Genomic DNA, 72,089 nt, shown 5'->3' with positions numbered 1-72,089 from the left:
TTAATAGTGAATTACACTTACCAAGATCTAGTGGTACTATGGAAAATCTTTATTATACAGGTGCCAATACCAGAGGGGAAACTGGTGTTAGAGAATTACCTAGCACTAGTTGTGCTGAGCAGAGTAATTAAAATTTTTATCTCCCCTCAAAATGAATCTGCAGATAGTGAGTACACATTCTTATCTGAAACATTTTGTAATGAGGAAAGGTTTTAGGTACAGGGGTTTCAAAAGCAGACTTAACTCCAACAAAATCAAAAATGTGCAAGATTCATAGGAATACTCTAACAAGGCTATCAAAACTGAAAGCAAAGCTACATCATGAAATATCAGAACTGAAAGCACTTAAAGATTTATATGACAGCAATATTTTTTCTGTCATAGAATCTAATTTAAACTTTGTTGCCAAATATTTCATAAACAGCCAATTGCGAAATGCTCATCAATCAGCAAATGCAAGGCGATGGACACCCAAGGACAAAGTATTTGCTTTATCCGTATACAAACGAAGTCCCCGCCTATACAAATATTTGTCATTTCATTTTTATCTTCCTTTTGTGAGGTATCTGAAATGTCTGTTGTCTTCTATACCTTTTGAACCAGGATTGAATACTTCGGTCATGAATGTAATGAAAGCAGAAGTTGAAGTAATGAACAACAGTGACAAATATTGTACTTTGTTGTTTGATGAAATGTCTTTAGAAAGAGGGTTGTATTATAATGCAAGCAAACAAGAAATTTCAGGGTTTCAAGATTTAGGACATTTAGGGAGGTCAAATGTTCATGCAAATAATGCATTAGTTTTCATGGTTAGAGGCATACATAAAAGCTGGAAGCAGGTTGTTGCTTATTATTTTACTCACAACTCAGTTTCAAGTATCACTTTAAAAAGTCTTATTACCTATGTCATAAGGCAATTGCAAGAAATAGGACTAAAGTTAGTTCGTACAGTTTGTGACCAGGGTGCAACCAACCAGAGAGCACTGAAGGAACTCTGCTGTGAGAAATCTGCTGAGTCCAGTCCATTTCATTTTGTAGTCAGAGATGAACCTTTTGCAGTCATTTATGATGTCCCACATCTATTAAAAAAACACTAGAAATGCTCTGCTAGGAAATAAAATACAGATTGGGTTTAAAAAAGAGGCCAGTTTGGAATATATTCACAGGGCTTTTCTTCTGGATCAGCAGAAGATTTTTAAGACATTGCCAAAACTACATAGGAATCATTTTGAATTAAAGGATTCTTTTACTAAAATGAAAGTCAAGGTAGCTGTAGCCCAGCTTAGTCGTACAGTTGCAGTTAATGAAACTTATGTGGCATTTAATATCTTACCTGCTGAGGCAATAGACACTACAGAATTTGTTGAAAAGATGGATTGTTTATCTGATTCACTGAACAGTTCCTATTGTTATCCACAAGATGGCAAGTCTTATAAGTGTGCCCTCTCTGCAGTCCCCACATATTGAAATGTGGTACAGTCTGTTAAAGGAAATGGAAAATTGGAAAGCGTTGGAGCTAGGCACAGGGAGAGATAAGACAAATATGTTCAGTTTCATAAGTGGGTGGCAAACTACAATAAGATCACTGATGTTCATTTGGAACAGATTAAAAAAATGGCTTTAATTTTTTAAGCATGATGGCTTTCAATCAAGACCTAGTGAAGAATGTATTTTGTTGTGTGAGGCAGCATGGTGTTGCAAACACCAACCCAACTTGCTTTCAGTTCAAAGCAGCATTGAAAATAGCTATAGTCAATAACATGTCCTTACCTACAAAGTCACTAGGTAATTGTGAGGATGGTAGATGCATGCCATTAAGCAATTTAAGGCAATTTTTGGGAGCTAGTGATGACAACTTTCTTGACTCCACAACAGACCATTCCATTATGGATCAAAGTGCTTTATATTGTGCCCTGATAATGAAGCTGCTGCTGGTAGTGGTGGGTCTGATGTAAGAAATGACAGACAAGCACTAGCATATATAGCTGGTTACATTCTACAAAAGATGGATGTAACACCTGAATCCAACTGTAGTGACTGTAAAACAACTCTGTTCTCACCAACACCCACAGAGCATCATTTATTTACAAGTTTCAAAGAATATGATGCTTTAAACCCAAAATTATTGTATGCTAGTGACAGCTTAATGTCCTTTGTAGCAAATGTTCATAGTCAGTTGTATGCATTCTTAGATAAATGTGGACACCAGGAACAATTGGAGAATACATTCTATTCATTGTTTAAGTTTCCAGAGGAAATAACATTTTGCAAGGCCCATTTTTCTGAACAGTACATTTTAAGAGAATGTGTACCTCTATTGATTTACAAGTATGTGAAAGATTGGAAACACACCATCAGTAATAAAAGACTTGGTATTGTGAAGGACAAATTCAGTAAACGGTTTAAAGCTTTATAACAGTTAAAAGAAAATTTTTCTGGTGTGCTTGAGAAATAAAAAGTAAGTTTTGTTTTCATTTCACTGTTTTTATCCGCCTTTCCTGCTTTTGGTACTTGGTATTGATGTTTTCTTTTTTGTGTTGAAGCATTTACAGTAGTAAGATGTAGGAACCTTTTTAAGAAAGTTTGCTCGGCAGTTACTCAGAACTTATAGTCCTGAAACATAGTTGTAACAAATTTTAGAATTCTTCATTAATTAATACTGTGATAAATATTTCTTAATTGAACCTCTCTAACTGCTGCTTATTCTCTTAATAATAGGCTTTTTTTTTCTCCATTGATCCAGCAGCTTGTATGATGTAAAAATTATGACATTATTCAGAAATATCTGTAGTCCAGTTTAGCTGCTACTTTTTCTTTTGCTTCAGTTATTTACACTACAAGCTAGTTTCGACTTATTCTCAGTTTCAAGTGTTGCATCTAGTTCTTATGAGCCATAAAACATGCTGGAGCTTTTACATGTTGATAGATAACAATATAAGCATGTCGATTTAAAAGTCTATTTTTGACGTTTGCGCCTGACAGTCGCTGCTCATAGCTGTGTTTCAATTATTTTATTACGATGCCAGCCAAAATAATTACATTGCACACCCAGAAAAATAAGGTAATAGAATTAAAAGGAAAATAAAAACCTACAACGTAAATAAACTATGGGGGGTGGGGGATGCAAGCCGCAATGTTTTCATATTTTAGTTCATCTCCATACCACTTGAGGCGATGCTTTCGGTCTGTCACTTTTAATAGGGGAGTTGTGTTTCTCTTTTTTCTTGTTCTGTGGGTAGCACTGCACAATGCAGCACATACGGAGACAGAGCTCTCGTGAAAGATAAGTAATTTAGTTTGTAATTAATTGTAGTTGAACACTTTTAACTAATTAAATACGTTCTTTAGTGTACTCTTCAATCTCACCATTAAAGGTTTTTTCTTTTATTTGCGTAGTGTTCTAGTAATCGCGAAAAGTTCGTTTGTTTACTTACTGCTGCTTAGGCCTAATATTTCGAATGTGCATATTTAGCGTTATACTGCAACTGTAAGTGCATTTGCTGTAGTTTAACTGACTAAATGCGTTCATTAGGGTGCTTTTCAAGCTCACCATTAAACGTTTTTATTTTATTTGCGTATTGTTCCAGTAATTGCGAAAAGTTCGTTTTGTTTATAGCCTATTTCGCGGCTTTGCATTATTTTCCGAGTGTGCATACTTAGCGTTATACCGCAATCTTAAGTACATTTGGTAAAGATTAACTAATTAAATACGTTCATTAGTGTGCTCTTCAAGCTTACCATTAAAGGTTTTTCTTTTATTTGAGATTCTTCGAATAATCGCAAAAAGTTCGTTTTGGTTACATTCGGTTGTTTAGGCCTAATTTTTGATCGTGCATATTTGGCTTTATACCAAAAATTTAAGTGCATTTGGCAATAGTTTACTTACATATCAGTTTCCAAAACATATTTAGTGTCATTTTGCGACTGTATTTAATATATATATTATCGTTATCACTTAGTAAATCTCTTAACTAATTTCTAAACTACGATGGATACTAAGTGTGCGAGGTGCAGTAGGAAAGTTGTGCAGCTGTTGTGACAGGTGGTTTCATTGGGGAAATTGTAGCGACGTGGGAATTTGGGAAGCAAACGAGACTCTTCCATTCTCTTGCAGGGTTTGCTCAAGAGACAGGGTTATAGCTGAACAGGAGGAGAAAATTAGAGCCCTTCAGGCTGATTTGGACAGAGCGAGGGAGGAAGTGAAGTGGTTAAAGGAGGAGGAGGGTAAACAGCGGGAAGTGGTAGCTGGGAACGGGGACCACAGAAAGAAGACATTATCTGACAGCGTCCCAATTGGCACAACCAATAGATTTGCCTTGCTACCACGATCAAGTAAGGAAGAGGCTCCAGTAGAAGCAGATGTAGTTAAGATGCAACAGAATCTCACTAGGAAACCAACTGTTTTAAAAAAAGTAGAAAGTAAGAGAAAAGTTGTGTTGCTAGGTAGCATCCATGGAAGAGGCGTGGGCCAGATTTTGCAGGAAAAATTAGGTGACAGGTACCAGGTCACAAACTTTTTCAAGCCAAGTGCATGTCTTAGAGGTAGTAGAGGATATAGGTTCCTTGTGCAAGGGTTTCTCAAAGCAGGGTCATGTGATGATAGTGGGTGGAGTGGGAAACAGTATTGATAGGGATCAGGGCTACAGTATTGAGTGTGACCTGGTGAAAATAGCCTCTGCAACGATCCATACCACTGTTGGGCTGGTGCCTGCTTTCATGCGGCATGATCAGCCCCAGATGAACTACTCTGTCAGGAGGGTAAATATGGAGTTGGATCAGTTGCATAGGGCGGCCACTCTGTCAGACATTGGATTGGTTTCTGTCGAGGCTATTGATAGGGGGGATTTCACAAGGCACTGCCTACACCTCAATAGGAAAGGGAATGGTAAACTGGCTAGGTTGTTAGCGAAGTCTATGAGGGGGATACTAGTACACACGGATGTACCTCTTCTTTAGACTAATACCAGTGCCCAATGAGAAGTTCAGGCAGGCAGGTGCCTGTTAATGTTACAATATTTAAGCAAAATATTGGTGGATTAAAGAAAAAAGTAGATTCTCACAAAAGTAAAGTAAAAAATAATGTTACCATTTTTCACCAAACTATTCCGGGATTGAAGAATAAAGTAAATGAGCTCCTGGTTTGCTTAGATGACATTGAATCTCATAATGTAATAGATATACTATGCCTGTCTGAACATCACATTGTGTCTGATATGGAAAAGGTAAATATGAGTGGTTATAAACTAGCTGCACATAAGAGTAGAGAGAATAAGGTGAGAGGAGAAGTTGCCATATATGTCAAAAGTTATCACTGTGTAAAAAGCTCAGATACAAAAAAGTTTTGTCTAGAGCAGCATATAGAAGCATGTGTCTGTCAATTAAAACTGAAGGAGGGCTCTTTTATAATTGCAACAGTATATAGGTCCCCTTCAGGAAACTTTCATTTATTCCTGGAAAACTTGGATGCTTTGTTGTGCTATCTGGCAGATAGGGGAAAGCAAATTATTATTTGTAGGGACTTCAGTGTTGATTCACTGAAAGAGGGTAATAGGAGAAATGACCTGGAAGTCTTGCTCGGTTCTTTCAATTTGACATATGTCATTAATTTTCCTACTCGGGTAATAAAGGACAGCAGCACATTGATAGATAACACTTTTATAGACCAAGATAAGTTTAAAAACATAACTTCTTGTCCTGTTGAGAATGGTCTTTTTGATCAGGGTGCACAGCTAGTTACAGTATATGACATAGATCCATTCAGTAATTCAAAACTATTCAGTAATTCAAAACTACCCTCTGAAGTTGTGTGTTCAATTAATAACTCAACAATTAGAAATTTCAGAGAAAATCTTCAGCAGTTAGACTGGAATGAGGTGTACAAGGAACCCAATGCTAATTTAAAATATAACTTATTTCATGATGCACGTGTAAGAGAATTCGAAAACTGTTTCCCCAAGAAAGTAGTTAAATCTAATTATAAGAAACCATGCAAAAAACCTTGGCTACTAAAGGAATAAAAATATTTGTAACCACGAAAGGGAAGTGTATATAACAACAAGAAAGAGTAATGACCCAGAAACAGCCAAATATTATAGAAACTAATGTGCTACATTAAGAAAGGTTATTAAAAGGTCCAGAAGCATGTGCATCATGTCTGAGATTAATACCTCTGATACCAAAATCAAAACAATTTGGAGACAGGGCAACCAAGAGTACAGGATGATGGCATTACCATCAAAGCGAATGGAAACTTGGCAAACAACAAGCCGGAAGTCAAAAATATTTTGAGTAATCATTTTTTAAATGTTGTAGAGAAAATAGGATCTAAATGTTCATTACAATAAGCAAGGCAGTTAATGGAAGAGGCCTTACCCACACCATTTGATACAATTGAAATACCACCCACCTCTTCTTCTGAAATTAGGAAGATAATTAACTCTCTCAAGAATAAAAGCTCACATGGAATTGATGGCATTTCCAACAGGATAATAAAGGTTTTTCAACAGAAAATGCTATATATACTTTCACTAATGAAATATTAAATGTTGAGTAACCTGAAGTCACCTGTTGGGATTTTTTGTGATCTTTCTAAGGCTTTTGATTGTGTAAATCATGGAATAATTTTAGATAAGCTCAAGTACTGTGGTAGGAATGTGACAGCGCTCAAATGGTTTAAATCATACCTAACTGGAAGAGTGTAGAAAGTTGAAATAAGCTATTCACATAATGCCCAAAAAACTGGTGATTTCTCAAACTGGGGAACAATCAAGAATCGGGTGCCGCAAGGTTCGGTCTTGGGTCCTCTGCTGTTCTTAATATATATTATTGACTTGCCATTCTATATTTATGAAGATGCAAAGCTGGTACTTTTTGCCGACAATACAAGTATAGCTATCACACCCAATAGACAAGAATTAACTGGTGAAATTGTAAATGATGTTTTTCAGAAAATCATTAAGTGGTTATCTGTAAATGGGCTCTCATTAGACTTTGACAAAACACAGTGTATACAGTTCCGCACAGTAAATGGAATGACACCATTAATAAATACAGACCTCGATCAGAAATTGGTAGCAAAGGTAGAATATTCATAATTTCTAGGTTTATGCATTGATGAGGGGTTGAACTGAAAAAAACACACTGAAGATCTACTGAAACGTTTGAGTTCAGCTAATTATGCTATTAGGGTCACAGCAAATTTTGGCGATATACATCTCAGTAAATTAGCTTAGCACGCGCATTTTCATTCTCTGTTTTCGTATGGCATCATATTCTGGAGTAACTCATCATTAAGTAAAAGAGTGTTCATTGCACAAAAGCGTGTAATCAGAATAATTGCTGGAGCTCATCCAAGATCATCCTGCAGACACTTATTTAAAGAGCTAGAGATCTTCACTGTAGCCTCACAATGTATATATTCATTGATGAAATTTGTTATTAACAATCTGAAGGAATTCAAAAGTAATAGCAGTGTACATGGCTACAGCTTTGACTCAGAAGGGGGTAAATTATGCTGCCACAAAAGTCTTTGGTCACTTACCTAATAGCATCAAAAGTCAGACAGATAGCCATATAGCATTTAAAAGGAAATTAAAAGAATTTCTTAATGGCAACTCCTTCTACTCATTAGATGAATTTTTGGATGTAGTAAGTGGGTAACTTCTCCAACCCCACAAAAAATTAAAGATATTAAGTGCCATGTAATATTTTGTGTAATGTAATATCTTGTATAGACACCTTTTATTAACCTGACACATTCCACATCATTACAAAGTGTCGTATTCATGATCTATGGAACAAGTACTAATCTAATCTAGTGGTAAAGGTAGGAAGCTGCTACCCTGTATTTTTATATGGCCACGCATGGCGTCGTCTCTCTGGCAGTAGATAATCTCTTTTTTCCTTCCTGTTAGCTTCCGCAGACGAAAACGTAAATGTACCGGAGGATCATAAATTGAAGAGGACTGTATAATGTCCATTCACACTGTAGTGAAACACAAGAGTTAAGATAATCACTTATTATTCATAGCTAAGTTAACAACCAAAACATACATCTTTGCCGTTTACATGGCGCCCTCAGCCACGAGCTAAGGACAGCCGCCCAACCGACAGCCCATTAACCACTGCCAAGTGTTTCCCTCGTCGTGGCGAGTGTACCATTGGGTGCCCTTGGAGGGGTGGCCCACTGACCACTGTCCCTCATGTACAGATACCTCCAGAGAGGGCAGCACTGTCCAGAGACTCAGTCAAATGTAAACACCAAACATTAATTTCTTTCCAGCATAATACAAGTAACACAACTCATGCTAAATCCCAGAAAATAACACAGGTAAATACACACAACATTGCATCCTTCAATCAGGTATTCTGTCCAAAGAGTTTGTAACTGGTATCTGGAAATCACAATCACATAGACATATATATATATATATATATATATATATATATATATATATATATAAATATATAAATATAAAATACACTGAGTCTGCCTCAAGGTACACATAAGACAAAAGGAGAGAAGCACACAAATAAAAAAACACGAATACATTGTTAACTTTTGTATCACACTACTCAGTAAAGGACATAGCTTGCACATTGGTCTCTTGAAAACCCCTTGCAGTGTTCGAATACTGGCCACTCGCACCATTACATCGCTCCCAGAGTGTATTCCTTCAATGACGGCCAGCTTCCAACATAAGGGAGACAGGTTATCTTCTCTCACTGTGACCACTGCACCAGGTTGCACATTCTGACTAGGGACCATCCACTTGGCCCACTACTGGAGATGATGCAGACAGTCAGATGGCCAGTGCTATCAAAAGATCTGGAGGCCTTGCTGCAGTAGTTGCCACCTTGTGAGTAAGCTCAGGTTGGCTGTACCTAGATCTGGCTGAGGAATGGTTGTGATAGTGGTTCCAATCAGGAAATGACTTGGGGTGAGGGCTTGGGGATCAGTAGGGTTGCAAGACAGTGGTGTGCGAGGATGAGAGTTCAGGCAAGACTCAATCTGGAAAGTCAGGGTTGTCAACTCTTCGAAAGTTGGACATATGTCCATATCGGTCGCCGCAAGTGGTTCTTGAAGAATTTCACTCCAGCTTCCCATATTCCGCCAAAGTGTGGTGACACAGGAGGAATGAAGTGCCAGTGGATGCCTTCCTTGTGCATAAAGCTTTTCATCAGTGTTCGCTGATAATGACTGCTCACAGCAGTTTGTTACTCGCGAAGTTCCCGACTAGCTCCAACGCAATTTTTCCCATTGTTGCTGTACAGGTTTTGGCGCCTACCCTGCCATGAAACAAATCTTTTGAGGGCCGACAGGAATGCTTCAGTTGTCATCTTGCCAACTGCTTCCAAATGCACTGCTCGTGTAGCCAACCAAACACACAAACTGGGCAACATAGCACTTTTCCTTTAATTTGGGTCTCCGTGAGCCTGTTTTCACATAGAATGGTCCTATGTAATCAATCCCACAATTGAAGAAAGGCCTCACAGCTTCTACAAGTGGGTGTGGCAGGTCTCCCATGAGCTATTATACAGGATTCGCCTTTAATCGATGACAAGCCAAGCACTGATGCATAACACACAGGACTGCATTTCGTCCATTAGGTATGCAGTATTGCTTTCTGACAGATGTAAGCAACAGTTGACACGCAGCGTGGGAAAGATGATGATGTTTACTTTCCACTGTTAGTCGTGTGAGATGATGGTTATGTGCAGTACGAGTAGATGCTTCTCCTTGTATGACAGATCAGCATTTTGTAGCCTGCCTGCAACCCGTAGCAGTCTCATGTCATTGAGGACCGAATGCAGTGATCTGAGCTTGCTATTTTTTCCACTAGCTTTATGGTCTTCAACGGGTAGATTTCCGTTGCGTATGTATCTTCCTGTGCTATCCTGACACACTATAGCAAAGCGTCCTGCAGTTCACTGCGAGACAATTCAGCAGTTACTCTCATTTCTTTTGCAGTCTTGCAGTTATTAATGAATCTAAGACCGTATGCCATTATTCACTGTAATAGTGACAACTTTGAGAATCGACAGATGATACCATCTTGAATTGCTCTGCTGATGTGGCAGAGGACTTTAACCCTTTCTTCTGGCAGCTCCTGGGCTGCAGAATCACTAGAGATGTCTATCACAGGCCATGTAGCGATGTCTTCCTTAAGCCAAGCTGGTCCTTCCCACCACAGGCTGTTTTGTTGCAGATCTGCAGGAGAAACTCCTCGCCAAGTCAAATCAGCTGGGTTTTCCATTGTAGATACATGGTCCCACACTGCAGCTGCTGTATTTTCCTGTATCCAAGTGACGCGGTTCCCCAGAAACGTCTTCCACCGCATAAGTGGAAGCACGAGCCATGCCAACATGATGGATGAGTCAGTCCACAAGTAAGTTCGTTCTATAATTATACCCAGCAAATGAACAACATTCCGTAGTAGCCGCGACAGCAAGAGAGCACCTCTCTGTATAGTGCATACCACATGCTATTGAACTCTTGAGACAATGGCTCATCATATGTTAACTGAAGCTGCCACAGACACTGCAAAAAGAGTTTGAATGTGATAACATTGGGGCTGATTAATCCCAAAGGATCGAAAATGGATGACGTGACAGCCAGTACAATGCGTTTTGTGAAGCTGTAGACCTTAAGTGCTGGCTTTACATTATTCACAATTTGGAACTGATCAGCAGCTGGGTGCCAGAGTATACCTAAGGTTTTAATATCATCGTCGTTATCAAGACGTAAGGGTACTTGTGTCTCTCTAAACGGGGGGAGGGGGGGGGGGATATTTTCGAGGAGTTCCATACTGTTACTGGGCCAATTCCATAATGAGAAACGACCTTAAACCAAAAGCTTCTTGAAATCTTGCTGGACTTTGATTGCAGCCTCTACTGTATCGCAACCTGAAATACAATCGTCCACATAGAAGTCATTAGCAAGTATGTTTACTGCCTTGTTACATGTGCCCTCCTAATGAGCTAATTGTAACAGACATCGTACCGCAAGAAAAGGTGCACAGGCCATTCCGTGTGTGACTGTCTTCATCTGATATTCCTACAGTGGTGCAGACCTATCACTCCTCCACAGTATTCGTTGGTAGGCGCGATCTTCATTCGGTACCAGAATTTATCGATACATCTTCTCTATGTCAGCTGTGAAGGCAATTCGATGCTTGCAGAAGCGTTATATGAGGGCGTTTGAAAAGTCCGTGTGAAGTCCAAGAAATGGCACCACCCTCACATATCGAGGTCATGTTTAGTTGTTAGCATCTTTGGAAAGAATGCACACCAAGTTTCAGCCATATTGGTATATTTATTTGTGTTTGGCATTGTGTGAATCAAGGAAGTCGAGTGATTGTCAAAAAATGGACGAAACAGAATTCCGTATGGTGATTAAACATTACATTATGAAAGGCAAAACGCCTCAGGAGACTAAAGAAAGCTTGATAAACATTACAGTGACTCTGCACCTTCGATTAGAACAGTTTATGCGTGGTTTCAAAATTTTCGCAGTGACTATATGGGCACAAGTGACGCTGAACGTTCTGGACGCCCTGTAGAGCTTACGACTCCAGAAATCATTGATAAAATTCATGATAGGTGATGGATGACAGGAGAGTTAAGGTGCGTGAGATTGCTACTGCTGTGGGCAACTCGAATGAATGGGTACATAATATTTTGCATAAACATTTGGACATGAGAAAGCTATCTGCAAGATGGGTTCCGCGATTGCTCACGCTTGACCAAAAATGGAATCGTGTGAAGTGTTGCAGGGATGGTTTGCAGCTGTTCAGGAAGAATCTGCAGGACTTTAAGCGTCGCCGGCCGGAGTGGCCGAGCGGTTCTAGGCGCTTCAGTCTGGAACGGCGCGACCCTACGGTCGCAGGTTCGAATCCTGCCTCGGGCATGGATGTGTGTGATGTCCTTAGGTTAGCTAGGTTTAAGTAGTTCTAAGTTCTAGGGGACTGATGACCTCAGATGTTAAGTCCCATAGTGCTCAGAGCCATTTGAACCATTTTTGAACTTTAAGCGTCATTTCGTCACTGTGGATGAAACATGGATGCATTACTATACTCCTGAGACCAAACAGCAATCTAAACAATGGGTTACCAAGGGAGAATCTGCACCAAAAAAAGGCAAAGACCATTCCTTGTGCCGGAAAGGTTATGGCGACTGTCTTTTGGGACTCGCGAGGGATAATCCTGATCGACTGTCTGGAAAAGGGTAAAACTATTACAGGTGCATATTATTCATCGTTATTGGACCGTTTGAAAACCGAGCTGCAAGAAAAACGCCGGCGATTGGACCACAAAAAAGTCCTTTTCCATGACGACAATGCACCAGCACACACCTCAGCAGTTGTGGTCGCAAAATTAATGGAAATAGGATTCCAACTCGTTTCACATCCCCCCTATTCTCCAGACTTGGCTCCCTCAGACTACTATTTGTTCCCCAATTTGAAGAAATGGCTGGCAGGACAAAGATTTTATTCAAACGAGGACGTGATTGCAACAACTAATAGCTATTTTCTGTCTTGGAAAATTCCTGTTATTCTGAAGGGATCAACAAATTAGAACAGCGTTGGACGAAGTGTATAAGTCTAAAAGGGGACTATGTCGAAAAATAATAAAGGTTTACCCCAAACACATAAGTAGTTTTTATTTCTGCACAGACTTTTCAAACGCCCCTCGTATTATGGAGCACAAATCTTGTTGAATCGTTGGTCCGATCATTAACAAGCTGTTTAACGTCAAATTAGAGCTCGTTTTGGTCGAAGAATCAAAAACTACCCGTGGCTTCCTTAAGAACAGCATGATGTGGCAGGTAGTATGAAATGGCAGGAGATGAAGCTACTGGTTCCATACGTCCTAAGTCTTCATATTCCCTCATAAACTGTGTGTAGGTTTCTTTAAGCTTCGGGTGTCTTGCTGCTCAATCTGAGATAAGCGTTTTCCTGCAGTGTTGAAAGATTCGCCTAATTTACTTAGCTCTTTGTGAAACGTAAGATGGACAACGAATCTGCCTGTGGAATCTGTCATTGTGTGTTGCACGAAGTGTGCTTCGCATTGTTCCTCTTCTTTCGTCATTACATCACGATTTAAATCTTCTATCTCCCAGAAATTCTTCAAGAGTGTTTGATCATCAGTGTTCGTTTCTACAAAGCACGACACGACCGGCTGCCATGACGAAATGTTGTGCTCTGTCCTTTGATACTGACCAGATATGACTCAACCGAGTTCTGTCTCTTGAAGCACAGGATGATCAGTTCCTAAGGAGATAGTCCCTGATTTGTGAATGTAAGGACAAAATTCTGCTCCTAGCAACATGTCGATCTTTCCAGGTGACAAGAACTTTGGATCAGTGAGCTGTACATTTGGCATGTGCCACTTACTGGGATCAATTATTTGTTCAGCCAAGGTGTCAATTATCTCTGGTAAAACTAAGCATTCGACTGATGACATAAAGTTGCTTACATAGGAGCCCGTTAGTATAGAGACACGGTGTTTTGTTTCTGAGCGGGTTACACTTATTCCTTGAATCAGTACTCTGCTGTGCTACCTTTGACGTCTGAGGCGTTGTGCACATGTTTCTGATATGAAGCCTGACTGCGACCCAGAATCTAACGGAGCACTAGAAGTCTGCCATTTTCCATTGATATCTTGCAACCTTATTCTCGCTGTCGCAAGGAGTACTCGTTTGCCTGGACGAATCTTCAGTGAACAATAGCTCGATGCTTTTGCCTGATGTTTGCCATTGTGTTCGTGTTGCATGTCACCTACACACTCCATCCTTGGTGCATCTTGTGTCCATTGTGATTCTGCATGTAATAACGTGTGTTGTCGTTTACCACAGGTATGACAGGCAATGGAGTTGCGTTGAGAAGCCCTGTGATCACTCTTCAGATGGTTGTAGCACAAGTTGTTGTGCATCACAGTAGCCTCGCGTTCACTACACGTGGCTTGTTTGAATTTGCTGCACTTGTGCAGTGCGTGAGGCTGATAGCACATGACACATGCAGTACCTTTAGCAACATATGTCTGTTTCGAATGCCCAAACTGCTTGGTGTTGGGCGCATTCTGATGTTTATTAACATTTGTGCCATGAGGTTGTGGTGCTATAGTCTTGGCTATTTCTAAAGATTTACATTTATTCTCGAGAAAGGCACAAATTTCTTTAAATGATGGAAAGCTACTCGAACTCAGGGTGGTTTCAAACTCGGTTCTTATAGAGTGTTGAACTCTTTTCTATAAGGAGCTGTGATGTAATTATGTCTTACAAAGAGACATCTAGCTGTAAGGCCATCAGCGCATGCACATTGCTTAAAGCTTCGTTTAGTAGTGCACGAAGTTGGCTTGAACATGGCTTTGCCATTGCCAGTAGTGTTAGCAGGTTCTTTGAGTGTGCTGATGCAATCAGTCGAGGGTATCTATTACAGACCAAAACAAAGGCTACTTTAAAGTTAGTATTAGTGACAGGGAGATGGGCAATTAAATTGTATGCTTCCCCTGTTAATGAACTCAATAAATGGTGGTACTTAGCAATGTCCTCTAGTTCCTCAATGTTTATGATGAGACCCACAAATGTGTCGTGAAAATGCTGGAATTCGTTACATTACCGTTAAATGATGGCAGTTTTATGGTGGGCAGCTTGATGCTAAGTTTTGATACCCTCAAGGCAGACCCGGCACCTGACGATACCTTGTCAACTGCGTTTATGTGATTCATCTGAATCTCTCTCATTTTTTTTCGAAGCCTCGTAAGTTTCTCTGTCCTCAGCATGACTCTCTACACCTTCAAACAACTGGAGCTGTGACTGTGCGTCTTCATACTTCTCCATGATCTTTGGCAACTGTTCTAGACTGACAGTAATGTCAAAAGTGTCCGATTTGCCTGTTTAACAACCGTGTGAGGCTTGCTTTCGCCACCAAGCGTGTGGTTACAAGTTTCTTTCTTAATACTTTGTCCATCATGAAAATCTAGCGGTGGCAGCCAACAGCAAAAGCAGCAGCTACAATGAGCAGGAATTACAGGAAGCAGGATAGCCAGACCAGGTACCTAACTTTCAGACACGTCGTCTTGGTACTGCAGACTGCGTCTCCGTGTTGCTCCCTCGACACACGTCGCTGCCTTTCCGCCGGTGGATGGCTGTTGCTGCACTTTACTTCTTCGAATCCATCACAATCCGGCCCAGAGAAACAAAATTTTAGCCTCCGCAGACGAAAACGTAAATTTACCGGAGGGCCATGAATTAAACAGGACTGTTTCGAATCCATTCAGATTGTAATCAAACACGAGAGTTGAGATAATGACTTATTATTCATAGGTAAGTTAACAACCAAAATATACATCTTTTGCTGTTTACATGGCGCGCACAGCCACGAGCTAAGGACAGCCGTCAACCGACAGCCCATTCACCACTGTCAAATAGCCCCCTCGTCATGGTGAGTGTCCCGTTAGGTGCCCTTGGATGGGTGGCCCACTCACCATTGTCCCTCATGTACAAATATCTCCAGAGAGGGCAGCACTGTCCAGAGACTCAGTCAAATGTAACAACCGAACATACTGGCCACCAAAGAAATATTAATTTCTTTCCAGTAACAAAAATCATGCTAAATCATAGAAAATAACACAAGTAAATACACACTTTCAATTAATATCCTTTACAGTAAGTTCATTTCTACAGAAAAGACAAAAATTTGTACAAAGTCATCATTACAGTGCAAGATAAGTCATTCAAATTCTGTCTCCATCACAGAATAATCAGGTTCATTAGTGAATGTGCAGGTAAATCTACACACATCAAAAAAAGTTCTGCATCACCACAGTTCCCAAAACTCCTGAAGATAAACGTTGACCGTGGATATTGTGTCACAGACACAAGCCATTTGAGATGTCACTAAATCTGCCCAAAGATGTAAACAACCATGCGTGAGCAGTGCCTATTAGATGGAGGGGGTCCGACAGCCGATCAGTCCAGTCATTTCACCAGGAAGGAGGTACATGGCTCCATGCTTAGACGGTCAATACCGCGGTTAGATCGCGCCCACATTGTTACTTTGTGCCAGAAAGGGCTCTCAGCAAAGGAAATGTCCAGGCGTCTCGGAGTGAACCAAAGCGATGTTGTTTGGACATGGAGGAGACCCAGAGAGACAGGAACTGTCGATGACATGCCTCGCTCAGGCCACCCAAGGGCTACTACTTCAGTGGATGACCGCTACCTACAGATTATGGTTCGGAGGAACCCTGACAGCAACGCCACCATGTTGAATAATGCTTTTTGTGCAGCCACAGAACGTCGTGTTACGAATCAAACTGTGCGCAATAGGCTGCATGATGCGCAACGTCACTCCCAACGTCCATGGTGAGGTCCGTCTTTGCAACCACTACATCATGCAGCGCACTACAGATGAGTCCAACAACATGCCGAATGGACCGCTCAGGATTGGCATCACGTTTTCTTCATCGATGAGTGTCGCATATGGCTTCAACTCGACAATCGTCCGAGACGTGTTTGGAGGCAACCCGGTCAGGCTGAACGCCTTAGACAGACTGTCCAGCGAGTGCAGCAAGGTGGAGGTTATCTGCAGTTTTGGGGTGGCATTATGTGGGGCCGACGTACTCCGCTGGTGGTCATGCAAGGCGCCATAACGGCTGTATGACACGTGAATGCCATGCTCCTATCGATAGTGCAACCATATCGCCAGCACGTTGGCAAGGCATTCGTCTTCATGGACGGCAATTCGCGCCCCCATCGTGTGCATCTTGTGTATGACTTCCTTCAGGATAATGACATCGCTCGACTAGAGTGGCCAGCATGTTCTCTAGACATGAACCCTATCGAACGTGTCTGGGTAGATTGAAAAGAGCTGTTTATGGACGATGTCACCCACCAACCACTCTGACAGATCTACACCCTATCGCCGTTAAGGAGTGGGACAATCTGGACCAACAGTGACTTTATGAACTTGTGGATAGTATGCCATGACGAATACGGGCATGCATCAATGCAAAAGGACGTGCTACTGGGTGAGGTACCAGTATGTACAGCAATTGAGACCACCACCTCTGAAGGCCTCATTGTATGGTGGTACACCAAGCAATGTGTGGTTTTCATGAGCAATAAAAAGGGCGGAAATGATGTTTATGTTGATTTCTATTCCAGTTTTATGTACAGGTTCCGGAACTCTCGGAACTGAGAGTTTGGAAATTTGCGGTAAGTTCCTAGAGGACCAAACTGTGAAGGTCATCGATCCCTAGGCTTACGCACTACTTAATCAAACTTAAACTAATCTACGCTAAGAACAACACACACACCCATGCCCCAGGTAGGACTCGAACCTCCGACGGGGAGAGCCGCGCGATCTGCGGCAAGGTGCCTGAGACCTCACGGCTACCCGCGCAGCAGAACTGAGGTGATGCAAAACTTTTTTTTGGTGTGTGTTCTTTAATTGAAAAGTACCGATACCTACAAAATTTAATTTAAAAAATTATCGTAATTTTGTAAAAACTATACACAATGGCGTCAAAGGAAATGGCCATTGTTGGCAACAGTTGAAGGTAATCCGCCAACTCGTGAACTGGCCAATGGCAACCAAAACAACGAGGTTGGCGTCCCATTGTCAAAAAATGATGATACTGGTAATATAACTAATCATGATGTCACTTTTATGACGCTCGATGAGACTATTTCTCAGTTCTCACCAGGAAACATTTCTTCAAATAGTGAAACTGAAGGGTGTGACAGCGTAAAGTCCTTTACTTGCTCACGACATTGCAAACCCTAGAACAAGAAACAGTTGGTAAAAATAATGTAAATACTAGTGAGACACACAATTTGATATAACTCATGCAAGAAATAGCACAACAGTTTACAAAACAATAGCAATTTCAGAAAAGTGTAGCACAACAACTTCACATCGGGAAAATACAGGGCAACAGTTTACACACCAAAATCAGGCGTTTAACTATTTCAAGAATAATACTAGTCAACAGTTCAGTGCGGTGAGCAAACCTACACGCACCGAATTATCTGACGAACTATCGGGGAGGTTGACAGAGCTAGGTAAACAACTAAAACAAGAAATAATTACCGACACGTCCCGCAACGTAAATACGTTCACGGAAAATGTGTCATCCGTAGACGATAAACAGTAACAGGAACAGCTTGCAGGTGAAGCCGGGTTCACACACGCAACGAAAGTATCGCCACAAGTCAAGTCATTCTGGAGTGGCGCTGTGAGCTACCGTTCACACAGGACGCCACAAATTCTTCGTAATTGCGCAGTTTGCAAAATGGCGTCACCTGTCTCAGCTGAAATGATTCGGGCCTGCGATAATGTTGTAGCGCAAATTGTGGCATTAAAACTGAGCGAAGAGTTAACAACAAAGAAATGGAAACGCAAATGGATCCGTAAAAGGTACAGAACTTTACTTGGGGGCAAGATTTTCAGTCTCATCGCAACAGGGAATGATTCACAGCACACACTACGACCTGATTTCCTATACAGATTAAACGGCTGTACATATTACTAAATAAGATGTTTTGGAAACATAAAAAATGTAAAATATTACTTACCAAAGTGTTTCTCGTCTCTCTTGTGTCGACTACATGTTTTAAGAACCGGTCTGCAGCTTCAAACCAAGCAAGGCTGGGATTATAAATACCGTCTGTAGTCGCACCATTCTTAATTGATTTCACTACATTTTTATGTTCATTCATGTAAGCATTTCGAATGCTTCGAATTTTTGATTTTGTTGTAGCTACATCAATTCCAGGTACATATTCACGCATACTGTTTACTATTTCAATTAATGCAGCACCTCTCAAATTTCTGTCTTTGTATGATTCGCTTTTGTGGTTACAAAGGCATTCTCGTTCTTGATACACCTGCAAGAATCTCATAATTGTCGCTGTTAACCACTTTTTCGACATATTAGTAACAAACGCACAAACAAAAGCACTATCTGCGAACGAATATGCACTAGAAAGGTTTGAATCCAGCCGCGAGGTAGCAATCGAATGACGTTATTCGATTGTGGAGAAGGCAAAATGGCGCAACAAAGTAGAACCAAGTTCAACTTTTTGTGGCATGACAAAAGTTGCGCTTCTTAAATGGCGCCACCGAAAACTAGGAGTTCACATATGCAACTACAAAGCAACTGCAGTTCGCCATTGGCAGTGGCGATACTTTTGTTTCCTGCGTGAACCCAGCTTGAGTCACAAGACCTTAGTGAAGCCATAGATACTCAAATTCATCCCAAGTGGATGCGTCTGTAAAAATTGTGATGGATGCAGTCAACGAGCTGCAAGACATATGCAAAAACTTACCTACAGAAGTGCAAAAGTTAAGCATAAGAGTAGAACAGTCGAGTTTAGAGTCAAAATTTGCCAGAAAACAGAGAGATAAGGTATGTGCAGATGTAAAGGAAACTGGGATGCTGGATAAGTGCAGCACCCTTGCTGAAAAGGTAGTGTCAGAGTGCAAAATTTATGTAGATACAGTAGAAGAAGCTCTAGAATAGAAAGAAAGTCAATTTCTAGCCAAAATAGTGTCAGGTTTAAAGGAAGCAGATGAAAGGTTATGAGGCAGTATTGCTAAAACTACCGACATTCCAAAACAACATTTGACAGAAAACAAACCCATGCTTTTAGAGAAGTTAGATAATTTCCCTGGTTACCCACAATACGTGGGTTGCCTGTCGAAGGAAAATAGCGAAGGCTGCACAGTGCAACAACACTTGCCGGCAACTGTACTTGTCGAGCAAGCGCAATTGCCACGCACTACGCCACAAGCGATCACAAACACGCCTGTCACTGACAGCGCGTCGTGTTTGTCAACGTTACTTCCAGATGAAGTATTACTTAGGCATCAACAGTTTCCGGCATTTACCTCCGAAGGGAAAAGAACAAACCCTGTGGTATTTTTATCAGAGCATTTCGAAACGTTTTACCTCTTTCCTGGACCGAAGCCCAGAAAATTAGATTTGTTGTTGGATACACACAGCGCTGACGTTGTGCTATGGGCTACGGACATAGCGGAACGTTGCTACTGCTATGAACAGTTTGAGAGAGCCTTTCTGGATAAATATAGGTCTGAGGCCGTGCAAGAGAGGCTCAAACGTGAAGTATTCAACCCAGCTCCATTCAATAGCAAACATGGAAGATTAAAGGGCTATTTTGAAAAATATTTGAATAAAACCAGATACTGGACGAACTCGGTATCTCAAGCAGACGTGCTAAAAATTTTAATGAGCCGTCTTCCTGCCTGCATTAGGGAATAACTCATTGCCATTCTGGAACACGAAACTGGATACTTTCTATCTGTACTGGACTCAATATATTTGATGTACAAAGAGAGACCAGTAGAACCCAAGCCTGTTAATACGCAAATAGTGACACAGGGATTTACAGATCAACAAGGGAACAATGGATTCGTAGTACAACACGGATGGCAACGTTACCCCACACAGACATACAATAACAGTAACGGTAATCACAACGGCAATGGAGAAATCCGTAAATCCAAGGACGGATCTAAAAGAAATGGGCAAAAATTTAACAAAACAACTGCCACAGGCAAGTACCGTATGGCCATCCTGTACAATATGTACATACACAAGCTACCAGCAGTAATCAGCCCATCGATTGGAAAACACAAAACAATACCAGACAGCCGAATAATCCACAGACAGCGGAATTCGGCCAGCAAAGTGACGCACATATGCCGAATAAGATGCAAAAAGAAAGAGAATTTCAGTCGAGAGCCTCACAGGATACTAACTGGCGTAATCAAACACCAACAGTCCATATAGTAGAAGTTACGCCTAACCCAGAGACCGATGCCACCGTGACGCTGGAAAACTTGAACCGGTCACAGTATGCCCCCGTTCTGTGACCTGGGAGGAGAGTGGGAGCATCAGCTTGGTCGACATTTGCTTTATCAGATTCGATCATGGTAGCGACATGAGAGATTATTTGTATCAAGGTAATGAGGGTACACAGGAAAACTTGACAAAGGATGAGGTACAAGCTACTATTAAAGTTAAAATATTTTACCTCTGTGTACCCAACATGCTTGACACAGGTGTTACGACTAATTTGAAGTCACAAATATTCTGTCAAGAACTGAAGAAACGGGGACGTATAGCCACACTCCCACAGCAAAATTACAAGGTACAAGCTGCCACTTGTCAGAAATCGGAAAGAGTCAAAATACAGGCCTTCATTCCCATCGAATCAGGACAATTTTCTGAATGATGCAATTTTTTGATAGTAGAGAAATTAATAGTTGATTGTTTAATCACTGTGGATAGATTTAGGACATACCAAATAGAAATTGATATAGGAAAGGGCCAATATCATTTCACTGTAAATAACCATTTATTTGCAATAGACCTAATCAGAGGAAGTACTAATAGTTGTAAAACTGAAATTACTCACAACTTTGAGTTTCAGTTGGTAAGTCCCATATTATGTTTGTCAACACATGCAATAACAAACAGTCTGCAGCAGAAGAGGTAAACGTCGGCACAATAAAGACAAAGGTAAGTGAATCAAGGTGCTTGTCTCAAGAACAGCAAGCCGAACTCAAGCACTCCGTCTTCAGGCCACAAGTGGCCCATCGGGACCATCCGACCGCCGTGTCATCCTCAGTGAAGGATGTGTATATGAGGGACGTGTGGTCAGCACACCGCTCTCCTGGTCGTTATGATGGTTTTCTTTGACCGGAGCCGCTACTATTCGTTCGAGTAGCTCCTTAGTTGGCACCAATAGGCTGAGTGCACCCCAAAAAATGGCAACAGCACATGGCAGCTGGATGGTCACCCATCCAAGTGCCGGCCATGCCTGACAGTGCTTAACTTCGGTGATCTCACGGGAACCGGTGTATCCACTGCGGCAAGGCTGTTGCCCAAGCCGAAATTAGGAAACTGTTTTTTGCTTATAAACATGAAATTGAAAAAAAAGGAATAATTAAGGATTTTGTGTACAAAATGGAATTATATCATTACGAAATTTTTTGTTTTACTTCATACCTGATACCCTGGACAAAGAGGGAAGCAGTCAGAAAAGACATTAACAGGATGCTTGAATGGGCCATAATATAACCATCATTTTCCCCTTATTGTAGTCCTATTTTGGCCAGGAGGAAGCCAGATAGCAAGGTAAGCTTGGTCCTCATTGCACATAACATTAATAAGATTATTGTACCAGTCCAAACACGTCCAGGCAATTTAGAGGAACAGCTTATGAAATTTGATGATGCAAAATTTCTTACTATAACTGATCAATGGTCCTCATATTGGCAAATAAAACTACATGAAAAAGTCAGAAGTATACTGCCTTCGTATCTGGAGGCAGGAGCTTCGAATTTCAAGTATTACCATTTGGATTGAACATAAGAGCAGGTGTATTTATCTCTTCACTGGACAAAGTGCTAGGGCCTGAACTTTTGAGTAAGGTAGCAGTATATGTGGACGACTCTATAGTCGCTACACCCACTTGGGTAGAACACTTAAGATCAACTGAACGAGTATTGAGCCGCTTTCCCTAATATGGTGTAACAGCAAATTTCAAGAAATCTAATTTCAGACAAGAAAGGCTAAAATTTTTAGGACACATGATCTCTTCGTTAGGCAAACTGCCAGAACCTAAAAAACTTGATACCATTAGGAACTGCCCTGTACTTCAAAGCAAGAGGCAGTTAAAAGGCATACTTAGGCCTAGTCTCATTTCTTAGGAAATTCATCCCTAAACAACTTACAAACAGTGATGCTTTAATCAATCTTCTCTGGAAAACAGTTTTTGGTTATGGGACAAGCAATGTCAAACCGATTTCGAGAACATCAAGCAATCCTTATTAAATCCTAATATTTTATCTCAACCCGACATGAAGAAGGATTTTTCTTTATGCACAGACGCATCTTCTCAAGGTTTGGATGCATGCCTTTTCCAAATGGTTGAAGAAGAGGGAAATTTCAACCCTAAAGTAATTAGCTTCATCAGCCACACCTTATCTGAAGCTGAATGTTCATATTCAGTTACAGTGCAGGGTTCGAGAGTTTGGCTGTAATTTGGTCCTTTAAAAAGTTTGAATATTTCTTTCGAGCTAAACACACAAAAATATATGCGACCATCAGGCCCTATCGTTCTTGTTAACTTGTAAATTGCTACACCACTCCAAGCATTCACCATGGGACACAAAGATATTGAGCATCTTTGGTCAGAATTTAAAGGTATTGTCTACCACACACTAGAGAAGTATGTGCCTAGGAAAAATATAGGGGACAGAAAGGATCCACCTTGGTACAACAAACATTGCACAGTCGTTTTAAACGTAGTCACTGCCCTCCTGACAAACAGAAATTATGCGAAATGAAAGCAGCTGTCAAAAGGTCAATGAGAGATTCTTTTAATGAATTTGAAAGTAATATTTTATCTGTAGATTCTCAAAATAATCCCAAAACAATTTGGTTGTACATAAAATCGATGAACGCTACAAATAATTCAATACCTTATCTTTCTGACAGTATGGGTAATGCAATGAATGATGATAAACAGAAGTCCGAAATTCTAAACCCAGCTTCCAAGAATTCGTTTACGGTAGAGGACTGCAGCACTATTCCCCCTTTCATTCATCGAACAAATGCAAGGATGGTTGACATAGTGTTTAGTGTATCTGGGATTGTAAAGCAGTTAAGATCCTTGAACGCCAGGAAGGCATCTGGCCCAGGCTGTATCCCCGCAAGGTTATATGTTGACTATGCTACAAATATAGCACCATTCTTATCCATCATCTATCAAAGATCATTGGAACAGCAGAAAGTCCCACGGGACTGGAAGAAGGCCCAGGTCATAGCAATCTATAAAAAGGGTAAAAAATCGGATGCAAATAATTACTGGCCAATTTCACTGACATCTATTTATTGTAGAATCATGGAACATATTTTGTGTTCAGACATAATGACCTTTCTAGACTCTGAGAAGCTCATCTGCAGAAACCAGCATGGTTTTAGGAAACAGTGGTCATGCGACACACAGCCGGCTCTCTTTGTGCATGATATACAACAGGCTGTAGACACGAGCTCCCAGGTTGATGCCATATTTCTCGACTTTCGAAAGGTGTCCGACTCAGTTCCGCACTGTCGCTTGCTCTAAAAAGTGAGCGCTTACGGTCTATCTGATGACATAAGCGGTTGGACAGAAAGTTTTCTAACAGACAGGGAGCAGTATGTCGTCCTGAATGGGGAGACTTCAACAGAAACAAGCGTAACTTCAGGTGTGCCCTAGGGCAGCGTAATAGGTCCGCTGCTTTTTACGATTTACGTCAACGATCTGGTTGATGGTATTGACAGCGGCATTAGACTGTTTGCCAATGATGCTGTAGTCTACAGGAAAGTAATATCACACGAAAGTTGTGAACAAATCAATGAGGATTTGCAGAAAATAAATGCGTGGTGTAATGACTGGCAGTTATCTCTCAATATTAATGAGTGTAAGCTACTGTGTATAACAAGGCGAAAATCCCCATTAATGTATGAGTATAAAATAAATGCCCAGTTTTTGGAAGCGGTAACATGCGTCAAGTTTCTGGGTGTGACTGTTCGAAATCATCTCAAATGGAATTATCAGACTGCACAAGTAATGGACAAGGATGAGTGAAAAAGCATAAGCACTCTTTGATACTTGAAATTTCCTCAAACGGTGTTGAATGGTCCCTAGTGGTTCCAGCCTGTACACAAAAGTAAAAATTGTGGTTGTGCTGCACTCCAAATGAGTCAGATCACGTTTCATGAGAAGGGAGCCCTGCAATGTCCTTAGAGAAGAGTTGAAACGTCTGAGGGTCTCAGAGGTCGACAAGAACATCTTCCTGTTCCTCATCGCACTGCGAACTATCGTTTTGAACCGCGAGATGAGTGGGAATCAACGCCCCAGGGAGGTCCTTTAAGCCGTCCCTGAGATCTTTTCTCGTCGGTTCTGAATGGCAACGTGTCTGAAATGCTTTCCTATGTCACCCATAAGAAAACCGCGTGATTTCAAAGCTGGGTGTCATGGTTCTAACCTCCATCGCAAAGGCATAAAACAAAAAAAAAAGGTTGAAATTTGGGTAAGAGGGGCTGTGACGAACTTCCCATCGTTTGACACGTCCTCGGCGGCAAGGGGCAGAATTGTGGTTTTATTTGGTGCCAGTGTGACATCATTAACCCACCTTACACGTCATATGAATTTCTGAGCTGTGCCCTTTTGTACACATATGCCGACGCGTTGCTATTTGAAGCTTCGTCGAACCCAAGAGCAACGTCAGAGCCTGCCACACTTATGCATCATCACAGAGGTAGGTTGTATGCTCCTTTTAGCCAAATTTCAAACTTAAGCGTCGCAATGAGTGGGAATTACGGGACTATAAGAACTGCACAGGAAACATAATCGGACAGTTTCAGTAATACACAAAAATAAGCTTTCTGTTGTCACTTTTAACCGGATTTTCTCCGGCAGTGAAGGACTGTCGGCGAAGTAGATTTTTATTTATCCCTCGTTCACATAACGGTCTTGCATATTGAACAATAGCATCGAGGCTACAAAAATTATCTGTGAACATGTATATCTACAGTCGCAAAATAGTATGCGGCGTCTTAATTGTGTTTGTCATCGAACTTGTTAATAACTTTTACAAAAATTCCAGAGATGAGTTGTTACAGCTGCTTGCCAAGTAGGCTTCACTGTGGTCCGTCTGATTCCCGAGAAACCTCTCCGTGACGTGACGTGTCCATGACGTTCCGTGACGGCGTATGTGAATACCACCCTTTGAACAAAGGAGGAGAATCTTTTGACGTGACGGACATGGCGGTGAGGTTCCGTCAAGTGTGAATCCACCTTTATATTGATGTTCCGTGCGAACTGCTGACATATTGCAGTCTGGGATTAATTGGTAATAGCTATGAGACTACGAACTATCGATAGTTTCTTCGACTTTCAACTCATATATTATCTATGGCTTTCAAACCGCCAGTTTTGTTTGGGTGGTGTTTTGATTTGGTTGTATGTTTATCCAACCTAGTTTGCAGTCTGAAATAGTCAGTGGTACGAGGAGTATGTGCCGTTGATAACAACTGTGACTGTTACTTCAAGATTGTATACGGCTTGCAAACCACCAGTTTTGTGTGTGATGATTTAGTATCTAAAATGCTTGTCAACACGTAAAGTTTGTTTTTTGTAATCGTACAGAGTAATTTAAATGGATCCTCCACAATATCTAGACAGCCAAGCATTGTTGAAAGGAGAGTACGAGACACAATTTTTCGGGTTTTCCTCGAGAGTTTTATTCGTGCACCGTAAGTTCACTTTGTTTTACATGTAATTAGTATACAAAAGTGGCTTTAAATTCCGTGTTTTGGCTGTCGTTCTACAGTGGCAATTTATTTTTTATTTGCTATCGTAGGTTACCGTGTTTAGCCGACGATGTCACATTTCGTGACACTTAAGTGCAACAACTTACACTGAAAATGTTTTGGGTAGATCTTTAATACAGCGTATCGTGTAAACTGCATACTTTCGTAACACTTAAAAAATATCGTATTCGATGGATTTCCTATTTACCCCTGTTTTTTACAAAAACATTCAGTGATAAACCGCGTTAAAGATCACTGCAAAACATGTTTTAAATGGTTTGTTGTGCTGAAGTATAGCGAAATGTGACGTTTTCGGTTGAACAGAGTACCATTATTAAGTTAAAAAGAAGTCTATCTTTTTTAATCGCCTTTTTGGAAACTAATCGACTCAAAACACTGCTCTGAACGCTTGTTGATAAGTTTGACATTTCGAACACCGAAGTTCTTACTTCCTTTCAGCGGTGTATGTATTTTATGGTTTATGGGGAACAGTCGGCTGAAGATGTTGGAAAGAATAACATCCTGCGATACCGCAGAATGTGACTGAACTGATTGAAAGAAACCACCAAAATGTACATAAGTTTGCCATATTTTGCAACCTATATTACCCAATCCCCTCCCCCATGCATATCCCCCTCACCTCTCGCATTAGCCGCCGTCCCCCCCCCCCCCCCTTATGCATATCCCCGTCACCTCTCGCATTAGCCCCCCGCCCCAAATTATTTGCTAGTCTCTCCTGAAGAGTTAACCAGGTTCTGTTAGGCTTGAGTGTCTGTTGTGTGAAACGTAATCCTGTTCTTATTCATTTTCTTTAATACTCAGTCACTGGATTTTCTCCCCATGTAGAGTGTCATATTTCATTCTTTGTTGCTTTCAGTATACTTCTAGGTTTTTCCAAGGGTCCAGGACTCAAAGTTATAGTTTAAATTACTAATAACAAATGATTTAAATATTTTTTCTTAAGTGTTATCAAGTTCATCACTTTTTGAAAGAAATATTCTGTTTCTGTAGACTTTTAGTAATTGCTATTATATTCTTTTTATATTCTTAACAGTCCTATTGGCGTAACAGAATGAACTTAACTTAAGTCTAGTAAATAAAGCAAACAATCGGCTTAGCTCATGTTCACTATACGTATATACATCGAGGTGACAGGTCATGGGATACTTCATTTTGCCTGACATAGTTCAGCAACTTGGCATGGTATGGGCTGAACAAGTTGTTGAAAGACCCCTGTGGAAATATTGAGCCATGCTACATCTATACCTGTCCATAACTGCGAAAGTGTTGCCAGTGCAGCATTTTGTGAATGAACTAACCCCCTTAATTGTTCACATAAATGTTCGATGGAATACATGTTGTGTGAAATGGGTGCCAAAATTACTGTCTCAAATTGACCAGAATTTTCTTCAAATCAATCATGAGCAGTCGTGGCCTGGTGATATGGCGCATTATCATCCATAAAAATTCCTTTGTTGTTAGGGAACGTGGAGTCCATGTTAGGCTGCAGATGAACTCTAAGTAGCCGAACATAACCGTTATCACTCAATGATCAGTTCAGTTGGACCAGAGGACCCAGTCTATTCCATATGAACACAGCATACAGCATTAAGGAACCACCAACAGAGTGCACAGTGGCTTGTTGACAACTTGGGTCTATAGCTATGTGGGGTCTGTGCCACACACGAACCCTACCATCTGCTCTTAGCAACTGAAATTGGGCCATGATTTTCCAATCATCTAGGGTACAACTTTTATGGACACAAGCAAGAGAGCGGCGCTGCAGGTGATGTCATGCTATTAATAAAAGCACTCGCATCGGCATATGCTGTCCACAGCTCATTAACAGCAAATCTCGCCGCTCAGTCCTAATGCATATGTTTCTCCTAAGTCCCAAATTGCCTTTTGTTGTTGTTTCATGCATTAGTACTGACAACTCAATGCAAACAACACTGGTCTCAGCCATTAAATGAACGTTGTTGGCCACTGCATTGTCTGTGGTGAGAGCTAAGCCTTGAAATTTGGTACTGTCGGCACTCTCTTGACACTGTGTATCTCAGAATTTTTAATCCCCTAACAATTTCCAAACTGGAATGGCCCATGTGTGTAGCTCCAACTACCATTCCGCATTCAAAGTCTGTTAATTTGTCATGCTGCCATAATCACATCGGAAACCCCCTCACATGAACTACCTGAGGGCAAGTGTCAGCTCTACCAGTGCACTACTATTTTATACCTTATGTACGCAGTACTACTGCCATCTGTGTATGTGTGTTACTATCCCATCACTTTCGCAACCTCAGTGTAAATCTGGTGGAAATGCAATCTGTTTAGGGGAGTAGTGTTCTGCATTATATAGTAGCTTGTCAAAGCTGACATCTGGTATCGGCAGATTCAGTTAACCCAACTAGTTTGTCACGACAACCTCCTGTGTGCATTACAGATCACTATGCAGCCACAATTTACATTACAGAAATTAATATCAAAACAAAACAGAAATTGTCAATGTACTGTTCTCTTTCTGTCTGTGCACCTATATGATTTCCAAAACTGGCATTTTCTGTGACCTGTCATAAGCCTTTGGCTGTGTGAACCATAGCATTCTCTTAAGTAAATTAGAATATTATGGTGTCACTGGCAATGCTGTGAAATGGTTTGAGTCTTATCTATCTAACAGGAAACAAAGGGTGCCATAGCGAAATACCTGAGCAGTAAGCAGTCAGACTTCATCTGACTGGGAATTAATTACATGTGGTGTTTCCATATCGGATCAATTGCTTTTTCTTGTATACAATAATGACCTCTCATTTGTTACATTGCCAGACGCCAAGGTTGGTTTTTTTTTTTTTTTTTTTTTTTTTTTTTTTTTTTTTTTTTTTTTTTTTTTTTTACAAACATTGCAACAAGTAGCAAGTCAAGTACAGATTTAGAAACAGCTGCTAATCAAATTTTCACTGACATTAAAAAGTGGTTTATAGCTAATTCACTGTCATTAAACTTTGAGAAGACGCACTAAATGCAGTTCAGAACCTACAAGAGATTTCCTTCCAGCATGAGTATAACATATGAAGACATGCAGATCGAAGAGGTTGACAGTGTTAAATTTCTGGGATTACAACTCGAAAATAAATTCATTTGGGAAGGGTGTGCCACAGAATTGCTCAAGCGCCTAAACAAGTCTGTATTTACCATGAGAATTGCGTCAGATGTAGGAGATATAAATATAAAAAAATTGCCTTTTTGCTTACTTTCATTCTATTATGTCATAGGGGTCATATTCTGGGGCAACTCATGAAACCAAGCAAAAGCTTTTAGGATGCAAAAACGTGTGATAAGAATCATTTGTGGCGTAAATTCAAGAACATCATGTAGAAACCTGTTCAAGGAACATTGTATTCTAACCACTGCTTCTCAGTACATTTATTCCTTAATGAAATTTGTTGCAAGTAATACATCTCTGTTTCCAATCAATAGCTCAATACTAGGAGTAAGAACAATCTACATAAAGACCTAAAATCATTTAACTTGGTCCAAAAAGGGGTGCAATATTCAGGAACACACATTTTCAATAAATTGTCAGCAACCATTAAAAAAATTGGTTTCAGATAAAGCATAGTTTAAACAGTTTGAAGACTTTTTGATAGGCATCTCCTTCTACTCCATAGATGAGTATCTTAACAGAGACTGTTAAGCCAGCAAAAGTAAAAATATCTGTTAGATTTCAGTTTTGGCAACAATTGGTCACAACAGTCAAGATTAGGTATTTTGGCTATGATAAATTTTGACCCTGTGTTAATTCTGTAAATATTAGGTGTTCCAGTTTACTGCATTGTATTAACCTATTTCGACTGTCTCCTAACAAATAATCAGGGTAGTAAGTATTATATTCAAATGTTTTAGGTCTTTATGTTACACTTCCTGACATGTTCCACACTCACGAGAATCATCTCATTTTTTGGGTCTATGGAACGGAAAAAAGGACCATATCATCTTAACTGCAAGTCAAAGCTTATGTCAGTTTTTTTTTAAATGTCAGCTTTGTCTTGTGACTAAGGTGATATGGTGTTGGAAATAGTGTATGTCCATAAATAGAAAGATAACTGTCTATTTATATTTACTTTGTATCAATATTAATTTTTATGGTGTAAGTTGTGGTTACAGATTGAAGATCTGTAATGTAGCCCGAGTTCTAGGTACGTTGTGAGTTGGTGAAGCCAGTGTATGTGTCAAGACATGCTGTTTTTAATACCAGTATACATTGCATATTTCGTAGCAACATGCTCATTAAAAATCCACTGGGATCTGTTGTTTTAAAGTTTTAATTTATTTGAAAATGTTACTAACAAGAAAACTCATGGTGCAAAGTTCATCTGCATCCTTGGAGGTCAGCTGGTTTGTCAGATTTTATTTTGCTAAAATTTGCCCGATGTAGTTGACTTCAGTTAGTGGTCATTTCATCACCATGTTGATGACATCATTCGATTGGTGCGGTATCACGTATACTAATCCCCATTTTCAAGTACTACTTCACTTTGATTTTATTTCTGACATTTGGGCTGTAATTTATCTATGACCATTATAGTTTTATTTGTGTTTAGCTCAAGTCTGATTAGGCCATCTGTCAAAGTTCTTAATGTATAATTAATTTCAGAATCGGGTAATAAAATGTTACTAGCAAATGAATACAATGGATTCAGCTACCTCTTTCATGGTAGCCGCAGTGGCCTTTCTTGGCTAAACCGGGACTGTAAAATGAATGGAAAATTTAATAAACTCAATCTGCTGTCGTATTGATGACATTTTTACTTCACCACTGGACATTACAAAGCATAGCTTCAGCATCATGGCTTTAGTTGTGCAAGAACCTGTGTACCAGATACAAATATTTCCGAATTTTGTGGATTTCTCTTGTATATGACATTGTAACATGAAGTAATTTCCACATGTTTACATGTACATATGGGTATTACTTCATTGCGCCTGTATGCAACGGAAATCGGCAAAATTCACAGTTAAACATTTCTTGCGTGTTGACTGCTGTGAAGGTTCCCTTGTAACAAATCTGCTGATAATGAAACAGTACTTCAGGTTGTACACTGTCAAAGTAAAAAATTGCATCAATAAGATACTGGCTGGATTTCTTTACAAGTTTTCCATTGATTTTTATCTTTTTCAATATGTTGTTTATTGTTGTTCTTGTGTACTGTAGACTTGAACAAGGAGAGAGCAGGTACCTTTCACATATTTTCTTACTCTCATGTTTCTAGTAGTAATATAATCTATTTTTCTGTGAGATTTTCCCATAAAATCTTACTCCAGCTCTGTTCATTTGTTTGTGACTGTAATAAAGCACATGGTAGATATTGCACTTAAATTGTGCCATTTCTCTTTTAATGCATTCTGGTATGCACATGAAATGGATGAAAATATGTTTTGTAGCACTCTATCAGTGATAACTGTAAACCAATATCTGATGCTGAAATGGTCAGTGACCTTATGATCAACTCAAAGAAGGGACACCGTTGACTGCTTTCAATGCGTGTGCTCTAATGTGACATCATCCCTTCTGGCACTGAGTGCTGTCATTCACAGCGCCAGGTTGTTAGTTTCTTCGAAACTGCATGTAAAGAAATGTACAAGTGTATAGTAGGAGAGATTTTTGAGAAATATTTGATGTATTGGTTCCCTGACCCAATGCTAAAGCACACCAGCTGACAATTCATCGGTTCTGGTTCGATTCCTTGTGCTACTGAAACTTTTTTTCCATTTCTTTTTATTCCTCACAATGGTAAACATTTGATTATAAAATTTAAATATATTTAAACATTTCAGTTTATATACGTAAAATTAACATATTCAGTTAAGAGTACTACCCTCCAAGTCAAAACACTACAGATGATGGCATAAAAAAAAACCTGATATATGAGGACATTCAAAGCATTGTGGATATAATAAGCATACAAACAATATACTTGATCTCACTGCATTAGGTAAAGCTAAGGTCTCAAAAATATTAAGTCTACCTATCACGACGGCACAGTGAAACACAATCTGTTTATTTTTGTAATATTGCAGCACATGGTTAAAATTTTGCATGAGCCAACACTGGTAGTAATAAACATATATTGAGGCCTATAGAATTTTACACAATTCCTGTCTGATAATTAGGTAAGGTACGGAGGTAACATGTACCACAGTTAAAACCTCTTAAAAGTCATAGCATGGAATCAAAATAGGACTGGATATGTTCGTACTGAATCTCCTCCCAGCTGGATTCTGCACAACAGCCCAAGGACTGTCAACAGTGGTTAATGGAGAACTGTGAGGAAAAAGTTGGTGATAACCCCTATCTTGGACATTTTATACATGTTAGACAAAATGGGATGTGAAGGAAGTAGATTCAGCTGCTATCCTTCCAAGAAGGCTCACACTTTCATCGCACATGTAGGTTGGTATTATTCTGCTGAAATGTGATGTACAGTTGGCTGAAGGAGGGCAGTAACCTCAGACTCTAAACCTTCCTGGATGCAGCAGTTGGTGGTAACACATTAGAGACGGTGCCAGTGTCTCACTCGTGTGCTGTCATAGACAGTGTCCGAGTGAGACTTAGATTCTGTCTCAAACAGGTTTTCATTATCACAGAACGAATCACTTACAAGAACAGAATCACTTTCATCATTATTATTGGAGTCGCTTGAAAATGCTGCCATGTTACATTTCTTTGCAGCTCTAGTGAGGTGACCGTCACTGGTAATTGTCGTCAAAAAACTCCTAAAGTATTTCACATTTGTTCATTTCCTGAATAGCACTTTCGCTGAAAGCAGGAGGAATGTCGAGACTAAAGGGTACTGTTTGACATATCAAAATGCTAAGTAAGCAAAAAGTACATGAAGGCAATAAAGTTTAATACATTGACTTCTGATGTAAACACTTAAATAGATAAAGTGGTTAAAATATCACAGCAGGTGGCATCTACAGATGGCGTATAGAAAACTCGAGTAAACTCAGGACCTGTCCACAGTGTGTTAAGATCCCCCTTCATATGCAAGTGTGAATAATGTGCATAGTATCCAGTGACACTCCAAACCACCTCACTCGATGTAATCATTATGTCATTTGAACCCATTGGTTTTACACATCACCTTCGTTGAAGCATGCTATGTATGTATCTCAGATCAAATTTGCAATTTATTTTAATTTTCTGATATTGCACCCATTGATGCCAGCAAGGCGCATCGACATGTGCTTTCACGTTGTCATTTTGTTTAATGGCTCTTCCTTGACTTGACTTTGCATATTGTGACTGTTTCAGTTGCACAGGAAAGTGTTGTTGAGGCTACATCAACATTTTGATTAATTTGATCCATTCTCTCTGGTTGTTGAAATTTACACAAAACCTTGTGTATTTACAGAATACGAGGGGCGTTCAGAAAGTAAGCTCCGATCGGTCGCGAAATGGAAACGACTATGAAAATCCGATAAAGCTTTACACAGATGTGTTGGGTAGTGTCTCTAGTATAACCCCAGTTAGCATCACGTCGCTCTTCTCATTTCTGAGCTCGCAGTAAGTGCGTAAAGATGTCTAGAAAATAGTGTCTGCCGCCAAGTACGAGGGCCTGGTGAGAAATTTCGCCTGAAGCTATGCAGCTAACATTACATAACTGTTGTGCTGTTTCGTCTTCACGACAATTCTCAGCCGCATTCTGCAGGGGCAATGAAGATGCTCCTGCATCGTTTTCAAATGGAAATGTTAGAGTACCCACAATACAGTCCGCAATTGTCTCCCCCTGAGTTTCATCTCTGGTCACATGAACCGCTGTCTTTGAAGACAACATTTTGACACAGACAACGAGGTGTAGGCCAGCGTGGAGAATTGGCGGAAAGCACTGGCGGCTGCCTTCTATGATAAGGCTATTGAAAAGTTGGTACAATGCTATGACAAAAGTCTAAGTCAGAACGGCGACTACGTAGAGAAGTAGCTGAAAGGTGTAGCTAAATGTTACAAGTAAAACATTTCTGATGTTCACTGTGGTTTCAATTTGGCAATCAATCGGAGCTTACTTTCTGAACAGGCCTCGTATTAACAACCAAAGTCTGTTGTTTGCATACAACTATATCACCTGATTCTTCTTTTTTTTAATACAATCCTTTGATGCACATAGTATTGCATGACATATTTCCATAGCTTTGTCTCCAGTACTTTGATCTGCAAGAATGGCCAGCCATAGAAAGAATTGCCAGTAACCAGATATTGTAGCATAATAGATAGGTGCTGGTTTGGAATTGTGTCTCACTGGAATATTTGGCTTTTTGGTCATGGTTACAGCCATTTTGTATAAAGTATCAAATATTGGGCCATTAACATGTAAAATGCTATGATTTTTTTCTGTTCAACCTCAGTTCTCTCAAGTTTCATTAGTGAATCTTTGATGCTCCTTGTATCAATTTTTTGTCCATGAATCCTTCCCCTTTCCCAGCAAAATAGACTAGTTAGCAGGGCAACAATGTCTTTACCACAAACATTCTGAACTATAATTGTACATTTTATTGAACAGTCTAAGGAGCACTTCAGTAATATTACACAATATTATTGACTGCTTGGGGGCCACTTTAAACTAATCTATCTTTTCATTTTGATGGTAGTGATAAAACTAAAATGGCAGTAACAATAATTTTCTTTGCTTAGTGGCTGCCTTTTTGTAGTGCGTTGTGATCTCTTGTTGTCGTGGTCTGCTTTTAGCTGTTTGGGTTAGTGCCATCATTTTTATTATTATAGTATTCTCCTTTTCAGGAAATAAATTGGGGCTGTGCTTGTTGTTTGGAACCAAAGGGCAATTGTCTAGCACTGAGAAACAGCTAGCACCGATGTCTGCCATGGTCAGTAGGATTAAGGCTAGTGCCTAGAACTGCAGTTACATTTAGTGCAAGGTTTGGTGCTTCTGGAATCCATTAGGAATCCTGATGTTGCTGCACTTATTGATGTGCAAGATCTGGCTGGATCTTCATTATTCATGTCAAAGATAAATGACGGACAATGGTGGGTTTGCATGTCACTGGGCAGAAGGCAAATGTGAGTACTGGCCACATGGCTGTCCCCTTATTCTTTAACGACAGATGAAAGGTGCCCATCGTTTGTATCACATGAACCAGCACATGAAGCCTTTTTTTCTTGGGCCTGTGGCCGATTGTCCTGCTATGTCATGATAAATACAGAGAATGGTTATGTTTGTCACTGGAGGCTCCAAGATTTGGTGGGTAATGGGGCCCCTCAGAAAAGAACTGGCAGATAGGGGGGAAAGGAAGTAAAGTGTGCATTCAGTATGATTGTCTCTGTTCCTTTAGATGGCTGAATGAAGTGATAACAGCTTGCCTCACAGATTTGATGGCTTAACTCACTGTCCATGGCATTGTATCCAAAACCAACTGCAGTCTTCTGGTTTGGAACTGAATGGAGCATTTAACAAAGATAGTCCTGCTCAGACAATACTTAGATCTTGGATTGGATTTCTTTACCTCCATTGCTTATAGCAAGAGCCTACTCTGTTAGATGAGTACATTTGGTGTTCAACCCCACAAATGCATTACATGCAATAATCATAGAAAGTAGATTAGCCACATTGATGTCAGAGAACATGCATCATCATAGAACAGATCAGTGAGGTCACTATCTTAGATTACCCAGTAACTAACAGTCCTGGATTTTTGATTGTAAGACTAAAGTCCATGTAGAATCAGTGATTACATATGTTAAAATAAATACTAAGAAAGGTTGTACAACATTTTTGCTTATTAGGTGTGGCAGGAGAAAGATTGCAGATTATCTGAGCAGATGAGAAAGAAAGCGCTGAAATACTGAATTACAGGCACTTTATTGTGAATAGCAGAGTAATCACGTAGATGTAGATGTAGGAATGGAGGAGGCGGCTCACCTAAAGACAGAAGCACTGCGTCATCGTCAGATGCATACTGGAGAGGTATAGAGCTTTACTTTACTAGCTTTCCAAATGGAATTCCTTTCTCAAGCTGTAGGAGAAACACGCACGCACGCACGCCCACACACGCGCGCCTGTCTCCCTACATTGTGCTGATTTGACTGCCAGCTCTTTCCTGTCGCCTGGTGAGTGTACTGGGATGAGGTGTGGGTGCCGTGTGGGGCAGGGTAAGGGATGGAGAGAGGCAGGAGTCGGGGGGGGGGGGGGGGAGGTTGCAGGAAAGCGACTCTTGGGAGAGCGGGGAGTCATCCATGGGCTAGCTAGGGATGCAGGTAGAGGAGGCATGTGGCAGACGGCTGAGCACCCGATTTCACAGACTAGGGTATGAGATGGCAGCACACTACTATCTGACACGCATTGGGCACTGGTAATGGGAAAGTGGTGGTGTGTGGGGGTAGGGGGACAGCAAGTTCCCTTAGGTTTAGGCTAGGAAGGTTATGGGAGCGAAGCATGTGCTGCAAAGATAGCTCCCATTTGTGCAGCTCAGAAAAGCTGGTGGTGGTGGTGGTGGTGGTGGTGGTGGTGGGGAGGATTCAGATGTCATGGGTTGTGAAGCAGCCTTTGGATTCTCACATGTTGTATTCTGCTTCATGTTGTGCCACTGGGTGGTCCACCTTGTTTTGGCAACAGTTTGACAATGGCCATTCATTCTGGTTGACAGCTGGTTGGTTATCATACCAATGTAAAATGCTGTGCAGTGGTTGTAGCAGAGCTGGTATACAATATGGTTGCTTTCACAGATGGATCGGCCCCTGATGGGGTAGGGTAAGCCTGTGACAGAACTGGAGTAAGAGATGGTGGATAGGACAGGTCTTGCAGCTGGGTCTTCCACAGGGGAATGATCTCTGTGGCAGGAGATATGGGGTGGGAGTGGCATAGTGATGGACTATGATGTTGAGGATGGGTGGGCCACGTAATACCACTTTGGGAGGGGATGGAAGTATCTTGGGTAAGATATCTCTCATTTCAGGGCATGGTGAGAGATAATCGAAGTCCTGACGTAGGATGTGGTTCAGTTGTTCCAGTCCCAGGTGGTACTGGGTGCCAAGGAGGGCACTTATTTGTGGTTGGTTCTTAGAATGGATGTGAGGATCAGGTGTGTGTGTGGATAGGGCATGGGAGATCGGTTGTCTTTGTGAGGCCTTCAGCATACTGGATGAGAGAGTTCTCATTGCTGCAGATGCATCTGCCATGGCTGACCGGGCTGCATGGTGGGAGGGATTTTTTGGTGTGGAAGGGATGTCACCTGTCAAAGTGCAGGTACACTGTTGGTGATTGGTGGGTTTGATGTGGACTGAGGTGTGGATGGAGCCATCTGGAGGAGGAGATGGGCATCTAGGAAGGTGGCACGATGGGTGGAGGAGGACCAGGTTAAGTGGATGGGAGAGAAGGTGTTGAGACTATGGAGGAATGAGGCTAAGGTGTCCTGGCCTTGGGTCTAGATTATAAAGATGTCATCAATAAACCTGAACCAGACCAAGGGTTTCGACTTTTGGGAAGCTAGGAATGTTTCCTGTAAGTGGTGCATGAAGAGGTTGGACTGGAGGGTGGCATGTGGGTGCACATGGCTGTGCCACGAATTTGATTGTATACCTTTCCTTCGAAGGGAAGTAGTTATAGGTTAGGATGTAGTTGGTTAGCTGTATGAGGAATTAAGTGGTGGGCTTGTAATCTGCAGGGTGTTAGGGGAAGTACTGTACAATTGCTGCAAGGCCATGGACATGAGGGTTGTTGGTGTATAAGGAGGTTGCATCTACAGTGACGAGTAGGGATCCGTGAGGTAAGGGTGTGGGGATAGGAGAGAGCCATTGCAGGAAGTGGTTGGTATCTTTAATGTGGGAGGCTAGGTTATGGACAATTGATTGCAGGCATTGGTCAACAACAGCTGAGATACTTTCGGTGGGGGCACTGTAACCAGCCACATTGGGGTGCCCAGGATTGCGAAAGGATCAATAAGGCTAAGTTTAAAATTTTGTTTTTTTATCTTCTTGCCTATTCTATATAGGTGACCATAGAATTATACTCACTGATTCGTGAAAGTATCTTTTTTTCCCTTTAAGGGGAACCAGAACGATCCATCTCCTCCATGTTAATTTTAGCAGATAGAAGGAACGTTTTTTCTAAAACCATTAAACATATTGCTCTGAAATTTGGGCTACTTGTTCAGTGAATATTTCTCTACAAAGTTATAGTGCCAGGTTAAGAAATAATAATTGGTTTTTGTTTTACAATTTTTTTAAACATGCTTATTTTTTTCTCTAAAATTTTGCACTTTTTCTTCTATAACTCTGGAATTATACAATATTTTTTTACAATTTGTTATAAAAATGAAGGAAAAGAAGTAAACAATATTGTGTATAAATTTCATTGATATACTAGTAGCAGTTTTTGAGAAAATGTTCCTCAAAGATGAAAATTTTAAAGTTGCAGGAAATGGCTTGCAAAGTTTTTTAATTCATTCCTGCCCCATACGATGGATTATCAGAATCCTCTTCTTTCTCCAGTGTTGGTTTCCTTTTCACTGGTCTTTTCTTCTCTTTTGCTGCATGTTGTAAGCTTTTGTCTCTTCTTCCTGCACCTCTCAGTCTTTCTTCATCAACTAGGCACATTGTGGAAATGGTGTTGTGTCCTGGTTGGGAACCTAAATGTTTCAGCACATCACATTTTATAATGTTTCCAGCATTGTATGTTGCCGCTACACCATACACTCCAAAATGCAATGTTTTTTATCTGTACTAACACTCTTTTCGGGAATCCTAATCCAAATTAAATTATTTACACTTTCATTTGGATTTTGTGTTTTCCCATGTAAACACTTTTCCAATTTTGGCTGTGATAAATCTCTGAATATGGGCTTAATTACATCAATTACAGCATTTGGCAAACTGTTTTTATGGGCATATTCTTTTCCTGGTTGGTACTTACACCATGAGTCATCATCTGTGGGGCACAGTGCATGTTGTGGGTGCTCATTTGTTGAAGCAGTAGGAAGAAATAATGCTCATACTGCTCTCCTCATATGCTCAATGCTTCTTGTATTTTGCCTAATTGCACACCCATAATACCTCTGCAATCTATCAATTGCTTCATCTGTCAATCTTCCTCTTCCTCGAAGGGTATTACCATCACTAAGCTTCTGGGATCCTAATGTCTGCTTTAGTTTGTGCAAGCAAGCCCCCATGCACTTCTGCACATGTCCAATGCACTCCTGTTTTTTAATGTGAATTTCATTGCCATAAGGTTCGAGTTCCTCTACAGCTTTATTTCCCTTAGAATCACCATCTCCTAGATAGTTAGTGTATCATACATTGTAGCACTCCTGTGACCTGGAAAAAATTCCTTTCACTCCCTCTACTTCCATCGCTCCACTCGTGACGTGAAAATTTGCTTCACAACTTCCTTAAGCAGAAGATCCCACCAATTCATTATAAAATCCAAACTTGTTTGGTGGTTTTGGCAAGTTCATAATTCCACATAACATTGCCCATGCAGCACTGCCCTTGCCAATGCAACGCAAGCCATACACTAGCCTAACATTTATATCATACACCTTCTTTCCACTATTACCACTACGAGGAGTACCGTTAGAATTAGAAAACGAAACTTCTGCAGCACATTTTTTACACTTCAATAACATTTTACTTGCTAAACCAATGTGTGAAGTTATTTTCAATTCCAGTCCTCTTTCTTTGCAAACTTGGCATAATATGTTATGTTTCAAAATATTAGACAGCAAGGAAATGTTAATTATTTCATTCACATCATTACTGTCACTTTCACAGTTTTCAAATTTTTCTTTGCTGTCACAAAGTTTCTTGCTGGAAGAAGTTCTATCATATTCATTTGGAGTAGTTGGTGAAGCAGTCTGAGCAGCATCTCCCTACGAAACAACTAAAGATTTCTTCTTCCACTCATTATGCCTATTCTTAAACACTCGATTGCTGAAATGGGGTATTTTGATACCCACAAACCAAATACCTAAAACAGGTACGAGCAAAATTCGTCAAATATGCAAAATTGAACAGCTAAACAACACAAAGCAAACTCCACAGTCAACACACATGGTATAGCGTTTATGTTTACTGATATGAATGTCATAGAGATAAAGCCATACAATGTTGGAAAACAAAACACTGTCTAATTCCACAAAGATACCCTGCTTGCAGCCAGCGAGCAGTGCCATCAGAGGTGACGCACCAAATTCGCTACAACCGTTTACGCGGCACGTCCACTTTGCAACGATAAAAAACACACTTGGAATTCACTTCGAAGGGTGAAACTTGATTTGTTTTATTCAGAAACCTCCAAATAATTTTATAATGAAAATAAAACAAAAAACGTTAATTTTGTCATTTTCCTCGTTCCGGCTCCCCTTAACTTGGGACCTCCTGATTTCAATTTGTTACAAAATTACAAAATAAATTTTATGGTTATTTGTTAGGGCTTATTCTGAGAGTAAAAATTTCAATCAGAAATTGTATGGATTCTGCAAACAAAGCTCTTGAAAAATTCAATTCTCCCTTGATGAAAGCTCTATAGCTTCTAGTTAGGTGGCAGTGTTAAAAAAGATATTTGAATACTATGATCCAGCTGGAAATGTGAGAGCTTTTCATCAGTTGTATACGTTGGAAGAGTCTGTTCACACATCAGCAAATATAATTTGGCACACCATTTTTAATAAATGTAAAAGTAACTTCTGGAGCACCCTAAGGTGTGTATGAAGCTTCATGGTGATACTGTTGGATATAAAAAAAAGATGCGACAACAGTTCATGTAGTTTAATGCAGGAAGATATGCTGAGGACTGGACACAAATATTGGAAGCTGAACTCAATGTAAAGAATGTAAGGTACTGCACATGCATACCCCATTACTGCTTGGTATAAATCACCATAAACAGCACAAATGAAAACTTCTAGGAAGGTCTGTCTGCAATGGCCTAAAGTGTAACAACCATGGAAAACAAATTGTAGACAAAGCAGATGTTATTCCTGGGAAGATATGTAAATGTAACTCATTCAAGAAAAAAATGGCTTACAAAAGACTTAACCAATTTGTGACTGTTACTTGTCAGTCTCAGACACTACTACCTGGGATTAATAGAGGAGATGAATTGCAGAGGCCGGCTGGTGTGGCCGAGCGGTTCTAGGCGCTTCAGTCTGGAACCACGCAACCGCTACGGTTGCAGGTTTGAATCCTGCCTCGGGCATGGATGTGTGTGATGTCCTTAGGTTAGTTAGGTTTAAGTAGTTCTAAGTTCTAGGGGACTGATGACCTCAGATGTTAAGTCTCATAGTGCTCAGAGCCATTTGAACCATTTGAATTGCAGAGTTTTTTGGAAACGCTCATCAAACTCCAATGGCAGACATTACAAGAGAGTTGTGTATGATAAAGATGTGTACTGCCAAATTTCTGAGTACATTAATGCAATATATTACTTCCTCCTACATACATCTCGCAAAATGTCTGTAATGGGGAAAAACAGAAAAAACTCGGCTCATATTTAGGCTTACTTACAGTCTTCCTTTCCATGACTGGAGCAGGAAAGAGGTGTTAAAAATACATTCCACAACATTCTGTAAAGTAGCTTGTAAAATGTAGATGTAACCAAACCTTTCCATTTCTTAATTAATGTGATTGGTTGATATGGGGGAGAGGACGAAACAGCGAGGTAATCGGTTCCTTCATTAATCTGAGAATATGCTTTTCTTTAATAGCACTGTTTTTGCTAAGATGTTAAAATTGTCAAGAAATGTTTACATTCTTGTGTGTCATGAATATGGTACAATTTGTAATATGTTTCATGGTTTTGCAATTTCAGTGAAGGACTGCATAAATGATATTTTTAGTAGCCATGCAACAAGTTTACAAGATTCCTTGATAAAGAAACGGGGATGTGATGAAAATGAAGCTAAATCTGCAACAGACATGTTGATCCGTAAGTGTGAATGTGCTCTTCAAGCACATAGTGATGATTTGCAGGTGTGTTCTATTTCTAATTTTCTTTATAAAATGACTTTTTAATTAGGTAAACAAAAAAGGAAAAACTAGTCATTATCTAATAATATAAAATAGTGGGAATATGTGCTTTAGGATGTAACATAAAAAGATGAAAGAAATATAATTATTGGATTTTTTACTGCGGATTATTGTTGTAAGGAAGAGTTAAGAAAATAACTTACCTGCTCAACTAATTTCTGTACGTATTCTTAAACCATTATACTACTTATCACAAGAGTTTCCAAAAGAGTTTTTGAGGTATTGAATTAGTATTACTCAAGAATGCGTGATCTGTTAGTGCAGTTCATTACTTCCTTGTGGCAGTTTGTGAGTCCAATATGGAATCTCCTGAGTACCATTAGGGTTAAAGCTCACAAGGCAATGAGGCTGCAGTAGCCTAGCTGGGTTAACCAGAATGAACAGACAGCTAACGGCCAGTCATCCCCAATGAGCCGAGAGAAATGGATGTAGAGGGTGTTGTAATTTTTTACCTTTTGTCTCATAATAAACCCAAAACCACATTATTCAGGCTCACTTTAATGTAATTATAAAAACTATTTTTCTGTCATTTTACTTTCTTTATTTGACGCATATGATACCTACACATACATAGATGAGCAAGCATATGGCATACATAGATGGGCAAGCATATGGAATGTGTAGTGACTAATCTATTTTTAAGCAGTCAGTTTTGCATGAAAAACTCGCCAATTAAAATTTACTAGTATCGGAGAAAAGCTCGATATCAAACAATGGAGTACCAATGCCATACACCATCATCTTTGGCGAGGCAGTTGATATAATTGAAAATTTAATGCATTCATATTTTTAATACCAACTGTCTCAGTGGAATGCACAGTTATCGTTCTGGCAAATAAATTAAGAATATTTCATCGACTAGTGGATGTTCGAGAAGGATTTACGTAATTATGTGTGAGAAAGAGGTGACTATAAATTTGAAGACACATTGTACTTCCCTCCAGAAGTGGAAATTTGCCCAGATTCTTCAAGCAGTCTAGAATCATCGCGAATTTTGTTCCGGGATGCAAACCAGGTCTGTCTGCTTCGACAAGTGCGCGTAGACTGAAGGCAGCCGCATACGTTCTCCACAAGACAACCTGCTCACAACTGACTGTGCGGAGCCAACCAGCTGCTGTGCAACAAAACATGCTCTGATGGCTGCCGCACACAGGAGATCATGGTTTCCTAGTGCACAGGCTGCAATGAACTGTCACTGTTTTATTAGCAGCCACAGCCAGACTGCTTAGTGTATTACAGCCCTTGGAGAGAGGGAGAGGGGGGGAGAGATAGTAGCTTTCACTGCTGACTCAGACTAGCAAGAGAGTTTGATGGACAAGTGAAAATATTTATTGCCATAATGAGGAAACTATAGGAACTTCTTTTTATTTTCAAAGAGATCTGCAATAAATAGAAGAACAAATAGAAGCTGAGGCAGGAACTGAGTAGTACACTCTTAAATAAACTGGCTGTTGAGCAAAATCCTAAAAGCATAAAACTGGAAATATTCTACAATAGGTGACCTAAACACCCTCCCACCACCACTCCTCCCCCATCTCCCCCATTGCTATAAAACTTTCCATCCTTCACTACATGGTCCCCTTTGCTGAATTTGTCCTACCATTCCTCTTCCAAATTTTGTTGTTAGTTGAATCTTGTTGGGAAGGCCAAACATTTCAGTGTACTTTGTACTTTTCACCTTTTGTTCTTTCTTGTCTTGGCACCCTTCCTTTCTGGATAGAGTAATGAACCCAACACAGTAACAGTAGCCATCCTATGTTGTTGTTGTTGGTGTTTTTTTTGTTTTTTTGGGGGGGGGGGGGTGTTGTTCATCAAGTACCTACAATGAGGTAACCCCTTGACCATGCAGTGAGCAGGGATAGCAGGCAGTGGTTAACTGTCCAGATTGCTGTGGCTGGGTGGTACCCGTGGGGCGAGCCCCCATTTGGATTTAGTGGCACCCATGCAGATGATTCGCAAATAAAGGAATGTAAACTTTCTTTCACTGGTGTTTGCATGAACTCAGTAATTTCTTCTGAAGGAAAGAATTACTACAACCCTGAGAGATGTGACCTGCAATGTTACCTCTCCTGGATACTTCCCAGGATTCTGCTGATCTGCAACCGGATACCAGCCAGCCTCTGAAGGAGCCATGGGTTGCTGGTCATAGGGCTTCATATTCCTCCTTTTGTCCCTGAAACTATGGCAGACAAACTGTCACAGACACTGAAACCATCCAGTGAGAAGTGGGACAAAAAGAAGCCCACTTCGACAGAGGAGGTTCAAGTGGTTATTGTGCCACGAGACTCTTCATGTTCTGACTCTGTACCTGTTGTGACCAGATGAAACTACTTTTGACCAGCCATAAATGTGGTTCCTTTGATTGTTCTGGGTGAAGGCTCATCAAACTAGAACAAATGAATATTAATTCACATAATTACATAGATGAATAAAAGATTTACCTAACTTTGACACACTCCTTTGCCACAGGAGTACTGGATAATTTAAAACTGTCATTGACTAGCAAAGCATCATTTGATGCACTAATTAGCAAACTGTTCTCTTGATGCACAATGTTAAAACTTTGCTGAGGCACACCTCATCAGAAACTTAAGAACTTGGACCTACACTATGTTTTGAGACTGCTGTAGCTGAGGTCACGAACTGGGCTAAGCTCTTGCGTACTTGACCTCTGGTGCAACGACACTGCTGTGCTGAAATGGGGGTGAGGTCTTCATTTGAGATTGCAGCAAGCCCTTGCTAATGTCTGTGGTATCAATTCACATTGTCGACTTTGTTGTGTCATCAAGCTCTCTGGACAATACCACAGTACCCAAGGCAGAGTTCCTGGTGATGTTTATGGTACTGGATAAACCCCCCCCCCCCCCCTCCTAGTGGCAGCAGGTAATCCTTGGGCATGACCTACCTCCATGATCCCTTCACATCCGCACTGAATACCAATTTGCGTTGCCCTTCTGGAAACTAGGCCTTGGATGGAGTTTGCATCTACATTCTGGATTCCATCTACAGCAGACCCATGCAACTTGATAAGACTTTGGAGGCTGTGGCTATTCGTGTGAGATGGTCTTTGAATTTTGTCATCTGTGATGTATATCGCCCTCTCTATGATGTTGTGTCGCAGACCATGTCTTCTGCATTGATTTCTCAGCTCCCCCACCCTTTCTCATTTTGGGTGACTTCGATTCCCACAACACTGTTTGGGGTGAAACTACAAACACTGGCTGCAGTAAAGCTACTGAAAATTGACTGTGGTACAGCTATCGAAACTTCGGCACAGAGCTAAGTCCTTCTCTTGAATACTGGTGCCCCCTCACACATCTTATTCGGCCACTGATCTTTCCATTTGTAGCCCTGGTCTTTTCCGCTCCATCTTTTGGACGATCCATGATAACCTTTGTGTCAGTGATTTTGGATCGTCTCCTCCCTTCTTCAGTATCAGTCACCTGGGTGTCAACACAGATGGGCTCCAAAAGTGCTGACCAAGATGCCTTTGCCTCTGCCGTCACCATAATCACACCACCATGTGGGGGTATTGATGCGATTGGTGAGAGCACAACCATAGCCATTCTTTCAGTAGCAGACTTAGCAACTGCCATTCCTTGAGATCCCTCCATCGGGGCTGTCCAGTGCCATAAGTAATATCCATCAATGGAGCACCTCATTGCCTTTAATTGGCTCTGTGCCCGGGTCTGCGACCTCATAAAATTACAGAAACATGTTACTATCATTAAACTACGTACCCCTCCTTTTCAATTTTGGGAAAAGATTTGATGCTTCTGTAGACACCAGTCCCCCACAGGTGTATATGGTATCTCCCTGAATGGTGTTCGCTACACTGACCCAGATGCTGTCGCCAAACATTTTACTCTACATTGTGCTTGAGCCATTGTGTCTGAGAATTATCAGCCTGTGTTTCATATCCTCAAACGGGCTGGAGCAAATTCACTTACCTTTTGCAACATGTCATATGCAGCCATATAATGCTCTGTTTGGTGATTGGGAAATCGGTGACCTAGCTCTTTGCCCTGATAGGGCTGCAGGGCCAGACCACATCCATAGCCAAATGCTCAAACACTTATTGATGGATTGCCAACACCACATCCTTGCCATTTTCAACTGTATTGGAAGCAAGGGTGATTTCTTGGCTCAGTGTCAAGAAAGTGTGAGCATTGTGCTACTGAAACTGTAAATACACCCTTAAGATGGACAGCTGTTGCCCAGTTAGTCTCGCTAATGTTCTCTGCAAGTTGCTTGAACATATAATGAGCCAGTGACATTGTTACTACGTTTGAGTCTCTGGGTCTTCTGCTCTGTCCTAGTTCAGTTTTCACCAAAACCATTCTACTGCTGGTAGTTTGGTCTGCCTGGAGTCTGCTATCCAGTCAGCTTTTGCCTGACATCAGTACCTTATTGCTGTCTTCTTCGACTTGAAAAAGGCTTAGAGTATCACATGGTGTCATCACATCCTTGTTTTCATCCGTGGGTAGGGCCTCCGGGGCCCCGCTCTGAATTTTTCTTTGGAACTATGTGTCATGCTGTGCTTTCCAGGTTCACATTAATGCTTCCCATGATACCCACTATACACAGGAGAACGGGGTACCCGAGGGCTCTGTATTGAGTGTGCCTCTTTGTGTATTAGCTTTCAGTGTTTTAGCTGCAACTGTTGCCCTCCATGTAAACTGATGATTTTCACATTTACTCTTGTCCCTCCTCCCCCCCCTCCCCCCTTCGCATGAACCGTGGACCTTGCCGTTGGTGGGGAGACTGATCTGGCCTTGGAGCACTAACCAAAATGGCCTTGCTGTGCTGGTACTGCGAACGGCTGTAAGCAAAGGGCAACTACAGCCATAATTTTTCCTGAGGGCATGCAGCTTTATTGTATTGTTAAATTATGATGGCGTCCTCTTGGGTAAAATATTCCAGAGGTAAAATAGTCCCCCATTCGGATCTCCGGGCGGGGACTACTCAAGAGGACGTCGTTAACAGGAGAAAGAAAACTGGCGTTCTACAGATCGGAGCGTGGAATGCCCGATCCCTTAATCGGGCAGGTATGTCAGAAAATTTAAAAAGGGAAATGGATAGGTTAAAGTTAGATATAGTGGGAATTACTGAAGTTCGGTGGCAGGAGGAACAAGACTTTTGGTCAGGTGAATACAGGGCTATAAATACAAAATCAAATAGGGTTAATGCAGGAGTAGGTTTAATAATGAATTTAAAAAAAATAGGAGTGCAAGTAAGCCACTCCAAACAGCATAGTGAACACATTATTGTGGCCAAGATAGACACAAAGCCCATGCCTACTACAGTAGTACAAGTTTATATGCCAACTAGCTCTGCAGATGATGAAGAAATTGATGAAAGTGTATGATGAGATAAAAGAAATTATTCAGGTAGTGAAGGGAGACGAGAATTTAATAGTCATGGGTGACTGGAATTCGCTAGTAGGAAAAGGGAGAGAAGGAAACGTAGTAGGTGAATATGGATTGGGGGTAAGAAATGAAAGAGGAAGCCGTCTGGTAGAATTTTGCACAGAGCATAACTTAAATCATAGCTAACACTTGGTTCAAGAATCATAAGAAAAGAAGGTTGTATACATGGAAGAATCCTGGAGATACTAGAAGGTATCAGATAGATTATATAATGGTAAGACAGAGATTTAGGAACCAGGTTTTAAATTGTAAGACATTTCCAGGGGCAGATGTGGACTCTGACCACAATCTTTTGGTTATGAACTGTAGATTAAAACTGAAGAAACTACAAAAAGGTGGGAATTTAAGGAGACCTGGATAAACTGACTAAACCAGAGGTTGTACAGAGTTTCAGGGAGAGCAAAAGGGAACAATTGACAGGAATGGGGGAAGAAATACAGTAGAAGAAGAATGGGTAGCTCTGAGGGATGAAGTAGTGAAGGCAGCAGAGGATCAAGTAGATAAAAGACGAGGGCTAGCAGAAATCCTTGGGTAACAGAAGAAATATTGAATTTGATTGATGAAAGGAGAAAATTTAAAGATGCAGTAAATGAAGCATGCGAAAAGGATTACAAACGTCTCAAAAATGAGATCGACAGGAAGTGCAAAATGGCTAAGCAGGGATGGCTAGAGGACAAATGTAAGGATGTAGAGGCTTATCTCACTAGGGGTAAGATAGATACTGCCTACAGGAAAATTAAAGAGACCTTTGGAGAAAAGAGAACCACTTTTATGAATATCACGAGCTCAGATGGAAACCCAGTTCTAAGCAAAGAAGGGAAAGCAGAAAGGTGGAAGAGGGTCTATACAAGGGTGATGTACTTGAGGACAATATTATGGAAATGGAAGAGGATGTAGATGAAGATGAAATGGGAGATACGATTCTACGTGAAGAGTTTGACAGAGCACTGAAAGATCTGAGTCGAAACAAGGCCGCGAGAGTAGATAACATTCAATTGGAACAACTGACGGCCTTGGGAGAGCCAGACGAATGGAAAACCTGGTAGAAACCGACCTCGGGGAAGATCAGTTTGGATTCCGTAGAAATTTTGGAACACGTGAGGCAATATTGACCTTACAACTTATCTTAGAAGAAAGATTAAGGAAAGGTAAACCTACATTTCTAGCATTTGTAGACTTGGAGAAAGCTTTTGACAATGTAGACTGTAATATTTCCTTTAAAATTCTATAGGCGGCTGGGATAAAATATAGGGAGCGAAAGGCTATTTACAATTTATACAGAAATCAGATGGCGGTTATAAGAGTCGAGGGTCATGAAAGGGAAGCAGTGGTTGGGAAGGGAGTGAGACAGTGTTGTACCCTGTCCCCGATGTCATTCAGTCTGTATATTGAGCAAGCAGTAAGGGAAACAAAAATTTGGAGTAGGTATTAAAATACATGGAGAAGAAATAAAAACTTTGAGGTTCGCCGATGACATTGTAATTCTGTCAGAGACAACAAAGGACTTGCAAGAGCAGTTGAACAGAATGGATAGTGTCTTGAAAGGAGGATATAAGATGAACATCAACAAAAGCAAAATGAGGATAATGGAATGTAATCGAATTAAGTCGGGTGATGCTGAGGGAATTAGATTAGGAAATGAGACACTTAAAGTAGTAAAGGAGTTTTGCTATTTGGGGAGCAAAATAACTGATAATAGTCGAAGTAGAGAGGATATAAAATGTAGACTGGCAATGGCAAGGAAAGCATTTCTGAAGAAGAGAAATTTGTTAACATCGAGTATAGATTTAAGTGTGAGGAAGTCGTTTCTGAAAGTATTTGTATGGAGTGTAGCCATGTATGGAAGTGAAACATGGATGATAAATAGTTTGGACAAGAAGAGAATAGAAGCTTTCGAAATGTGGTGCTACAGAAGAATGCTGAAGATTAGATGGGTAGATTCTATAACTAATGAGGAGATATTGAATAGAATTGGGGAGAAGAGGAGTTTGTGGCTTAACTTGACAAGAAGAAGGGACCAGTTGGTAGGACATGTTCTGAGGCATCAAGGGATCACAAATTTAGCATTGGAGGGCAGCGTGGAGGGTAAAAATTGTAGAGGGAGACCAAGAGATGAATACACTAAGCAGATTCAGAAGGATGTAGGTTGCAGCAAGTACTGGGAGATGAAGAAGCTTGCGCAGGATAGAGTAGCATGGAGAGCTGCATCAAACCAGTCTCAGGACTGAAGACAACAACAACAACAACAACATTGTCCCTCCGCTGTGGGTGTTCCTGAATACCAACTGCAGGGTGTCGTACAAAAAATGCAGTCCTGGGCTCTCACCCATGACTTCTGGTTTTCAGCCGCCAAGACGTACATCATGCACGTCTGTCACCGTTGTAATGTCCATCTGCAACTGGAACTTGACCTCAACGACCGGTTGCTCAATATGATGGAATATCTTTCACTTTCTGGAGATAGTCTCAGTGCCCAGTTCACAGGGCTTTCTCATCTTCACCATGTTAAGTGAGTGTGCTAGTTACATCTCAATACTCTTCGCTGCCTCAGTAACAACAGCTGCAGTGCAGACTTGCAGGCTGCAGTTCGCATACAGCGTGTCTACTCTGAACTCAAGCTTCCCCTATTATTGCTTCCTGTACAGGAGCAATTGCATACTCTCCCATGGTGCGTACCTCATCCTTGGATCTTTCTTGACATGTCCTTTGGACTAAAAGAATCTTTTGACCCCCATGGTTTTTCACCACTTGTTCCTGGTCATCCTTGATGCTTTTTGAGGTTCAGAAGTGTTGTACAGTGACAGCCCAACCAATTCTTGTGGTCTGGTTCTCAGAAAAAATTGTGAGCAACAAAGAGAATCATGAGCATGTCTCAAGTCTTTCGAGCATACTTCGCGCAGGGAATCTACCGTTCTGTCACCTCCATGGTGGCCACACTCGTTTGACCCACAGCCACATTCTATGACATGAGGATGCATCCAGTCATCGATGTAGTGCTCGCCTGATAGTGGCCCACATCCTAATGGACTGCCCTAATTTGGCCACCTGATGGTGAAACCTTAACTTGCTGACACGTTTCCTATGGTGCCAAAACAACAGATCAATTGGTTTTATGTGTTGCCTGTGAAAGTGGTTTCTACTTCTCTCTGTGAGGTAGGGTACATTGACCTCAGAGGCCACGGATTGGTTTTGCATCATAGCCTTCTCAGACCCAGCGGGCCCATGGCTGTCCGTGCTTGGTGATCTGGCCTGGCTCCTGCCCTTCCAACCCTTTTAATTCTTTGTATTCCTTTCCATGTGTCACTGCATTACTGCTTCATCGTCATTGTTCTGTTTCTTGGGATTTTGACAGCATGCCCTCGTTGCAAGTTTTCTTGTGATAATGGAAGGTGAGGAAGCGCCAGTCACGTGCAGAGGGTGTGTTTCCCAGTGCATAACATGTCCTGTGGGCCTCCAACTGTCTTGTGATTGGAGTAGTTTGCCCACCCTCTTACACTTTTCTCACTTCTACTTACTCCTCTCTCTTGGTTTTATTGATTCTTTGTTGTTTGCTGTGTCCTTCCTTTCTAAGGAATCTTCCAGCCTTGATGCATATAGAATGAAGGGACTCATAGCTTGGTCCCTTTACCTCTGTCACGCCAATCCAATCATAAATTTGCAGAAAGAGTGGATAGATGGAGTTAATACTGGAGCTAGAAGTTCAATTAAAATTAATCCATGTAATCTAATGATGGATACCTTCATCCTTACATTCAGATTCTGTGTTTATGACACGATACACACAATGAAAAGAGCTGGGGGAAGAAAATAAATAGTGTGTGGGGGGGGGGGGGGGGGATGAGCGTTCATCCAGCTGTCCATTCAGTGGAAGACGAGGAATATTAATCGTCAAACTTTTAGTACATCTTCCTTTCAGAAAAGAGGATGAAGCGTTGGTTAAATTATGGCTATTCGGTGGTGATGTATGAAAGACACCCAGGGCCCCAGATCGAGGGAGACACAGGAGGATAAGATGAGAGAAATTAATGCTCACTGAGTAATACCTTAACAGTCTTCCTTTTGACATTTCTCACTCTTGTTAAATGAAGAAACCTCCAGTTCAGAGGTTGCCTCCTGTCTGTTGCTAATGAGTAGCAGTTTTCATTTTTATTACAATAATAAAAATTCTGGGATAAAAATAATGAACAAAGTGAGAAAAGGCAATCACTCACCTGTAGTTCATTGGTGCGTGGCACATGTAAAGTTTTTTTCAACCCAAAGGTGCATTTGAACACCACAGTACTGTATTACTGGATGTGGTATGCCCTTGCCGACCTTCGAACTTATAGGGGAGCCTACAGTTTAATGATGTAATTCAGCATTTTTCACAGTAATAGTCAGACTTGAAAGAAGTGGTCCGATATGCACAAGTTACCACTCTTTCTTTGTACTCTCAAGTACACAACATAAACAGCTAGATGTACCCACACATATCTAGAGCATATGTGCTGTTTCTGAGTGGTTGCTCTGGTTGACAGGTTTGGAGGAAATAAAGTGAGTGTAACAACAGGGAGGAAGTTAGGTGTATGAGCAAGGGCTGGGTATGGAGGTAATGGGAGATGGAGGGCTGACAAGTGGCTCTCAGTGGTAGTAACAAAACGGGGACCGAACAGAGAAGGAGGAGGTACAAGTTTGGAACAGGAGATGAATGGTGTGGAAAACGATAGGAGAGGAAATGGTGAGGGTAAGTGTGTGGCCAGGGAATAGCGGAATTTTAGGGTTGGGGGATTTGCAAAAATGGCAGATACACTGGGAGATAGTTGCCCCCTGCATAGTTCCGAGGAGCAGATAATGATGATATTACCAGAATGCCATGGATATTGTTGATATAGTTGTTGAAGCAACTGGATTATTTTTATGGAACCATGTATTATATGAAGATAAACATCTAGAAAGCAGCTCTGTTGATATCAAATCACCATCAGTCCCTCCATTTTGAATACTGTCACTTTGTCATTAAATAGTCCCTATCCTACCATTGCTGTTCCTGTAGATACTGTATATGAAACGGGAAGCAAGCGTTACCAAAGTATACTGATAACCATGCCATAGCTTTTGCAGGCAATGTCCTCTCCCGAATGTCCAAAAAGCTTTCCCCTGCCACAGATACCAACAGATCCATTGTCCTTCTTAACCAGTCACCAATCAGTAGTCCTCTTACCACCGTAAATCATCCAGGACCTGAAAAACTTGATCACCTCCTTCACTGAAACTTCAGCTGCCTCTTTGTGTCATTAGGAAATGGGCTCAACCCCACTGTCTAAAATAGTATTATATTACCCATCTAACTTATGCACCACACTAGTCGTGGATGACCCAGATACGATATCTTCCTTTACACCCACTCACCATTTTGTGCTGTATTCTTGTCTGAGCTGTAGGAGTGACAACTAACCACCACTCGTCCTCAAGAATAGCTATCTATAAATTGTGGCTTACCTCAAACGTGCCCATTAGTTGCTGAAAATGGTTCACGCCACAATGTTAATTAGTTCAATAACAGCTTAAGGACCTGTGACGTTGCCGGCCGAAGTGGCCGTGCGGTTAAAGGCGCTGCAGTCTGGAACCGCAAGACCGCTACGGTCGCAGGTTCGAACCCTGCCTTGGGCATGGATGTTTGTGATGTCCTTAGGTTAGTTAGGTTTAACTAGTTCTAAGTTCTAGGGGACTAATGACCTCAGCAGTTGAGTCCCATAGTGCTCAGAGCCATTTGAACCAACCAACCTGTGATGTTTGGATCAACTTTTTCATGCAACACCTATTCTTCTCAACTGTACAGACAGGATTGTACATCCAGCACTTTCCATGTTTGTTCAGTTTCAATGGCCTAAAACTCTGTTAATATCCTCCCAACTCCCTTATAGTCAGTTGTTCCTCTCCTGTAGGTCTACCCCTTCCTAGTCCTACACGCAAACCTCTTTCCCTACCACTGTCAGCCTGAGCACTCCTCATAGTTAGCCAGTGTTGCTATGGCCCGTGGGTGGGGGCATTTGGGGTATCTGCTTTGTGCATGTGAATGTATTTACTGCTGCTAGATAAAAAAACTAGAGATATCTTGAAAAATACACTAATGGAAAAAATTGGTACACTAAAAAATAATTAATGTAGAGTAATTAAATTTTGGGAATACATTTGTCTAGTTAACGTATTTAAGTGATTAACTGTTGCAAGATCACAGGTTAATGTAAGCATGAGATAAGCCACTGCAAATGTGAAATGCTGTTACATTAATAACTGGTGTAGCTGCCAGAATGTTGAACACAAGGATGCAAACGTTCATGCATTGTGTAGTACAGGTGCCGGATGTAAGCTAGTGGGATGGAATTCCATGCATGTTGCACTTAGTCGGTCCATAAGTTGTCATCTGATGATGTCCCATATTTACTCGATTGGAAGCAGATCTGATGATTGAGCAGACCAAGGCAACAGGTTGACATTCTGTAGAGCACAACAGCGGTATGTGGGCGATTGTCCAATTGGAAAACATCCCCTGGAATACTGATATGATCTTCATAAGTGGCAGGCAGTAGGTCGAATCACCAGAATGACATACAAATTGGCTGTCAGGTAGCATGGGATGACGACGAGAGCTCCTGCTGTCATACAAAATCGCACCTCAGACTACTCCAGGTGTAGGTCCATGTGTCTAGCACACAGACAGGTTGATTTCAGGCCCTCAACTGGCCTCCTAAACAGCATATAGCCATCACTGGCAACAAGGTGGAACCAGCTTTCATCAGAGACACAAGAAACCTCCATCCTGCCTTGCAATCATTTCTCACTTGACACCATTGAAGTGCAAATGGTGGTGGTTTGGGGGTTAGTGGAATGCACACTACAGGGCATCTGGCTCAGTGCTGTCGTTGAAGTAACCGATTTACAACAGTTCGTTGTGTCACTGCAGTGCCAACTGCTGGTGGAGATGCAGTATGATTCGGTGGAGCCATATGCTGAACTCCCTCTCAGTAGTGCCGCGTGGCTGTTTGGAGCCCTGTCTTCTTGCGATGACCACTGTCAGCAGTCATGTACATTCCTGCCAAATCTTTCTGCTATATTACAGAAGGAACATCCAGCTTTTCGTAGCCGTGTTACACAGCCTCATTCAAACTCGGTGAGCTGTTGATAATTGTGTCTTTGTCGCCTTAAAGGCATTGTTGACTAATTTCAACTCATTGTGTCATATCTCATAGGTGATTAACACTCACAACCATGACAGCATGTATTTAAAGCAAACTTGATTTGCATCCTCATAGTGGTGCCACTAGTGCCACTCTTATGTGACTGGTGTGAAATTTGATTAAACATCATCTTTCAGATGTAGAAACACCCCTACTATGTGTGTATGTCACACACAACTCCTCCTTGATGTTGCAATTTTTTTGCTGTCAATATAGTAATGTCTCTGAGCTGTTACTTACATTTCTGTGCCACACATAAAGATGAGTGGTAGGTTGACCTCATTTTTTATTATATTTTTTATTTTTATTTAATTGTAATTTTTGTTTTAGTGAGCTTTTTCATTTTGGAAATTTAAAGAAGACTATTCTTCTAAATAAAATGAACTAAGTTTACAGCATGTTGTCCAAATCAAACTGTTAAATAAACATAATTATCTTAATAGAGATGTAAGCCACCAATCTAGTCTGACAACTACCTGAGATTTCGTTTTCCCCTTAACAGCAACATGCAGTTTCAGACCATACTGCATAATGTTTGTGAAGTTTCAAGGTTAACTGCTTCTCAAACTGCAAACATCACAACTTCACGCAGTGCTTATGGCAGCTCTTATGTATTTTTGTCTCTTTTCTCCAAAAAATGCAAAAAAGCATTTTAATTTGGGCACATGCCTTCTTTGTTGTGGTATTAAAATAATATGACTTGAAAATTTTGCACACAGAGATCTTTGCCTCAGAGCATCTCTAAACTTCTTGTCTGATTTGATAAAAGAAATTCAAAATTTCCATGTGTTTTTACCTGTGTTTGTATACTCCTGTGGAAATTCCAGTTCCATCTCCAGAGTTAACCAAAGAACCTTTTTTTTTATTTGTGTAATAGCATCTTGGGCAATGTTAATACTGTTGAAGTCAAATAGGCATTCTTATAACTGAACAGTACTTCAGAAGCCCATACAGATTATTTTAAAATCAAAATAAACTAGTGCTGCCTGATTTTTGTTTTGTAATGAACATTTTTCGTAGCGTGATTGTTTGCATGAACTCCATTGCTCATTGTTGAGCTGTTAGTCACTGTGCAATTTATTGTGTATTATTAGAGGTGCAGAGTTGTGGTGTTGTGTGGAAATGTCTCATAAAACATGCAGTATTAAATTAATAACGTATCACAGTTTCACACGTTTTAACGTGCCTTGGTTGTAGTTGTGTTTTGGAAGAAGATTCTGTGCATCACATATAAACTTCAAGGACATTGCTTCTAAACTGGCACTTGCTGTTGTGTTGATCTAGTGTGCATCTCATCCTTAAGAATATCAATTTATGCCAGTGGTGTATTTGTGTAGGAATACTAAGGTCTATATCCAGCAGTGGCTGATGATGATAATTATGACAACTCAAATTGTTTTCCTGAGTGAAATGGCACAATAAATAGGACACTATTGTCATATTCTGAAGTACAACCATTCTGATTTAGATTTTCGTTATTTACCTGAATCACTCCAGGCAAATGCAGGGATGTTTGCTTTGAAACGGCATGGCTGGTTTCCTTCCCCATCCCAGAAACAATCTGAGTAACATAAAAATCATGTGTGTTTTAGCATCCAAGTAAATTATCCAAAAGCTTAGCAGTCATAAGCATTTTTCTCTTGCCTGTCTATTGCTAATGCTTCTTCTTTTAGGTGGCTAGTAATCTGTTCTCATATAATATTCCTATGTTGTTGTTGTGGTCTTCAGTCCTGAGACTGGTTTGATGCAGCTCTCCGTGCTACTCTATCCTGTGCAAGCTTCTTCATCTCCCAGTACCTCCTGCAACCTACATCCTTCTGAATCTGTTTAGTGTATTCGTCTCTTGGTCTCCCTCTATGATTTTTACCCTCCACGCTGCCCTCCAATACTAAATTGGTGATCCCTGGATGCCTCAGACCATGTCCTACCAACCGATCCCTTCTTCTAGTTAAGTTGTGCCACAAACTTCTCTTCTCCCCAATCCTATTCAATACCTCCTCATTAGTTATATGATCTACCCATCTAATCTTCAGCATTCTTGTGTAGCACCACATTTCGAAAGCTTCTATTCTCTTCTTGTCGAAGCTAGTTATCGTCCTTTACTAATGTGTGACTTGGTGGCTCAGTTGTTAAGTGTGAGACTATAAATCACCAGTCTCTCCCCCCTCCCCCCTTTTTTTTAAAAAAAAAAAAATCTGCAATTCCTTGCTTCCAAAGGACAGAGGGTTCATCTGAAAGATGTGGCTAGAGAGGAAAGATGTGAAGAAAAGAACAGAAAATCTTTTCGTCACATCGATAGCAAGTGTATACCTTTAAATTCATTGAAAACTTTCTGTATTGCTCCTCTTTTGTTCAGTTTGTTTGTTCAATTTCGTTTGTGAACAGGGCTTCAACTTTGTTTAAATCAATTATGTTTTTTCCAATAGAAAATAACAATTCCGTCTTTTGCAACTGAATTTGCCTGTTTTTATTAAATGTCTTTTGCATGTGCATGCGAGGCTTCTTCAGTGCCTGACAATAAAACACAACACATGGTTTTTAGCTCGAAAGACAAGCTGCTATCAGAGGATCCTAGTTATGTTAAGTTTTTGGGGGTGTATTTAGATGATAAATTATCTTGGGGTCAACATGTACAAGATATTAGTGGTAAACAGTCAAGAGCAATTTATCTGATAAGGTGACTTACTAACTGTGTACCTGAAAAGTATGTTAGAACATCCTATTTCTCTTTCTTCCAAAGCATATTAACATATGGTATTATTTTATGGGGGAACTCTAGTTGTGTGCATGGCATCTTAATACTGCAGAAAAAAGCTATGGGGGTAATTACTGGTTTGTCTTATAAGGTGTACTGTAAACCATTGTTTTGTGAACAAAAGATCATGACTGTAATAAACTCATACATGTACTATCTTTTAATTTACACAAAATAGAAGTTACCAGATGCAAAACACAGAGGGAATGTACATTGTTACAGTACAAGAGGGAACAGATGCATTTATCCCCCATACCACAGACTTTCAAAATCACTGAACAGTTACGAACTCATGGAGCACAAATTATTTAATAAGATTTCACCATCTGTACAAGAATTACCCATACTAGATTTCAAAGAAATACTGTATGATTGGCTAGTTAACCACCCATTCTGTGACATAAATGAAGATTTTAACTTAATATAATAATGTAACACTAATAACAATCTTTTTGTTTCTTTTAAAGTGTCATTTGTATTTTATAATATGTGTGGTGTTGTCTATTGCTGTAATGACTGAATGACAATAAAATTATTGTTATTATTATTATTATATTATTATTGTTTCTCATACCTAAATCAATAAATATTAAAAGAAATGGAGTCAAATGGACAGATAAATGCAATACCAGAATGGTAGTTGACAAGAATTTTGAGGGATGGAACATAGAATATAGGGAAAGTATCAGGAAATAAATTGAGGCTTTGAGAGAGCCACATTGTTTGTAGTTTTAGGTCTGAAAGAGACAGAACAAATGACAAAAATGAAAAGCAATGAGAAATGACATGCATCTCATAGAAGTGGAGTTATCAGATTCAATATTATCGAAGAGTGGACAAAATTCACACTGTTAGAGTGCATCCAAATGAAGAACTGGCATGTTTCATATTGTTTTATGACATTAGTGGCAGAGAGAGCTGAATAGTTCCTGTGAAAAGCTGCAGAATGCATCAGATAAGATTCCTGTAAATTTCAGTGCTAGAATTGGAAAACAGTCAGAAAAGAATAAAAAAACTGAAAGTCACAGTGTTAACAATAGTATGATGTATGCTGACTTTGGTGTTGCTCACAATCTTTTACCAGTCCCCACCCAATAGAGAGAGAGAGAGAGAGAGAGAGAGAGAGAGAGAGAGAGAGAGAGAGAGATTCACACAGCAGAGAAGAGAAATAGGAGATAAGCAGGCAAGGGAGGATGAGATTCAAAATACAACCATTCAGAAAAAATTAATTGTAGAACCACAGGAGGAGACTATCCAAAAGCTGGATCTGTAGTGATTTGAATGTGTCCAGCAAATCTCAAATGATTATTCACTGACTTCAATGAAGATAAAGAAGGAATATGGCAGCTTGGACGCATTTATGAAGAGAGAATTGAAAAGGCACTGCAGGATAGGGGCCTGTCATTGAGAAAAGAAGCCATAACTGTAGTCAGAGAGAGACCAAGATCCCTTTCATCATCTATGTTGTGAGGCAGACGCTTAAACCATGGGGACAGGCTAACTTATTACATGTTTAAAAGTAGCTGTCAGTAAACGACAGGTTGTCTTAAATTGTTATAAGTAATAGCAAGAAGAAACCTAAAGGGGGTTTAAGTTTAAAAAAAGAGCCGGGGGGGGGGGGGGGGGTTGTCCTCAAGAAGGAGAAGTTTCAGACATTCCTCAAACAGCCATTGTATCACAAAGTTGCGTATGTTTGTTAACAAAGTTGCCAAATCATGTTTCAGTGCTTTAAATTGTCATAACTCATGGTCAAAATTATATTTGATTTTATCTTAATAAACTACTATGGGACTTTAATGAATAGATTAAACAGACTCTTTACTGGGTGACTTAATGTCTGCTTTCTATGAGAATTTGTCATCTACAGTCTTAACTTTGATTATGCAGGGATAGCACTTGCATCAGGGTGAAGAAGTATCAGCTACACTACTGGAGTTAAAGTGCTTTACTAAAATTATTTCATACCATTATAAGAATTTATTATGTTTATTCTGAAATGAATTGGCAAAATATATTTATTTCAGATAGCCTGTGATTCGAATTTTGGAATTCCAAATGGTGTTTTGCTACCTGAAGATAATGCACAGAAAGTTCAATATTCAAGTGAAGAAGCTGAAAATCTTGAGAAAGAGTTAGATTGTCTGATGACTAGGTTAACCAGGGTATGTATACAAGTGTTGCTGATTTGCTTGTCAATAAAATAAGTATTGGTAAGGAAAGTTTTGGTGGAATGTAAATAATTTCAGAGTAAGAAAAGTGCTACAAAATGTGCAGGTGCAAGAGTGACACACACACATTACCATTTCTAAATTTGAAAAAGGCCCATGATAGCATACACACACAATTTTAAGGTGTACTAAGATGAGAGGATATCATTTCACCTATTTTATTTGACATAGTCTTACTAAGGGACCATCAGACCTGTTAATCACGTTTTTCATGAGTCTTTCATATGTTGTAGATCTCTTGAGGGCTAGCTGGTTTTCATGTGACAGTCCCTAGTTTGTGAGAAAATCGTTGTTGAAATTTTATGCATTCTGCCGATATCTGTAACATTAAATACGTTGTGAGCGGGTGAACATAGTTCAGGGACTAAGTTCCACAGTTACCATGCTGGCAGTACGGCTTCAAATCCTGCCCAGAATATCATTAAATAGTGTAGATTTTGCTGTTATAACTTCTTTAATAAATCAATCATTACAGCAAATTTTCTTCAAATTTGTATTTGGTTTGTTACAGAATAGATAACAGAATCGTCTTACTAACTGTCCCATGCTATGCTAGAACAAAATTCCAGATGGTATTTGTTGCAGAAGCAACCGAAATACAAATTCATAGAGCATCACATACATTTAATGATAGCTACTGTCTTGTAGGAACACAGATTATTCAGGAGTAATACCAAAAACCACAGTTCATTTAAACTAAAAAGTATTTTCATTTCTTTGATTAACTTCAGTGCAAACCACGTTGTACGAGGGTTGTTTTTTAAGTAAGGGCCGTTTTTATTTTTAAAAAAAGATACAAATACTTTTGTAAAAAAAACTTTTATTTTCTGATTCTACACACTTTTACCTATTTTTCTACATAGTTGCCTTGTTTACTTAAGCACTTGTCATACCATACAACTAAGTTTTTAATTCCCTCTTCAAAGAATTCGGCCGCCTGCTCCGACAGCCAAGAGTTCACAGCCGCTTTCACTTCAACGTCGTCATTGAAGCGTTGCCCGCCAAGATGGTGTTTCAGGTACCGGAAAAGGTGAAAATCGCTAGGAGCAAGGTCGAGGCTGTATGGTGCATGGTCCAAAACTTCCCAGCCAAAAGAATCAATCAAATCCCGATTCTTTTGAGAGGTGTGAGGCCTAGCGTTATCGTGCAGGAGCAAAACTCCTTTTGTCAGCATGCCGCGCCTTTTGTTTTGAATTGCTCTGCGGAGCTTCTTTAGAGTTGCACCATAGGCATCTGAGTTGATTGTCGTTCCTTGTGGCATAAAGTCCACTAGCAAAACATCGCGCCAGTCCCAGAACACAGTTGCCATAATCTTGTGCTTTGACAGCGTCTGTTTGGCTTTGACCTTGACGGGTGAGGTTGTGTGTCGCCATTCCATCGATTGTCGCTTGCTTTCGGGAGTGATATGGGATACCCATGTTTCCTCTCCAGTGACAGTTTGACTCAACATGTCATCCCCTTCTTCCTCGTAACGAATCAAAAAGTCCAATGAAGTGGCAAATCTCTTCCCTTTGTGGTCCTCTGTGAGGAGTCTGGGTACCCACCGAGAACACAGTTTCTTAAAGTTTAGGTTTTCAGACACAGTTTTGTACAAAACCGATCTTGAAACTTGTGGAAATTCCAAAGAAAGAGTGGAAATTGTGAATCTTCTGTCCTCACGAATCTTTGTTTCGACTGCAGCCACCAAATCATCAGTGATCACAGAGGGCTGGCCTGAGCGTTCTTCGTCATGGATGTTTTGACGGCCATTTTTAAACTCTCTAACCCATTGACGCACTTTACCTTCACTCATTGCATTCAAGCCATAAACTTCTGTTAACTGACGATGAATTTCTGCAGCAGATAGGCTTCTCGCGGTCAAAAAACGTATCACTGACCGTATCTCACACGTGGCTGGCGATTCAGTAATCGTAAACATTATAAAGTAGCACAGTGATGTGTACACGTCAGATACAGAGCTGCAACTTGCATCAGTGTGAATGGGAAGGATGCCGGCAAGTGGCGCGGTGGCTTGTTGCGGCGTCTGCGCGAACTACGGGACTGTATGCGCGAACGGCCCTTACTTTAAAAACAACCCTCGTATCATTCCTGTGGAAGTAGGTGCACTAAATTGATGCAGAGTTAGAGAATGTATTTTTATGGAATCTTCCGTCAAATCGATTTCTCTATTAGTCCACTATTTAGCAAGTTTGGAGCATTTTGAATTTTTTTCATGAAAGTTATAACCTATGTGTAAAACTAAACATTCCATGGCTGGCAGAATGGAGAACATTCGGAAGGCATAATCTTTACAGTGTAGGTGCATGGTTATCTTTCATCAACAAAGATTTCATCTTCAAGTGTCTAATCGGTCTGGCCCTCCACACAAATTAATAATGGAAAGGAATTTTGTGTGTCCCGTGTACAGAAGAACGACAAATTTTACAAACTCTTCGTGCAGCACTTCCATCGACTTCCCTGATTTCAAGCAAGTCACAATTACATTTTTTAATTTATGAGTCAAGTCGACTCTTTTGAACAAGCCCACCAAATTTCCTGGATGACTTGTGCATACGTAAGAAAACTGAAGGGAATATCTTTCCTGGTGCGGTGATATATTGTGCTGTGAAGGAGACTACCATTGTTAAAATCTGTTTTCGCTCCTTGTTCTGCAAGGGATCTATTGTTCATAGATTTGTACTGGCAGCCAGTTTGATTAGTAGTAATTACATAATCAGTGTCAAAATTAGGGATGAGTGCTTTCACCTGCATCTGGAAGCCTTTCACAGTTGCTAATAGTTTGTCCATTGTTGAGAACTCTTTGGAGCTGTCAAAATATTTGGAATTTTATCTACGAACCACAAATGGAATACATACTTGATGAAAGTGTGCAATAATTATAGATTTACAAATGAAATTACCATGGCAAAAATGACTATTTTTGAATAACTGTGCTTGACATTTACTATGCAATGATATTATTTGTGATTTAAAAAATCACTATAGTGAAAATTACTATTTTTGAATGATTGTCCTTGACATTTACTATGCAATGATATTTGTGATTTAAAAAAAATAGGGTATTTAGACAGGGTTTGAACCTGTACTGGCAGTGTATGAGCCTCAGCTCTTGTATTACACTCACTTTGTTGAAAAATGACTGACGCTACATGTGTGGGAGGCACGCATAAAACGTCAACATCAATTTTCTCAGAACATTTACTAAAACTAATCCACAAGGGATCCGGCTTGCAGGAGGTGCACATAACTAGACTTGCCTACACAGCTGGTGTAGCATTAATAAGTTGTTCCGGAACAGAATTAATCAGTATACTGTAAAATTATTACAAAATTTTTGAGAAAACAAGGTTAAATGTCAATGAAGAAAAGATGGAATATCGGATCCTAAGTAAGAAAATCCAATGTGATGCACCTCTAGCTGTAGGTAGGTTCACTCTCGTGACAAATGACCACTTCAAGTACTTAGGGACTCTTTTTAGTAACAATAATAGAACAGATATTGAAATAAATGTCTGTCTAACAACAGTAAAGAAAAAACTTTATAGCTTTAGCAAAATTTTAAAAGAGAAAAGAGCACTTACAACTAACTTCAAAATCTGTACAAATTGACTGTTATACCGGTAACATTATATCGATGTAAAGAGTTAGTATTTTGAACAAAAAGATCAAGAAAAACTGTTAATATTCAAACTAAAAATACTAAGAATTTTGGGATCTGTATATGATGAAAATAAAATGGAATGCAGGAAAGGAAACATGAAGAATTAAGAGAGCTGTGCAATGCAGGATGAGGAAACATACAGAATTAAGAGAACTGTACAGACACCATAATATTATTAAGTACTAAAGAAAGAAAGGTCGAACTGGGCAGGCCGTATAGCAAGAACGAAGGAGAATATATTACCTAGAAAGCATTCCACAGAATAAAAGATGGGACTAGAGGAAGAGAAAGACCCAGAATTAGGTGGCAAGATAGCATCCAGGAGGACACAGTTAGGGTAAACATTAACAAAAATGAACAAGGAATGCACCCAAGAGCAGTTATATGGTTGATTAGGCCCTTGCCACATGTAAAGTCATGTCATCTGTATTGCTTCTTCAAAGACTGTTTTGTTTTTCCTTCAGGACTATTTCATATCAATTTCTCACCATTTTTAAGTAGTAATTACTAGAAATATGTTAAAAATGAACTGTGTTTTACAAAGCTCCCTTTCCATTTAACAGAAATGTAACCTTCTGTGGCTGCTTTCCCTGTCTCCCTTTCAACAATATTTCATATGGATTTGATTTTGTTGTCTGATCTGTCAGTTTCAGACAGGATGTACATGCATCTGGATTCTTTTTAATAATTTTCTTAATTTGCCACATTACTGTGTACAACGGAAGTATTTCTATTTGCTGTTTTCCCTTTTTACTAACAGAAAAGTTGCTCATATAAAATTGGAATTATTGCAATAAATTGTCATTTTAAATCAATCCAGATTACTTTTTTGTGAATCTGTACAGCTACTTACTACAGTTTGAGTTGTTCACTTTCTGTTTCTCCAGTTTCTCTTTGTCTTAATTAGTTATTAGAGATTGAATATATTTTGTATTTGCAGTATAAAATTACTAATTTTTTTTCACAGGCAAAGGCCATGAAATGCCATTTGGCCAGTGAATTAGAGGAATTTGAAAAATTGAAACCCGTAATAGAAAAGATGCACAATCTAAGACTGGAGGTATTAAAGAATTTGGTTAAACAAGTGACGCAACATGAACAGCAATTGAAGAGACTATCGAAAGTGTCAAAATCAATCTGTTCAGTTACCAGCAAAACAACAATGGATAAAACAGACTTTCCTCATAAATTAGTGAAAGACAAATTCCGTTGTTCCCCTCCTGAATAGTCACGTACTAGTGTCTGAAATTTGTTTCTGTACTGTGCTAAATTTTTTATCAGTGGACTCTGTAATTTGTTTTGTATCCATATTTACTTTGCTCAGCTGTTCATTTACCTCATTCCTCACTAAATCATGCTTCTTGATTATCTCAGACTGTGAGCCGCCTTTTAACTTTTGTATAGTGGATTTTAATGTTAGTATTTTTTGATTTATCTGAGCCTTATCTTGAGTTTGAGTCTTAGAAATATGTTCTTCCGACTTATTGGCTTATTGGCTTAGTTGTATTCAATTTGAAATTCAGATCTGTAATTAAGTTATACTTTAGCATTAGTTATATCCAGCTTGACATTTACGTCAGTAAGAACAGTTTCAAACTCTAGCATTTAAGTTACTGTTTAGTTCAGGAGGAGCAGATATTTCCTCTCACAAAGTTGCTGCAATTGCCATCTCGTGTTGAAGATGTGTGTCGTCCCTCGGCATGGCTCACCACATGAAAATAAAAGTAAAAACCCCACACAACTCCTGTACCTTTACACTTGACACCAAATTTTGTAACTCTTCAGTGGCAATTATCATTTGTTGATAAGGAGGTGTAGGGATACTCATCACTCCTTTGGAGTGGTATACAGGGTGTCCTAAAAAAAAAAACACTGGTAAGGTTTAGGGACAGGTCCCTGATACATAAGTAAGTAAAGAAGTCTAATAAACATGGGCTGTAAAATGCATACCTTAAGAGGTATTAGCACTTGTTCATCTTCGATACTATGAAATAGATCTCTTGTATTGCAAGGTTTTTGCTTTCTATATTTTGGGAGGAGGTACTGACCAAAACAAGAAAAAAAAAAGTCTGATAAACATGGAGTCCAAAATGCATACTGTAATTGCTAGGAGCACTTGTTCATCTTCACTAGTGTGAAACACATTTCTTGTACTGAAAAAGTGCTCATAGCTGTTAAAGAATGCATTTTAGAGCCCATGTTTACTAGCTATTTTTCTTGTTTTGATCAATACTACCTCCTCGCAAAATAAGAAAACCAAAGAGCTTGCAGCAGAAGAGATGCGTTTCATAGCATCGAAGATGAATAAGGGCTTACATCTGTTATAGTTCGTGCTTTAGAGCCTGCATTTACTAGACTTTTTTTCTTGTTTTGGTATACTGTGCCTGTCCCTAAAGCTTGTCAGGATGTATTTTTTTTAAGGGGGGGGGGGGGGGGGGGGGTTGCTGGGACCCTGTATATCACCACAAGGGCCAAGAATCTTTCATTGTCTCATATCAGTGTGTGACAAAGGTGGTAGATTTACCTATCTTTATAGAACAGAAACAGATTTTAATATAATAGTGATTTATAAAATGTACAAATCAATCACATAATATATAATTTCATTTTTATTTGACAGTTGAAAAATATAGGTATAATAATGATATTTATATATATATATATATGGAGAAAATAAATCTCACAGTTATTGTATATAATTTTCATGAACTGTAGCTTTGTTGAGTGGTAACACTAAAAAATAAAAATTTTATGGAAAAATATAGAGTTTCGGTCACAGAACCGATGTTACAATATTGCTTAATATATCACATAAAATTCAATAATGATATTATTAATATTTTGTACTTGAACACAATATACCCAATAAATGTTACATCATTGCACAGTTAACAATCTTATCATGTAAATGCTTATTGTGTGAAATAATCAGAGATGTTTTTCAACATCTTAATACAGCTGAATTAAATGCTCATGGTATATAATAGTGAATAAAAAGAAAACTAACGATCTGAGCCATCAAGGAATGGTCAATTTGGCAATGTATGGAAGTGTGAGGGACAAAAATTGTAGATGGAGACCAAAGCTTGAGTAGAGTTAAGTTCAAACGGATGTAGGTTGCAATATTTCCAGAGAGGTGAAGAGACTTGCACAGGACAGACTTGTGTGAAGAGTTTAATCTAATGAGTCTTCAGACTGAAAACTCCCTACTACAACAGTGATAACAAAAACAACGAATATGTGCTGTAATTATGTCTAAATATAATGATGTAAATGAAGTACATTATTGTATAGAAATTATCACACCTATTGAGCAGCATATCTTTTCTTTTTCACTTCCTATTCCTTTCTTTATTAATGTAGAGAGGGCTGCTCTGACTTCTAGAATCTTCTTTGTAGCTGAGAGGATTACATATTTTATTTTCTTGTGATACTGTTTATTTTGCCAGTGCGAGGTGTTCATCACATATTGTAATTGGAAATTTATTTACTATGTGTTTATAGGGCCCTCCTGAACCAATGTAAATTGTCATCTTTCTTCAGCTGCTCTTGTTAATTTTTTATGTGGACCCCACTTCCATCATACAAGGGAGTTGAGAAACTGGGGTCTGAGAATGGAATACCAGTTCTCTCAAACCCTTGTTCCTATCTTGTGCAGCTGAGGGCTTTCTTGTTAATTCAGACTGTTGGTGAATGAGTTCTATTGCAGCTATCATCCAGGAAGCATCTTGAAGGCACAGTTCATGTCAGTCGGATGCATTTCATGAGGCACAGTGCACACAGGGACAGATACCTGACATGGTTGATATAACATTGCTAAGTTTCATTCACATTGAAACCACCAGCAAACCTATGCTCCACTGTTGTGGTCAGTTTAGATGCTGTAGTATTACATCCCTGGTTCAAGCATACAAAGTTTAGAGAAATGACTTATATAGTTAATCTTCCTGGCTGTGCTAGGATTTGTTCTCGACAGGTTGTAACCCCACATCTAAATCTTGAATTAAAATCAATGTAGTTAATTAGCAGGTTTTTTCATCAAGAGAGACTAAGTTGGAGAAATATTGCTTTCTTTTTTTCCCTGTGAAATTGTTGATTTTGCAGTAAGTCAAAGATGCTGTTTATTTTTGAAGATTGCTTTGATTTTAATCTCAGGCTTAGATTTCAGTTTTCAACCAAGTCACAAGCTGTAAAATAATTTCATTCTGATGTTGAAAAATCGACGTAATTCAGCAGGTAAACTGCCTTTAAATCGTTTCCCACACTTTAAAGAATCTCATTATACTTCTTGAATGAGTAGGAAGAAAAACACATTTCACTTTGTGACACTTTTATTGTTGTCGTATAACATACAACTGTTATACGGTAGATATTGGCTGATGGGTGTCAGAATACAGACCATTTCACATTATCATTACATGCACCTTTGGAATTACATTTTTTCATTGATTTTCCATTTAAGTACAATTATTGTATCAATTTTATAATGAGACTCGGATCGGATCAATAGTTGGCGGCGGCACCTTCCTCCCACCTCTTGCCATCACCGGAGTCGCAGTACTGGTAAGCACAGCATCCCTGAAGCAGCAACAAAGATGCTGCTGTTGGTGTTTTGCAGTGCTCTCATTCCTGTTGTCTTACATAAGAAACACAAATACTTCTGTAGATCACAATCACAATAGATAACAAAAAGACGTTATAATGCTCTCTCATCTGTATCTACTGTGTGGCAAAAATACCGGTGTGACCGCTGCTAATTTTCCTGTTGCACCACATACCCTTTTCACTGCCCCAGTGTTACTTATCACTAATGCCTAGATCCTACATATTAATAAATATGTAACTTCAGGTTAAAGATTATCGTAAGGTTTTTATTAAACTCATTACTAAAGTAATGTATTAGTGTTTCCCTCCACATAAGTTGTTCCATGCAAGCACATTAACACAGTGTTCTTTAAAAAGACTTGGAAATAAATTTTCATATTTTTCATTTCAAGACAGAACATAGTTATTGACTTTAAATCATTATCTCCTCTATCCTAATTACATTGTCATTTGCTTGGTCACATGTCTAATAGAACACAAAGCATATAATGTCATTTACAAGTATAAGATCAGTTTATATTATTCCTGTGCCAAAAAAAATTAAACATTCACGAGCCTTATATTGACTATATACATCTCTCTCATGTCCTGAAAGTAATTAATTGTACTTTCTGTTAATGAACCTCCCCACTAGCACACTTACAGCAATATAGACAGAAGTAGTTATGCCGTGTCAAATTACATATAGATCTGTAGATTACGTTATTTACACTCGACATGTACAGGGTATTCATAATTAAAGTTTCAGTATGAAAAAAGAAAATTGGTCCGATGTCTACTAAGACTCAGGAAAAAATGATTACAAAATTTGAACAGCAGATTCTTTTGAAGTTCAATGTGGCATAGGGAGGAAAGCAGTTGATCAAGCATCTGTCAAACGTGTGGCCGCAGCATTGTAGGAAGGTGTGCAAACATGTAATGCATGGGGATTTGCGCAGATGTTGTTTGGAGGCACTGTGCATGAAGTTGTATGCAACATCCTGTATTGCTATGCATACAAAATCACACATGTTCATGAGCTGCTTCATGCTGACCTGCTGGCTATTTCGTGCTCATGTGGAAGTGGGCAATGGATGGGCACAGAACATTCTGTAGACAGATGAAGGGTCATTCCATTGCCAAGGACATTTCAATACACAGAATCACAAAATATGGGCAAAGGAAAATCTGCACCCACACACATCAACTGGTACCACTTCATTCTGCAGAGGTGACAGTTGTGGTGTGGGTCGATAGAATTGTTTATCATAGGGCTGTATTTTTTGGGGGGAGATGAGTCCTGTTACCATAACTGGTAAACACTACGAGAGTCTTTTTTGCACCAGTGTCAACCCAACCCTTCAACAGCATGGATGTGTGAGTAGGATCATTTTTATGCAAGATAGTGTTCCGAAGCACACTGTACAGCCAGTGAAGTGGCTGCTGCAGAGGCATTTCAGAAATGCTAGAATTATCAGCTGTCATTTCCATACATCTAATCTTAACCCATGTTACTTCTGGCTGTAGTGTTATCTGATTGAGCACAGTTGAATTGTTGGTATACATTGTGCAACACATTCTGAACGTGACTCCCAAGACACTCCAGTCTGTTGTGAAACAGATGTTTCTTGATTTCTGTTTGTGTCAGAAAACTGTGGACAGCATAGTGAGCGTCTTGAGCCTGTCTCATGACGATTAGAAACCGATGTCATTATGCTTTTTATGTGGACTTTGACCATAGGTCTATTAAAAACTCAGGTAATTTTGCATTTTATCTGATTTTTGACAACAGGAAAATTGAGAAAAGTTGTTTCCTATCCAAGTTGTTTCCGTCATGTATGGGCTTACCTAACCAGCAGTGCCACAGCTGTTGATTGCAGACGTTTTGCTGTCATGCACTTTAACAGCACAGCTGATGTAATTTGCATCTCAATCCCAAGCTTTTTTTGTATTCCATGACGTTTCCCACTGCATCAGTAATATGCTGTTTAGATTTTACATCATTGTGAGCAGTGGGTCTGTTTCTATAGTGTTTTGAAATTGAAACTTTAATTATGGACCTCCTGTATATGTACTTAATTGTACATTATTAAAACAGCATAGTCACATGCTTTGTAAGTTATTTACTATCTTTTAAAATTACTCATTGTATGGTCAGCAGGATAGTGGTGGATTTTGTGTGTCCAAGATTTTGGTATATTATGTTTAGCAAAATCTACTAACAAGGTCAAGTAGCGTCAGTTATTTAGTGATGCTTTACAACAAAGATTAACTTTCTGCTGTGTCATTGATGCAGCGAGAGCATCCACCATAACTCGTCATCTAAACTGATGCAGGCAACAGCATACAGCTAACATTTTGACTGGACCCCGGTATGGCGAATTGTCATATTGTAAACTTGTATGTATGTTTACAAAAGTCTTGGCCTTCTCATGCTCTCATATGACTGTCTACATGCTTTTAGTACAAGGTGTGAACAGCAACTAGGGTTACAAAGCATGCAGTGAAACAAGTAAATTTTTTCATTCAACCAATACAGTCAACTGATAGTACATACGTTAGGTCATTTTTCGATTTAGCCTTCACATTGGTTAAGCACTAGTCACTTTGTGGGGTGGTGCTTTGTGGGAGTTTGAATATACCCTCCTGGTAAAACTCCTGTCCGTACATGTTGTTGCAAAGTGTTTCATCTCTTCATCTGAAGTGAATTATCGGGCTTCTAGGTGCTCCTTCAAGTGAGGAAAAGGTGAAAGTGGCTCGGAGCGAGGTCCAGGCCGTAGGAAGCAAAACTGGCTTCAACAGTTTGGTGGTCTTCTTGGCTGTAGGTGGTCGTACGTAGTTGTGAAGAAAGCTGACACCCTCAGTGAAAAGACCTGGTCATTTCATCCCGATTGCTTCACGCAGTCACGTGAAGGTTATGCAGTGTCAGTCAGTGGTTACTGTATTCCCTGTTTCCAAAAGCTCCATAAGTGACACCCCACACTGTCCCAAAACATTGTGGCCATCACCTTCCAGCAGAGTGTGTCACCGTAACCTTCTGTCTTGAGAGAGAAAGTTGTTTCCAATTCACTGATGATCACTTACTGTTGAGGGTGTAGTGGTGGATCCATATTTCATAACCTGTGGCAGTATGGTGAAGAAAATTATTCCCTTGTCTGGAGAACCATTGCGAAAGTTTCAGACTTGCTCCCATCCATTTCTTCTTATGTAGGTTGTACAGATCTTGTGGAGCACTTCGAGGCACGAACTTAATGTCGGTTGTTGTAAACAGTGAAACAGATGCTTCCGAACGACATTCCCAATTCTACCATTGTATTCTGCAATGTGATCCTCTTGTTGTCCTGAATCAGATACTCCACGCAAACTGTGCTCAGATCTGTTGATGCTGTGCTGGGTTGGCCACTGCGATCCTCGTCGGTGACATATTCTCTACCGGCCCTAAATTTTCGACGCCTTTTTGCAATATGCAGATGAGGCACTAGTCTCTCCATAAATCTGTACCAGCTTCCGGTGAATTTCAGCTGCTGTTAGATGTTTTGCCCACAGAAATCAAATAACTGAGTGTATTTCTTCACAAAACCAGTAATCCAAAGGAGTCGCCATTTGTGTTTACCTACAATTAGTGCTGTCGATGATGGGTGGCTGCACAGTTGCCAATCACATATCAGAATGACTGCACACTACTAATTTCCTTACAACAGATGAAACTTCAAGAATATCGGCCTTTTAACACCAGCTTCTGATCACCGCTCATAACAGCATATTAATTTTTTTCCACTTATCTGAAAAGAACTCAAA

The 72,089-nt window shown here is 40.0% G+C and overlaps 1 protein-coding gene and 1 pseudogene across 3 annotated transcripts; one reads left to right on the top strand and one right to left on the bottom strand.

The window, feature by feature from the left end:
• Positions 1 to 21,794: 21,794 nt before the first annotated feature.
• On the bottom strand, positions 21,795 to 21,911 carry LOC124778207 (annotated as a pseudogene).
• A 4,066-nt stretch (positions 21,912 to 25,977) lies between these two features.
• On the top strand, positions 25,978 to 67,028 carry LOC124776211 (protein MIS12 homolog). 3 transcript variants are annotated; one of them, XM_047251062.1, is made up of 5 exons: positions 25,982 to 26,330; positions 35,179 to 35,457; positions 42,200 to 42,360; positions 59,843 to 59,980; positions 64,675 to 67,028. In XM_047251062.1, exons 2-5 carry the CDS (start codon positions 35,412 to 35,414, stop codon positions 64,933 to 64,935), a joined length of 606 nt encoding a protein of 201 aa, XP_047107018.1. In that variant the 5' UTR covers positions 25,982 to 26,330; positions 35,179 to 35,411; the 3' UTR covers positions 64,936 to 67,028. The 3 variants fall into 3 exon arrangements, 2 of the variants coding, with proteins under 2 accessions (XP_047107018.1, XP_047107017.1); XR_007015604.1 differs by lacking the exon at positions 35,179 to 35,457 and having other exon boundaries at positions 25,978 to 26,330; positions 59,847 to 59,980; XM_047251061.1 differs by lacking the exon at positions 35,179 to 35,457 and having other exon boundaries at positions 25,983 to 26,330.
• Positions 67,029 to 72,089: the final 5,061 nt, after the last annotated feature.

Source organism: Schistocerca piceifrons, chromosome 2 (genome assembly GCF_021461385.2).
Source record: "Schistocerca piceifrons isolate TAMUIC-IGC-003096 chromosome 2, iqSchPice1.1, whole genome shotgun sequence".
NCBI lineage: Eukaryota > Metazoa > Arthropoda > Insecta > Orthoptera > Acrididae > Schistocerca > Schistocerca piceifrons.
Note: the sequence above shows the minus strand (reverse complement) of the source record. Positions and strands in the feature narration are given on the sequence as shown.

What these genes read in the sequence shown, in the direction of transcription:
- LOC124776211 (XM_047251061.1), top strand. Translation starts at nt 26,234, where the DNA reads ATGGATCCTCCACAATATCTAGACAGCCAAGCATTGTTGAAAGGAGAG. An exon ending in GAGAGTTTTATTCGTGCACC is followed by an intron (nt 26,331 to 42,199) that starts GTAAGTTCACTT and finishes TTGCAATTTCAG; the next exon opens with TGAAGGACTGCATAAATGAT. An exon ending in TGATGACTAGGTTAACCAGG is followed by an intron (nt 59,981 to 64,674) that starts GTATGTATACAA and finishes TTTTTTTCACAG; the next exon opens with GCAAAGGCCATGAAATGCCA.